At 41.6% G+C, this 53,395-nt stretch overlaps 1 protein-coding gene across 1 annotated transcript; it reads left to right on the forward strand.

The window, feature by feature from the left end:
* Window positions 1-4,424: 4,424 nt before the first annotated feature.
* LOC103773436 (transcription factor IIIB 90 kDa subunit-like) lies at window positions 4,425-45,095 on the forward strand. The gene is made up of 5 exons (XM_008940805.1): window positions 4,425-4,544; window positions 11,239-11,335; window positions 14,757-14,837; window positions 44,592-44,765; window positions 45,079-45,095. Exons 1-5 carry the CDS (start codon window positions 4,425-4,427, stop codon window positions 45,093-45,095), a joined length of 489 nt encoding a protein of 162 aa, XP_008939053.1.
* Window positions 45,096-53,395: the final 8,300 nt, after the last annotated feature.

Consider the following 53,395-nt stretch of genomic DNA (forward strand, 5'->3'; position numbering starts at 1 on the left):
GGGTGCTGTGTGAGGGTGCTGTGCCAGAGTGCGGGGTTATGGGGTTGATGTATGGGGTGGTGGGTGCTGGACGGTGAGGACAGTAGGGAGAAGTGTACAAAGGGGGTGCAGAGTCGGTGCGTAGGGGACGGGGTGTGTATAAAAGAGTGCTGTGTAAAGGAGGGACAGCGATGGTGCTTGTGGGAGGTTGTACTTAACAACGTGGAAGATGGGGTGAGGACAGCGTGCTGTGCAGAATGAGACAGAAATGGGGCGGGGGAGGCTGGGATGAATAGAGAAAAAGAGTGCTGCAAGGTGGGAGAGATGCTCTGGGATAGATGTAGGTGTACGAGGGGCTGGAGCTCTGCGTGGTGTGGGGTGGGTGCGTTAGGGAGGGTTTGGGGCTCAGTGTGAATGGACCAGGTGTATGGCAAAAGGGTGTGTGTGTGTTGTTAGTTGGGGTAGAGGGAGTACGTGTAGGCACAGGAGCAGTGTGGTGGAGGAGAAAGAGGCTAGAAATGAAGGGTCAAGAGTCTTCCTCTGTAAATAGAGGATTGGTGTGTTTGTGTGAATGCCCTGGAGGGTAAGGCCTGTGTGCTTGGGAGAAGGCCGTGTGGAGAGAACATAACGTGTGGAAGGGGAGAGAAGGATGTGATGGGTGTGGCGAATGTGTATGAGGAGAAAGAAACAAGCAAGAAGCATGGGAAGGAGCTTAGCAGTGAAACAAGGGGGACTGCTGGGTTCTGTGGCTGTGGAGAAGAAAGAGGAATTGTGGTGGAGACAGTAGCATTGCATATTGGAGTTTGGGAGTTTACTGTAGACTAGAATTTGTCTGATGCCGTTCCTGTCTTCCGACTCAGGGTGTAGGTGTTACTTTTTTTTATAGCTTATGAGCAGCTCTTGTATCCTTCACTTTTTCCTGTGGTGCTGTGGAGCTTACATTTTTAAGGGCTTCTACTGTTTTTTTTTTCCTCCCACTCAAAATGATGCAGGACAGATGGCATGCAAGCAAGAGCTCATTTTGGGATGCCTTTATCCTATGAAAAAAATATCACAAGATAAAAAGAGAAGTGCACCATACTGAGGCTTTTTCTTCTGAATGAATTAATTGCACAGTAGTTTCCTAAGTTCTTTTAAGGGACTTTTTCCCTTTTGTGCAATGCTGAGATGCTGTTGTAGGCTGATCTCTTTTGATGTATAGTGCATTAATTCCTTGATCTTGTATAGCTAGTTAGCTTTCATGTGTTAGTTGGAAAAATAATTCTAGCACCCATGAAGACAGATAAGCACTGTGAAGATAAGTGAGCCTGTAAAAGTGATAATGTAACTGGAGCACATTTTAGCGTGATTGTGGTGGACTTACCTGGCTGGACCAAGATGTGATTGCAGGGGCTTCACTCTGTGTTCATACTGTGATCTTCTGGCCAGTCCCCATACACATAGTCCCCAATACTTCATATAAGCATTTGATGAAGTGCTGTTTCTGGAAACATCAGAACAGGACTTTAAAAACAGTTCTGTTTGTAGATTTGCTAAGTTACTGCAAGGATGTATGTGGGCCCTGTGTCACACAGTAAATGTTTTAAGGAAATCTGGATGTGGGTGGTTTGTACTGGTATAATTCTATATATATTTTATATGTGTTCCAGATATGTTTGTTGTGAATGGCTTGGATGGGCATAGGTTTTGCTGGGTAAAAGACTGATAAGATGGCCAGGCCCAAAGTGTTGTGGGGAATGGATTTAAATCCAGTTGGTGGCCGGTCACAAGTGGTGCTCCCTGGGGCTCACTGTTGGGGCCTGTTCTTTTTAATACCTTTATCAATGGTCTGGATGAGGGGATTGAGGTCACCTGTTGCAGATGACACCAAGTTGGGCAGGTGTGTCAATCTGTTTGAAGGTTGGGAGGGTCTACAGAGGGACCTTGACAGGTTGGATCAATGGGCTGGGGCCAGTGGCATGAAGTTCAGTAACGCCAAGTGCTGGGTCCCACACTTGGGCCGCAGCAACCCCTGTAATGCTACAGGCCTGGAGAAGAGTGGCTGAAAGGCTGCCTGGTGGAAGGGGACTGGGGGGTGTTGGTCAACAGCCACCCGATTATGAGCCAGCAGTGTGCCCAGGTCACCAAGAATGACAACAGCGTCCTGCTTGTATCAGAAATAGTGTGGCCAGCAGGACTAGAAGAGTGATTGTCCCTCTGTACTTGGCTCTGGTGAGGCTGCACCTTGAATATTGGGTTCAGTTTTGGGGCCTTCACTCCAAGAAGGATGTTGAGGTGCTGGAGCATGTCCAGAGAAGGGCAATGAAGCTGTTGAAGGGTCTAGAGCATAAGTGTCATGAGGAGTGGCTGAGGCAACTGGGATTGTTTAGCCTGGGGAAAAAAAGGCGGCTCAGGGGAGACTACCTCACTCTCTACAACTACCTGAAAGGAGGTTGTAGGGAGATGGGTGTTGCTCTTTTCTCCCAAGAAACAATAATAGGACAAGAGGAAATGGCCTCACGTTGTGCCAGGGGAGGTTTATATTGGACATTTTGGAAAACTTCTTCACTGAAGGGGTTGTCAAGTCCTGGACCAGGCTGCTCAGGGCAGTGGTGGAGTCACCATCACTGGAGGGATTTAGAAGACTTCTATCTGTGGTGCTTAGAGACGTGGTTTAGTGGTGGACTTAACGTGCTGTGCTGGGGTAACGGACTCTATGATCCTGAAGGTCTTTACAATCTAAACAATTCTATGAATTTATTTTTTTTTGTTTGGCTTAAACTGAGTGGTGGCAGTGAATCTGAAAAGATGTATTTGTGCTGCAGTGACAGTGTCTTCATGATGTGTGCCTGTCTGTTATGCCTCTATGATACTGGTACAAGTCCTTGACGATGGGGAGAAGAGTCCTTCTTGTGTAAGCAAGACAGAATTTCTGTCTCTGAGTGTTGTGCTGGCTGGAGATTTTCCAACGGAACAGACGTTTCTTTTGAGTCACAAAACAGGTACTTGTTAAAAGCAACATTTTCTAATAAGCTATAGTTTTCACTGACTTCTGGTTACATAAGCAGGTCCCCATCAAAGTTGCTTGTTTTTAGCACTTTTTCTTGTTGTCTTTGTTGGCTTTTTAGGGGTGTGACTCTGAGGGATCCTCTGTGTATGAAATGCCTTGAGCTGAGGCTCCTCGGCCTGCAGTCTGGTGTTCATGGGCAGCCCTGATGTGTGGAATGTTTGCCATGTCAGAGGGGCCTGGGCTACTGTTTTTGAGGCCATGGCTCTTTTTCAGTAGGACTGGGTGACTTGGAGACTGTTGTCTAGGTTTTGCAGAGTGTGAAGGCTCTCAAGTTTGCTGTTGCAGAGCTGGAAGTTGAGTGGGGCTCTTTGTACTTCAGAGCTCCTGCGTGTGCAACAAGATTCCCCAAACCCTTCCAAGATCCACGAGGGCTTCTACTAAAGTATGCTGAATAGATACAGATGCCTTTATTCATAATGTATTTCCATCATAAAGAAGCCAAAGGGAATGGAAAGCACTAAGATACTATTACTGACTTCTCTTTGGTACCTTTAGCAGAAGCTTTTAGTTTGCCAAGTTGCACGTTAAGGATTCAGAATCTCGTGTTTGTTTGCTGAAGGAGGAAGATAATCCTGCACTCCCCTATATTAATACAAAGTGGCCTGTCTATATCATGTCAAGTCCTTGCTAGTAGGCCCAGCAACCTTACTATAAACACATAGGAAGTCCCTTCTCTTGTTCTCCCAGGTTTGGGAGACGGTGTGAGGTCACGGTGACGTTTTCCCAGGCAGTATTTATGTTCACCTATCAGTGTGCCTTGTGTAGGAAGCCAGAGCCTCAACACTGATGCCTTCCACAGGGATGTTTGGTGTAGCTGCTGTTTTCCAGTGTGGGTGTGTATTTCTTTCCATTGTTTTGACAGTTTGAACAACTGAGCATCAGTGTGCTGAGGAAGTCTGAGCCTGTGCTTGAATATGAGTGAAAGATCTCGCTTTGCTACTGTAGCCAGGTTTGGGGAAATGCAGACTAGAATACTATTTTTCCTTTTGGGCAAAAGAACAGAAGCAGCAGAGGACAAAACTGATGGATGTGGAGGTAAATATGGAGAAAGAATGTATTTTGGCCAAGTGAGGTCATGCCTTGTAGATCTTTTGGAAGTTCCTGGCGAAGTCAGTAAGTGACAAAGCAGATCATTTGATTTGCAAAAGCAGATTGGCAAGATCCTTTACCAGCCACTTTTAAAGAATCTGAGCTGTCCTAGATTAGGAAAAGTACTTGCAGAGCAGAGTAACAACTCAAATGTAAGTCACCGTGGAGGGTCAGGGCTGCACCCAGACCTGTAACAGATGCTCACTGTTAACCCCTCTACCCCTCAAAGGGCAACAGTAAGGGAATAAGGGGGAGAGACATGTAGATTAGTAAAACAGTTTTAATGAAAATAATAATAAAATGGGATATGTACAAATCCGTTATTGAACCCAGCCCCCCCGATGGCAATATGGCACCATCACCCCTGGCTGGGGAGCAGCCCCCAGGGAAAAGCCCCAGACTGGACTCTGTGGCAGACAGCAACTGGGTACAGGAGCTGGATTCTGGAACCTTGTTCAGGAACACACGGCTTGGGATCAAAGGCAGGATGGACAGAGGCCTCCATGGATGCTAGCCACTGCAGAAGCAGCAGAAGGGAGGAAGGGGCTTGTTCGTTGTGATTCTTCCACTTTATAGTGAATGAAGGATATAGGATGGAATGCCCCACTGGTGAATTTAGGGTCAGCTGTCCTCTCTGCTCTCCCTGCAGGTGTGGCCTTTACCTTCTGCCCCCCTCTATGTGGTACACAGGATTTAGCAGTGACTTTGGTCTGCACACCACTCCTTGGTGGTAGCTCTAAATGTGGGGTGTTATCCCTGCTAGAAGCAGACACTGTCTGTGAAAATGTGCCATTAAGTTCAGAAAGTGCAGTTAGTTAGAAGAGCTTTAGCTAAAAAGTAAAATCACTGGACAGAATTAGTTCTGTTCTACCCCAGACCAGGACAGAAATGTAGACTAGAAATAAATAGTAAGTCTTGTGAAAGAGGTGCTAGTGAAGTTATGTAAAATCTGGGCTGGTGGTCTGGTGAACGGTGAGTTAATGAAGTTTGCTGGCAACACTAAATTATTTGGGGTAGTGAAGCCTGTAGAAAGACCTGTTACTCTTAGAAGCTGGGTGGTGGGGTAGCAGGGGGGATTGGGAGTTAGGATTGATCTTCCACATGTGGGCTGCTGGCATCTGGACTGGCTAGTATAACTTGGGAGGGAGATCATAGAATGTCTGGGCTGGAAGGGACCTCTAAAGGTCATCTAGTCCAACCCCCCCAACCCCCCCTCCCAAGCAGGGACATCTCCAACTAGAGATATTAATGGATAGCTCTGTAAAAACATTTATCTCAATGTTCATTCACACTACAAATAAAAAACAGAATGGGAGGGGGAATGTTAGAAGGTATCAGGAATCACAGAATGTTATGGGTTGGAAGGGACCTGCAGAGATGATCGAGTCCAACCCTTCTGCCAGAGCAACAAAAAACATTTCTAGAAAACACAATGTACCCATAAAGGTATCCTTAAAAACCTGTCCCAATGCACAAGTTTCATTCTAGAACCCAGATGTAGAATGGGCTGATGTAATAAGGCATCAGTCTGAGGCCTTAACTTAAAAGGAAATACATGATATGGAGAGGAAAAGAATTTGCCAGCAGGTACACACACAGTTACATACCCACACCACTGTGTGTGGTTATGATGTGTTTCTCTTGTCTTCCTCCTCCTCAGAAAAACCTCTGATAGAACTAGAAAAGATACAGAAGAGAAGATACAGTGATCAAGAGGAGGGCCTCTTAAAGAACTTCTCCGTTAGAATGACTGAATAGACTCAGCCTCTTCAGACTGGAAAAGAGATGATTGAATGGGGATATAATAGAGGTCTGTAAATACAGTAGAATAACATGGCAAGGATGATAAATTTTCCAGTATTGCATAATGCAAAAACTTTGGATTGCAAGAAATCTAGCAGCTAGCTTATTTTAAAACTAGCATGTAGGAGATTCAGAAGCAAGAGAATCAGGAAGTTTTGTTTATTTATTTTCCCCCAGAAAAACAAAACAAAACAAAACAAAATTTAATTAAATTGTGAATCTTAGGTTGTGACTCTTAAGTTTATGTGAGTTAAAAAATGGGCAAACAGAATAAAAATGTATCACAGCCATTCAAAAAAGAGACTATTTCTGGCTCAGGAAACCATTGAGCCACAGATCGCTAGACTCTGCAGGACTGTATGAGACATGTCACAACAAGCTTTCTTCCTGTGTTTTATGATCACTTGTAGGCACCTATATTAATGGACTTTACTGTCCAGAGGTAGGACACTGGACTAGGTAGTCCTTCAGTCTGACATGGCACAGCTGTTCTTTTGAGTCTTTGAAGGAAGGTCATGTTCCTTGAGCTCTTTAGGGGTTTAGCCATTTGTGGTCCAAGAACTGGGGGGCTATGATCTTGCAGCATAAAGTGTAGGTGTGCCTAAATATTAATACTGTTGGTTTTTTTCCAGCTTGTGTTTTTGGGAATTGGTAAGCACAAAACTTCTCTGACTTTGACATAGATCTGATCTCTCTGGAAAATGCTTAGCTAATTCTTCTGTTCTCCTTTGGAGAAGTTGGTAGTAGAGATATTTGCAGTTGAGAGAGTCTGTGATAAGATGCCCAGAAATGCAGACTGCAAGGTGGAGATGGATTTAGAGTAAATTTTATGAAGTTGGGTATGAAGTAATTTGTAATAATAGGGGCCATGAAATCTTTCCTGATGGTAGTTGGGACATATAAAAGGAGGTAGTGTGCTTATGTAAAGATGCAAAGAGAGAGCTAGGTCATCCTCATCCTGATGAGATGCCCTTTGGTGATGGGCATGACCTGTCTGTCTCAGTATAATAACACCAATGCCCTTCATTGCTGCAGTCTTGAAGGAAATGGAATATATGACTGCAGGTTAGGCTGAGATCACAATTCTTGTTAATGCTGTTTGTCTTGGGGAGTGGGAAAGCTTCTTGTGTCATTGAGTATGAGTGACGCTTGTCATCTCGTACCTGTCACTTGCTGGGTCTGAGCGGGTCACCTCTTTCACTAGCAAGGGGATGCCCCCTTTGTGGAAGGGGGCTACTGTGTATCTTTCTAGTGATGTTCCCCTAGGAAAGTCCTCTAAAAGCACAAGCTAGTGAAAGCTTTGATAGACCCCACGCTTTTACATTTAATTTTAATTTCTGGTTCTGTTGCAAGTGGTCACAGCCAGGCAAGAGTCCAGCTTGAGGCTTAACCCTGGACACGTTACACTCCTGAAGCTTGTGAAGGCTGTATGTTGAAACTGAGTTTCTGAGCTTGACTGATTTGACCCTAGAAAAGTTTGCAGATACTAGTGGGAGAGGGTTATCGTGCACATTTGACATCTGAGTTCCAGGGAGCTCTGTTATTTGCACAGACAATGTTTGAGGCACATGCTTTTCCTGGCCGAGTCTAATTTTGAAGAGTAACTAGCCACATTATAATTGATAACCAGTCCAGACTGTCTCAAAGCCAGAAGAGGTTGCTATGTGGCTGCTTGCAAATTTGGGGAGCATTTGAATGAAAATTCCTCATTCTGCTAATTGGAATGAATTAATCTTGCTCTTTTCTTTTTTCTTCATACCTAAGTTCTTAGCAGACTCCTATGGATCATCACATGTGAATGCTCCACTGGGCCCTTCTCCAGTCTGTGTTTATGACAGCTGCTTTTGCAGAAAGGCAAATTGTGAGTTGTGTGCTGTGTTTGAAGGTGGCAGATTTTGTGATCACTCATACACTGTATCTGTGTGGGAGTCCCCTGCCTTGTGGGGTTCTTGGGAGAAAACTGTTTTCAAAAGTATTTTTCCTGAGGCTGACAGGAGAAAACCCAAGTATAAAGCTGAAGAGTATGGGGAGGAAAGCTCAACATGGATAGTGCAAAACTGATAATCCAGATCTCTCATCAAATTTTTCTTTAAAGAAAGCTGAGGAAGTGGAAGTCCAGGGCTTCAACCTGACACTAACCAAAGGAGAAGAAAACAGTCCTGCCTGAGAGAGCTGATGTGCTAGCAGTGCAGTGGCAGGCTGGAAGGTACAAATGAGAAAAGAATGCTGCAAGGTGTACTGAGCTTGTGATCCTGCAGCATGTTGTGTCTAGGGAAGCTCAGCTTCTTTTGTTCCAGAAATTGCCTGTAAATGGTTGGTAGTAAGCTGAGAAAAACAGCATCTTATGAGCTCCTTGGGTGTAAGTCATCAGGCAGTCTGGAAACCTGCCCTTTAGGAATGTTTGGGATCTGTATGTGTGTGTGGTTCAGTGGTGGGAGGGTTTCCTGCTTTGCCAGGCACTGTTGGGCCTTGCTGGCTCCAGCCAGCTTCTCCCTGGGGCTCCCCGAGCCCTGCCCATGGCTCTGGACCCTATGTCAGACCCTTGGGGATGTCAGCCCCTGCCCCAGTGACTCTGTAGCAGGGCCAGTCTCCAACTCCCCACAGCCCTGCCCTGCCCAGTTATGGGCTCCACCAACCCAGACCTGCATCCCACCTGTGCTCAGCCCATCCCTGGACCCACAGAGGTGCCCAGTGCCCTGGGCTATGGCTGCCCCTGTCCTGCTACAGAGTTTGGGGTCATGTCTCTAGTAAAAACTTCAATCAGAATTATTTTTCAGAAGCTTTTAGCTATCTCTTAATGTGTCTTCCTCAACCAGCTGCCTATTTTTACAAAACTGACAGAAATCTTGTGGTTTTGAGACCTCTGTCCCCCTCTCAGGCTTGTCTGAAGGTGGTCAGAGAGGAGGGGGCAGGCAGTGCTGCTGCAGGCACTGCGTTCCGTGGGGGAACGGGAAACAGAAGTGGAGGTGGCAGAACTGGGGGGTGGAGAAGACGAGCTGGTAGGGCTAGGGGTGTTTCTCCACTCTGGATAAGACCTACAGGGTGCTACTTCCCCCTGTAGGGTGTAGGGGGGTTATGGAGTGATTGTGGGCTGGCCAAAAAAGTGGGGTTCTGGCCCCGGGGACTTACCCTGAAGAATGTTACGTGCAGAAAGGTACCTGAGCTTTTGCTCATGGAGAGAAAGGAAAGGTGTGGTCTAGTAGCCCTTAACACACCAAGTGTTTGTTAAAACTTCTAGCGTAGGAGGTTTTTGTAACATTTGTAAGTAGTCTGTTTCAAATATAAGAATATTAAGGAAAGGTTTCTTCCAGCTAATACTTTTTTTTTTTTTTTCCTATTCCAAGTAAATTATAAGCAACTTACTACAGTGACCAAGTTGCAGTACCACAAGTGCTGAACATGGCCCCTTGCTCTGCGGTGTCCCTTGGCAAGTTTAATGTAGTTTACACTTCAGTAAAGCTGTGATAACCTCAATTTTTTCAGATGTGCCAGTGGAAGCTTACTGAGGGGTTTTGTATGTGCTATTTTATCCTTAAAATCTCCATGATAGTTTTCCATATACGAGTGTGAGCTACATTCACCTAAAGTGTAGAACTTGAACAGTGTTTGCATTTATCAAAGTATTTCATTTTTGGTGGGTTTGTGGGAATGGAAAGTTATGGTCAGCAAACTGGAAAGAAGAGAGGGACTAGATGTAGGGAGGAAAAGCTTTAATAAAATTTAGGCTGCGCTTGCTAGCTATTCCTCTTTATGCTTTTTTTTTTTTTTTTCCCCTTCTGGAACTTTGTAAGGCAGGCAGTTAACATCACAGTAAGTGCTAGCAAGGCAGCTAGTAAAGAGGATGGACTGTGTTTGTATCCAATTCTGTGATTTTTGTCTGGTCCTGGCCAGTTGTTACGTACAGTAAAGGATTCTTCTTCATTTTTCAATATTACACAAGTGGAAGGAGTAGAGGTTTTGGGTTTACTTGGTAGTTGTTAATTGTATTCCATGTAGGGATATATTGATAGACCAAATCCTGACAAAATATTTCTTGTAGTGCAGTCTTGAACTGCCCTGAAGTGCGTTCCACAAGTCATGCACACACTAAACTGGAAACGAAAACATTGGGTACTGAAGAGTGAAAATAATGTTAATATCAACAAAGTTCCTCATACTCATGGTCCAGATTTCTAGAGATGAGATTAATTCACAGCTAGTTTTAAATTATGTACAGTGGTCATGATGGAATCTGCAACACAGAAAAGAAAGTACGGCTATGCTGGATTTGCAGACCTTTTTGGGAAGTCCTGAAAAGTATTTTCCTGTTAAACTTTTTCTAGTTTTTCACATTACAAAACTAATTCATAATCATGTTATGCTGGGAAAGAAGAGGGGAAACTTGCATCTACTTAATGAAAAAAATAATGATCTGCTATACATTTGAAATGAACGGAATCATTTTTTGCTTCTCTTGTGAAGTCCTCCAGGTGGCAATCTTGCATCAGATTTAAGTGTATGTGTGTGGTGGTTTTTTTTTTTTTTTGTTTTGTTTTGTTTTTCTGGCATTGAGTCTTTTATGTGCTGTCCTTGTGATGGCAGCAAACGCTGCAGAGCATACTGCTGTCGGCTGTGAAAAGGCTGAGTCGTGCATCTCGCTTGGACTCAGGCTGGTTTCTTAGACTTAAACTCAGGTGTGGTGGGCACCACAATGCATTTGTCTCTGTTGGTTGGTAGTTATGAAAATAAAGCCCATAGATTATTACCTGCAATGGAGGAGATGAATAGCTGCTCTATGTAAGTTCATTCAGTAGTGCTATTTCAGCAGGCTGCTGTGTGTGCAGATCTGTTAACTTCCCTGTAAAAATGGCTCTGAGAAGATTTATTTCAGCTACAGACTTCAGTAGTTTTGTGAGTTCAGAAAACTTGCTTTTGTGCCGTTACAATTCAAGTCTATGTTTACTTACTCTTTTGACTTTTATGGTCTAACTTAAGTAGGAAGCTCATTAATTTTTTTTTATTAGATAATCTAGTCTACCCTGATTATGAAACCATTGGCGTGATACAGTCTGCTTTCTTTACCCAACCCAGATTTTATCCTGGGTCTGTAAATATGTGGGATTTAAATTGAAGGTTTTTCTCCTACCTTGTCCTGAAGAAAGGGCTAGTGTCTTTTGGTTTTAATTTCACAGGGAAGGGATTTGGTAGGACTGGTCGTATCAAGTAACAGATACACTTCAGTTCAAGTTGCAGGCAGCTTCATTCCCTGTCTTCACTTGCTCATTTATGTAGAGGAAACAAAATCCATAACACTGGAACTGAATTTGTTTCTTCTCCAGGTGCTGAAGCTGAAACTCAGTATGTCACTAGCTCTCAGAGAAGTGCCCTTTAAGCTACAGATGCCCGACTGGCTGCTCTTTGCCCTCTCTGTGTGGTGTGAGGTGGTAAATGTTGTTCCTGCTATCTGTCATCTTTTTGTTGCTGTTCAAGGGTACCACAGACTTCAAGCTTTGCTTGCTCCTTTTACTGCTTGAGGAATGTTTTTCTCCAGAAGCAGTGATGTCGGGGAGTTGGTAGAGCAAGACAGAGACAGCCAAGGTGCCAGGGTCTGACCCTGCACATGGCAGATGTGCTCCAGACTGTGCTGCAAGGAGCAGACCTGGGGATGGCTGCCCTTGGCTGCTTGAGGGACAGTCCCTGTAGTTCAGCACTTAAGTAACGTGGGGTTGTGGGCTGGGTCTGGACCTGCATAAGTTTTGATGGAGTATTATCAAGCTTCCAGATATATGACATCCTGCATGTTTGATACTCTTTGGTGTCTCAGACCTGTTGCTTATTGAGGACCACAGAAAAATTGAGCAGCTGTACATTTGAGCTGCCTAACACATCTCTCCACACCTTCTGTTGTCCAAAATGTCATGTAAATGTTCAAAGCTAACTTGAAGAGGAGAGAAGGCTTCAGTTATGCAAAGCTGAGAATCTGAGTGAGTTTCTAAAAATAATCAGTAGATGACGGTGTACCCTGGGAGGCACAACTTCAGGAAGGGGAAGGTATTTGAGTTTGCTGAGGGAAATGTTAGTGTTAATGTTGGTGATTTGGTAGGCAGTACTTGAAGACACCAAATGCTTTTTTGTGTATCTTGAAAGCTGAATGTGAAAAACCAAAAGCCTGTTTAATTCACTTTTGAAGCTGTAGAGGGAAAAATGGAAAAGGTCAAGAAATGTAAAAATTCCAGTTAAGCTGGGATGTTAATTTGGTTGTGCCTAGCGATTGCTGTTCCTTTCCTTTGTACTTTTTAAATGACTAGCTTTGTAGGGCTTTTTGTCTTTAAATGGTTTTGATGATGTTACAGTTTTCTTTTTTTAAGAGATTATCTTTTTGTTACGCAGCTGAACAGTTACGTTAATGAGTTTGGTTTGCATTCTGCTTGTAAAGATTAAAGCTGGTGTTGAGACTTCATAGTCAATGGCAACATTAGTTTGCAGTTCTGAGCGTTAAGTGCTCACCAGACTACTTTTCTGTCAGTTTTCAAAGCCAAGTGCTAATTAGAGATGTACAGTCTCTCCAGTTAACTGGCTGAGAAATGGGCAAATAAATTCTGATAGCAGAATTTTTCTTTCAGACAGTTCTGCTAGTATCTGCTGCAGACTCTATAGCCTGGCAAGAAATTACTTTTATGTACAAAGTTATGTCTTGATGTCTAATGAAAAAGAATCTTAAAGAGCGAAAGCACTGAAATCTCAGCTTAATTTTATTTTGTTTGTAGTCTTTCTGGTTTTTAGCTTCTGAGTAAGTTAAATTATTTTGTTAATAGTATTGTTTATCACTGCTGTAAAAACAGTTTTTGCACAAGTTTTTTAGTAGTAACAGGGAAACCTGTAAAAGAGTAATGTAGCTGTTTTGATAATGATAGTCCAATCAAGTTCAGTATTTTGGTGTGCTCAAAGATAGAGAGGACTGAAAAGTGGAGCCTTTGTTCGTGGGAGAGGGCAATGGTGCCTTTGATGCAAGTGCTGGACGAGCCTGCTAGCTCCAGCCTGCCCTGCTGTTTGCTCCCGCTCTTCAGCTGCAGTTTAGGGCCTCCTCTGCTCTCCTGGTGCTTGAGTGTGTACAAGTAGGCAAAATTTCTGAAGTTAGGTTTGTTACTGAAGTAAAAGGAACATAAAGCTACTCCCACTGTTGGTACTTTTTTGTCAGGTAAACTGTTCTTATTAAATATACACCAAAACTGTTATGTGTGCTCGGGTAGTTTAGTAATCTCTCTGTTTTGCCTCATTGGTTTGTTTTGGATCATTTGTGGAAACAGGAGACTGTACCTATAAGAATGGCAAAGAGACATCACCTTATGTAACAGTCTGCAGTAAAATACAGAGTTGGGAGGGTTACCTCACTGTATGCAGTGAGGAGGAGGTCACTACTGAATATTTTTCATTTCTAATTAGGATGATGAACTGAAGTACTTGAGCCTTGAGGCATTTATGTGAGAGCTTCTGATTATTGTTTGTTGAAAGGATCTGTTAATGAAGTGAAGATGAAGTCAGTTTCTGTTGTGGATAGCACTGGAAACCTAATTTAAAGGTTGTATGGAAAATTAAGTTTTGAAGCTTTATAGACAATAATTCTGCAGGAATACTACCTTTTCTGTTTTGTGGTGGTTTTGGTTTTCTTTTCCCCCCCAAACATAAATATACATTAAATGCAGCTGAGAGGAGACTACCTAGGAAGGTTTAGTAAGTGAACAGTTCAGGTCCCAGTTTCTCATCACTTTTACCTGCCATGGTAGTATCTTATTCAATTGTGTAGGAGAAATGTCCTGAACTGCTTTCAAGTGACACCTCACTTAGTATATTTCTATGCCAAAGCTACTCTAGTTTATTCTGGAGTACTGCTGTAAGATGTGGAAACATAGCAGCAAGAACTTAAGGAAAAACTCTAGGCATCATAGGCAACAAGATGACTTTTTTCCCCTCTTCTGAAAGGCAGGCTACTTGAATTAAGTACAAGTCCAATTACTAACAAATTACTTGTTTTCATTCCTGTGCAATTTAGCTTTTTGGTCTCACTTGCTGTTAAACTGATAGATTAGAATATCCTGCTTGAAGTAGCCTGATTGTTTTTTAAAAAACTTCCTGCTTTAGTGGGAGGCTATTTCTGTCCTTGGTAGTTTTAATTCCCTGTTCTGTAAGACTGGCTTGCATGAGTAGTTCCATTGACTCCCAGCGGACTCTGCGTTCAGGCTTCTCAGCATTGGCACAAACGCATGAACCAGCCTCTAGTTTATGCTGATTTATAACCAGGCTTATTTTAGTCTCCAGCCTTTTGGGGTGTAAAAGCAGCAGTTCCAGACTTGCAGTTTTTGTAGCCTGTGTCACTGTAATGTTAAACTGAAGTTATTGTAAATTAAGTGTTAAGTTTGTAGTAGCCAACAGTCATTATTGAATGTAAACATGCTTTATATTCTATAATGCCAGTAATTTGCTATCAAAATTCTGTATTTAGGCAAAAAATTAAGAGATTGTTTCATCATTTACTTTGAGAAATATTTTACAATATTGGTTTTCATATTATGCCTAAAATCAGGGTTTTGACATTTTTGTACTTTGGAGGTCAGATTAGGAGGTTTTATGGAGCTGTGTAATTCCTATACTATCCCAAGGAAGAAATAAATTGCATAGAATTTGTACTTGATATCTGAAGCCCTTCAAGCACCTCTGTTGCTTTTCTTAATGCAGTTTGGCATGTTGTAAATTATACAGATAATGAATGTTGTGACACGATAAGTTTTCTTTTAATAGAGTTACTGTATTTGACATATCTGTTTTTTTTGGTTTTTTTTTTTTTTTTTTCCCCTAATAGGTGCAGGCAAAACACCAACTTTAGGAGGAGGATTCCATGCCAATCTGGGAAAGGAGTCACGAGCACAAACTCTACAGAATGGTATCTGCCAGCTTTAGTCTTGTTGATATGACTCTTTTAAAACTTATTAATATAGTTGATTACAATTAATTTTTAGTTTTGAATGTGACCTCAAAACCTTGACAGGCCACTTGTTATTCAGCAGACAAGTCTGCCTAGTGCTGATTTTACATTGTGCTCTCATTTGCTCGTAATGCTTGATTTATGAAGTCAGGTAGCTGGCTAACAAAAGGGTAATGGCACCTGACAACACTACTGTAGTTTAAAAGGGCCTTTTCAAGGTTGACATGCCCATTGCACCTTTTTATTATCTGTTAACCTATTGTGCCTTTTTATTTTACATTTTCAGTGTTATTTAAATGTTTTATGAATATGTATTTTTAAGTATAATTGTTCAAATGCTTTTGTTTTAATGCTGTGTATATGTGAGATAGTGCATATTTTTAGTCACACTTCACAGTAGCCATGTGTTTAATTGTGACTGTTGAATAGAGGGAGGAAAAATGGGAAAAAAGATTTTAGAGTCCAGAGGATATTTAAATATTACATGGTATGCATTTTAATTGAAATCTACATAGTCTATGCTCTTTAAAGAGAGTGAATACAACCAGCTTTTATTCCAGAAACAGAATGGTCTTCCAGTTTCAGTTGCTGTTACTCATATCAATGGACAGGAGTTGTCATTTTTTGGCTAATTAATATTCTTTTCTCACAACTCTTGGAGCTGACAGCTGATGGGTTGTCATATCAAAGAGTCAGGAGCTGACATGTAATTAATCAAGGGACAGAGATGGGTTTTACTGATATGGTGCTCATGGGGAGGTGGGGGGAATATTTTAAATAAAGGTATTTTCCTAAATTAAAATCTTATACTTGCAACTCAAACACAGAAAATCTTGTGTGATATTATGCCTGTGTAGGTATACAAAGGTTAAATTGATCTGATACTATATCTCCATAGGTATAGAAAGGTTAAGATTGATCTGTGTTATTGAAATACAGCCAGATTGCCTTGTGCAGCATTGTTCAGCGGATGTATGTACAGATTGGTTTATATACAGAATGTTTTATTCAGCTGATTTTAGTGAACAGTATTGAGCCCTGCTTGTTTGGCAGAGTAGAGCTCTCACGTTAGGTATTAAGTCCAACACTACTATCTTAAAGTTTTAAAAATGCCTCTATGAAGTGTAACCTGTACAAGCAGTGGATAAACCCACTAGAATACCTTTTACAGTCAGTGAAGTTTGTCTTTGGATGAAGGCACTTAAATCAAAATTGTAATTTTGCCCAGGCATTTTAAAGATAAAATATCTTGTTGTGCATAAGGATTGCCCAGTTCCTTGTCTTCAATTGTAGAAAAGTAAAATGCTGAGGGAAGAATACCCTGTTCTTTTGCATCTTGGAGTGTCTGGATCATTCAAAAGCCTTTTGGTTACACTGAAAGATAATCACAATTAAGGACAGTGTAGGCGTTTTTCTGGCATCGAAACGTGACTTCTTTCTTGCATGAGTGTTTGCTGGGAAATATGTCTGAGCATCTTCCTTCCCCACAGCTTTTGTGGTGGGGCCTCCCTAATCACACCCGATGATTCCGGCTTGGCTGAAGTCTGTCAACATCATGCATAAGAAGTCATAGTTGTTTAAAATGAAATTAACTCCAAAACAGTTTTGAAATAGGAGAATAATTTCTCTTATACCTGTGTGAAGGTCTTTGTTTTTGTTTTGTTGTTGTTTTTTATTTTTTATTTTTTTAATATATTTTTTCCCTGTTTTTTTTGTGGCTATCCTTTATATAAGAAAAAAAGTATTTGCTCTTTGGTTTCCGTAGCCAACCTGCATTTGTCATGCTGCCAATCTGTCTCTGGGAAAGTTCTTTTCAATGAGCTAAGTGATGTTCTTACTCAGTCCCAGGCATGACAACAGTAGCTGATATTTCAGGTAGAGCAATTGGTATTTGAAAGGCTTTTCTTTCTGCTGCTGTATAATGAGCTAGTTGTCTGCTGCATTTAATCACACTTTTAGCTTTACATAATTTTTAATTGCAAATTGAGCTATGGCAGTGGACTTAACAAAATCTCACCCTGTCACTGTGTACCCATGATCATGTTTTTTATGAAATTACGTTCATATCCATTGTGTTCAGACTTGACAGTGTAGCAAGGTGAATGAATTTACTGTGTATATTGTAACGTATGGGGTTGTTCATCGGGTGAGACTGAAGGGCACTGGTAGTTATTGAAAATGAACAGTTATCCTTGGAGTGCTACGCTGTCTGATCAGAAAAACCGCAGAGCTACTTATTTATTTGCTGGTACTACTACATTTGCATTTCCAAAGTTAACTGAGTTGCAAATGAACTGCTGAAATTAGCTCTGTCGGATGCTGGTGCTGCACAGCTTGTGAGCAGCTCAGGAGGCCTGTTCCTGCAACTCACTGATGGCTCTGACGTCAGGGCTCTGTGCTACCTACCTCCAGCAGTGTAAACACACAATTTCCTCCTGTGTGGTGCTCTGTACAGGCTGCTTTCGAAGGGAGGACCCACCTCTGGGAAGCAGGGATGGGCGTTGGAGCCCACGTTGCTCTGGAAGTTGTCCCTGGTGTGTGTGAGTGCAGCTGAGAGCCTGTGTGTGTGTGTGGTCTGAGAGCCCTGCCAGGTCTCCTGGTCTGCTTGCCAGAAACCTGCAGGCTTGACATGATGCGGGGAAACGTCCAGCAACAGAGGAGGGACTTGCTGTGTTTTAAAGAACAACCACCTCCCCCTGCTCTCCTTTGCATTCCCCATCTACTTTGGGCCAATTTCTTTCTTGCTGTAACATCTGCCTTTTCAGGAGAGGTGGAAGGGAGGTGGTCTGGGCTCACTGTCTCTGATTTAATCACTAGCAAAGCAGCTGGGGTTGGCTGAATGTATGATGCAGTTATTTTCTGAAGGTTTTAATGAAATGATGTTTAGAAATAGATGTCAGTTTTGCATTAGAATACCTAAGGTAATTAACTTTTTTTCCCCCTCCATTCTAAAGTGAAGAAATGCAGAAGTAAAATCTCCTAACAACTGCTCAACAGTTCTGGGCTTTTCTTCCAGTGATGCCCAGTGACAGGACAAAGGGCAGCAGGCACAAACTGTAACATAAGGAGTTCTGTCTAAAAATAAGGAGAAACATATTTATGTGAGGGTGAGGGAGCCCTGGAAGAGGCCTCCCAGAGAAGTTGTGGAGTTTCCTTCTCTGGAGACTTTCAAAACCCTCCTGGATACAAGCCTGTGGAACCTGCTCTAAGTGACCCTGCTTTAGCGGGGAAGTTGGACTAAATGATCTCCAGAAGTCCCTGCCATGCTGTGATTCTACAAAATTATTTTGTGCATTGGTATTTCTGTGTGTATGTGTGTGCTCTAAAAAAAGCTATGGACAAGCCTGAAGGTGTTATATTTTACAGGTTTGTTTGATTGTCTGATAAAGACTAGTTCTGTGGACAACCATTAACCCAACACTACCATGACATGTAAACCATGTCCTGAAGTGCCACATACACATGTTTTTTGGACACCTCCAGGAATGGTGACTCCACCACCTCCCTAGGCAGCCTGCTCCAATGCCACATCACTCTTTCAGGAACGAAATTCTGCCAAGTGTGCAATCTAGTTCTTCCTAATATGTAATGTAAAATAATGTGGTGCTTGCGTGGCAGTTCATAGTCCCTGCCTTTCTTTGTGGAACCAGCTGATGTTTGTGGGTGTTTGTTTGGGAATTGGCTGCTCATAATAACTGGAGTCTTGTTTACACTTGCTAAAATATTTACTCAGGAGAGACCTAATACTGTTGTTTTTGTTCATAATCAGTTTGATTTTCAGTGTGTGGTACTGTGCTAACCAAGCATGCTAAGCTCCTTGAGTTCAACAAGCTTAGGTCCACAAAATGCTTCATTTCTGTTCTTATAGAGCTCATTTTTGTAGTAAAAATTGCATTTCCATGAGATAAGGTGAAAAGGTGTTTGAACTTTGTTCTAAAGGTTTTAAGAAAATAGCTAAACAGTACTGGTTTTGTGAGAATGAAGAATTATGAATGAAATACTAGCTTAGAGGACCCTTTGACAAGACTTCTTCCTCTGTTATCTGAGCCTCTTCAAGTTGCTATGGTATTGCCCAGTTGGGATGGTTACTCAAAAGGCTGAAGTGCAGAGCTGTGTCTCTTTAAATCTCACTTTACAGCTCTGTGCTGCCTTACATAATCTCTCTAAATAGCTGGTTTATTCTTGTTTCCTTGCAGGCAATCTGCTCTCACTTTATCCGTGTCAGTTGTAGTTACAAGGGAGTTGTTCTTGACTTGGAGCTCAGATACTTTCAATAGTCTTCAGTGGCCAAAAAGAAAAGGGAGAGGAGAAGGAAGGTCAATGGGATGATTATAACTTGAAAGCTTCAGTTGCAGATATTCAAATTTGGTTTTAAGCTAAGTTTGAAGATTGCAGCTGCATCTAGCCTAATTCAATATCTGTGCTGTTTTTAATCGTTTCTGTAAATGAAAGTTTGTTTTCTCTCAGTCCTCTTAAATACCAAAATATAGCTAACAGTGTTTTAGTGCTAAATGGGACGCCATTTCTGAAGATGTTCTGTAATGCGTTTCTGACTGTTTAAATGTAAACTTTTCATTTAGTTCCTTAACCTTTGTTGTCATCACTAGTTTTATAGGTGGCTTGTTACAAGCGATTACAGAGGGTTTTACTTCCTGCCAGAACTGTACAGTGTTGAATTAGACCAGGACAATATATTACGTGTGGGAAGAACAGGGGATTCCAAAGAAGAGGAGCACTGTTTAACAAAACTAAAGTGAAAAGGGAGGAGATAATAGTACAATCCTAGAATAATTTACATTGGAAGGGACCTCTGGAGGTCCACAAAGTGGTTGCTTTGAAGTTGTATTAAGCTGCTCATGGCCTGGTGCAGCTGAGCTTTGGGTGTCCCCAAGGAAGGTTATGATACAATCGCTGTGGACAATGTTTCTAATGCTTGAATGCCCTCACCATTAATATTTTTTTCCTTGTATCTAACCTAGGAAATTTGACTCTTGCCTCTTGTCCTTCTGCTATGCATCTCTGACAATTCTTGCTCCGTCTTCTTTATAACCTCCCACTGAGAAGCTGAAGACACCAAATAAATCTCCTTCTTACCGTTCTCATCTTAAGGCTAAGCAAACTCAGCTCTCAGCCTCGGGCTGTGTGCGTCAGTCTCCTAATCATCTTGGTGGCTCTCTGCTGGACTTGCTCCAGTATATCAATGTCTTGTCTTGTGCAGAGGAGTCCTGAACTGGACAAAAGACTAAATATGGTCTCATAAGTGCTGAACATGGGATACTAATTGCTTTTCTTGATCTGCTGGCTACAGGCTTAATAATGCAGCTCTAGGATGCAGTAAGTCTTCATGAGTGCAATTTGGTACTGCTAAGTCATGTTCCTCTTTTTGTCCATGAGGATTCTAGATCCTCTTCTGCAAAGCTACTCCCTAGGCACACAGTCCCAGCCTGTGTTGTCACCCTGCAGTTTTTCTTTTTGGAAAAAAAAAAAAATGCTTTTGCCTGGTTGGACTTCACGAGGTTTCTGTCAGCTCATTTCCGCAGCATTTTGCGATTCGTCTGAGTAGGGGCGCTGCCTATCAATGTGTAGACCGTTGTCCCAGTGTGGTGATGTCTGCAGGCTGGCAAAGGGAACCTCCTGTCCCATTGTTTTTGTCATTACTGGAGGCGTTCAATGCTCTTGACCTCAGTATCGATCCCACTTGCAAGTTTGATGGGTAAAGTGGTGACCACTACTCTTTGAACCTGACCATTTTTTCACCCAGCTTGTGGTTCATCTGTCCTGTATCTCTTCAATTTGGCTGCCAGGGTACCAAGGGATACTGATGACATGGGGTAAGAGAAGAGCAGTGGTTACTGTGTACCTTTACTGCAGTGTGACTTTTGTTGCAGTCAGGCATGGTCTGAAGCCTACCCTCTGAAATCTGGGGTTGTAGTTATGCTACCCATCTACTTCACACCCCTCAAGATCTTAAAGTTTATCTCCAGGTTGCTGTGACCAAACCTGCCATCAAACTTTACATTATTTCCTTCTGGAGAGTGTTAGATGTATCACAGTGCTTCTCCCGCTGGACCCATTCCTGACATGCTCTAAAAGATCACTGTACTGCTTGTGCCTCACTGTGATTCCCTTCCAGCAGATGCTGAAGTTGTTACCGTTCACCATGACAAGTAGGACATCTTCCTGCTCTCTAAGAAAGGCTTCATTTTAGCACCCCATTGGGTTTTCTCTTGTCTTTTAAACTAATGAGTGTTTGAAGTTCTCCTTTTCTGGTTTTGTCTTGTATCCTCCTAAATTTTTTCACTCACTAAGGCTTTGAAAGACTTCCTCTTCTAGCCAGACTGATGCTTTGGTTTTACCCTCTTTGATCTGTCTACTGTCTTGTCCCTTATGAGTCCTTTGTTATCATTCACAACTTCTGTCTCATTCATTTCCTTCAGCTCTCCGTTTGATGTGTAACTTTCTCCATCCCTCCTTGAAGGAGGACAAGGAGCATCTTCTCCTTTTCATTTGGGATGACCTTACATGTTTTGTGGATGTGTTTTGGGGTTTGTTGTCATTTCAAGTGCAACCTTTTCCTTTGTAAACTTCTTCATTCTCAACATACCTCTTCCAGCTAGTGCCATGACTTGAAATAAGGTAGCAAAGATTAGATGTCTGTGTGAACTCATCATTCTGAACTCCTTTCAGGGTCTGCATAGAGACAGACAGATGTAGGGTGTGATTAATTTAATCCCAAGGGAAATCAAATGACTCATTCTCTTGTCTGTTTCTCTTCACCCACTGAAAGGAAGTCTAGATTGACTAAGTTCAGATGCTCTTCTCTGAAGATAAGGGTGATGAATCACAGGATTTTGTCTTCCTTTGTGTATCTCCTTGTTGACACAGAGTTAACATGGCCAGAACTGAACTGCTGAATTGCATCCTACTGTTCTGCCTTTTGCGTGTTAGCAAGTTCAAGCTTCCTCCCTTTGAGGCCACTCACAGCTTTTCTTCCTCCTGTCTTGTAGATCCATCCTCTCCAGCGTCTTCTAAAGATGCTAAAACCTATACTAGCTGTAACATGCACTTATTTATTTCTTGCACAAGTATCTCTCAACTTTCATTGCTCTTTGTCTCTGATCAGAACGTGTTTTAGACCCAGGAAAGCAGAGAAGTTGTGACCTTGGATGTTAAATCTTTGCTATCTTAACAGCTTCATCAAAGAATTTTAAAAGGAATGTTATTGTCTCAACCCCTTCACATTTGTGATCACTGCTACTTACCACATAACAGCTCAGCAGGGAACTTCTGGTGTTACTAGGCTGTTGTGTTTGCGTTCCAGCTCGCTGGACCTCTGTGCTCCTGGAGCTTGCTTGAGTGTTAGTAGGTATGGGCTTTCCTGGTCCTCTGCTTTGATACAGGCTCTGGTCAGTCACAGAGAGTGCCCAGCTCAGATGCTGGATTCCCTTGTGGCTTACACACCTTTCTCAGAACTTCAGCTTTCAGGGTTTGTAGGCAAGTTTAGCAATCAGCAAAGACTTGAAGAGACGGACAAAGGACTTATTTAAGAAAAACAAACGAAAAATCCTCAAAGGCAGAAAACTCTCTCTTTAGCTAGCGTAAGTTATTCCAAGAACTTGGATTAAAGTAGCAGAAGATGCTATTTCCAGGCCTGTTTCCCCTGTTACTCTTTGGGGACCCATGGATTTAGATTCAGAGGCATCTGAGGAAGACAAGCTTTCTGGTACTGCAGCTTCTCCTTCAGCACCTGGAGAATCTCTTCTTTCTCAGCTGGCTAATGTACTCCTTGATCTCCACTTACCTTTGCTGAAAGACCAGTAAAGTTCATCACCTGATTTAGGACAACCTTTTGGTTATGCATTGATTAATTAGTTCATATTTGAAAATTTTTATTATCTTGAGCCTTGGACATCTTCATCCAAAGGAACAAAGTACTTGTCTCAAATACTTTTGATGGACTGCTTGTCCTTACACGGACAGCATCAGGGAAAAAAATCCATGCCTCCTTTAATGAGATCTGTTATATTTCTAATTAAGAGTGTCTGAGATCCTTTAAGAAAAGAGTAGAGGATCTGCTGGAGTTAAAGTTATGATTTTGCCAAGAGGCTGATGGACAACTTAAAACTTGGAGCATGGCATCTCACACAGTTGAAATACCTGAGTCAAGCTTTGCTGGTCTTCCTTTGCTCTGTTCCTGTGTGTGCTTAGCCAGAAAAGGGAAAAACTTAGAAAAGACATTTGTAAAATTCCTCGGAGGTGTCTGTTCAGTCTGTGTGTGGAGTCAGGATGATCTTTGTTGTTACTCTTCCTTTTAATTTTGAAGATTGTCTTTGAAGTTGAAAAAAATAAAGAAAAAAAAATTGAAGTCCTAATCAAATGTTAACAGATGACTTCTTGTCTTAACTAGTAACAAAAAATATTTGCGTGTTCAGCTGCTTTGAATTGGCCTGTTTGTGACTCTGGAGTTAAAGGCTTCTTTCATGATTCCTTTTCTCTGTCTCCTCTCTTGCCTCTGCTCTGTCTCTTAGTTTATTGGTTGGCTGTGGGCAAGAAAACTGTTGTGCCAGGGAAGCACAAATCTCTGCTTCATTTTGCTAAACAAAAGAGGAAATGGCTTCTAAAATTCAGCACGCTTGTAAAATTTCTTTCTTGGATATTAAAGTTTTGGCCTTTCATATCTTAAAATTTCTCCCTGTTAACTTTGATGGTTTCTGTGTGACAGAGTAGGACAATATATTCTAACGTTTGTGGGATTCACTGATGGAGAATTATTTCCCTACATGGAACCTGTAATTTCTCTTGAGAGCAATCGTTTACTCAAAGATAGTTTACCTAGTGGGGTCGTGTTTTTTCAGACATTCACTTCTGGTAGTACTATTCACAAGGAGAAGAACTTGGATATTAATAGGTCTGTCTTCTTTCTTGTACAGTGTGGCAAAAAATAGACAAGTGCCTCTCTCATCCTTCTTCCCCCTGTAATAATGTCTGTATAATTCAGTGCTAGTAATCTGCCTTTTCTAACAGGCTTCTTAATTAAACAATTTTAGTTATGGAATGCTGTTAGACAAGCTTAAAATAAACCAAAGCTTTGTTACCTGAAGTATAAGTTCCATGTACATGATGCTCTCTTTTTTGATGATGGAAAATACGTATGCCACTTACATGGCATAGGACTGTCTTTTAAACACTGAAACCATGAGTTTTGAAGTGTTTGTATCATTTTACAGGCACTAAAGTTCAAAACCTGAGAAGGGAGAATGTTATTGTTTCTTTTTAATGCTGTGTTCTCTGATAGCGCCTTATTCCTTTTTCATGTGTTGAAAGTGCCTCCTTGTTTTGCTCTGTGAAATAAATGGGAGAGCTGGTGATGTGACAGTGCAGGGAAGCATTCCCTGAGCCTGAGGGTCTGTGAGCATGAGTTGTTGGTGGAGCTATTGCAGTTTTCTTGGTAGATGATTTTTCTTAATGACCACAGCATTAAACTTCTGAACCCTTTATAGGATTAACCAATAAGAAAAAAATCAGTGCCTGTAGATACTGTTTTTATAAGAAAGGCTAGGGTTTATTTACTTGCATTTTTGCAGACACACTTGTAGTTGTTGTACTTGCTCTTTGCTGCTGGGCACAAGCAAGCTGGGATCCCAAACTGCTTTCATCTTGTTGTGGCTGATGGCCTTGGAGAAACCAAGAGCATGCATCTGAAGTAGGATACAGGTGACATCACCTCAAACATGTCTGCAAAAGGTTGTGCAGGCATGTTGTGTTCCTGTTGTATGGCTGTAACAACACCTGCCCAGGCACATCTGGCACAGTATCTGTCATAGGCATCCAGTGGTGATGCTTCTCCACAGCATTATCACCTCATTCCTTCTGCAGAACCACATGTAGCTTTGATTGGTCTCATTGCCTTCCAGCTGTGGGATGTGTCCCCCCAGATGGATGAGCACTGCTGTTGCATATACTATCCAAAAGTCACTCAGGCAAAGACTTTGGCTTGTGCTCAATGCCATTGCTCCATCAGCTTTTCTCAAGCAAATACGGTGCACTGATGGAGGACACAATTGGAGAGGTATTAGATACAATGAGTGGAAACTACAGGGCTCTGTACTAGGTATGAAATGTGTGTTCAGTAGAGGATGGTCCTGTGTCCAGTACAGCCACACCAGCAAATTTATCAGCAGACTGACCTATGTCAACCGCCTGCTTAAAAAAAATAAACCAACAAAAAACTCAAAACCAAACCTTGGTTCCAGTCTGAACCAGAACAGCTTTGTGCACACATGCAAGTTATTTTTAACCTGGATGATTGCTGTGCTGGGATTTGCTGTGCTCCCAGTAGGTGCTTGTGTCAGCCCAGAGAGCTGACGTGCTGTAGTGTGCAGATGGGAACGAGATAATGTGCAAAGGGTTGGGAACTCCTTCCAGTGGTGTTGCCATCAGAGACCTTTGTCTGGTAGAGCTACAGCTCTGGAGTCCTGTTCCGCAATAAGCATCACTAACAGCAAAGCCAGTTTGATCCTAGCCTCTCCCATCCCTCAGCTGCCTTTTCCCATTTCCCTCATCCAAATATCTTGGGTCTTAGCTTGGGCCGTGCAGCTTTTTATCAGGACAGTGAAAAGATCTGGGGTTTACAAAATAAATAAAAAACCCCACCTTTTTTTTCCCTTCTTCTATTTCTGTTTCCCTTTGATCATTTCACTCCTCCACATGGCACCACAGAGTGGAGGAGGGAATGGATGACGTAGGGATGTGCAGGAGCCTCTCAACCAGCGCTGCAGCAGGAGAGGCTGAGCGCAGGGCTGCGTTGGGAGTGTCTTTTTTTTTTTTAAATTTTTTTCAAACATATATTTATAACCCACCGTCCTGTTACGTTCAGTCCTGCACAGTCAGAGCGAAGGGAGGTGTTTTCTGTTCCTTTGGCTTGGCTTAATATGAGTGGGAAGCTTTTTAGAAATGTTCTGTTCATCGACTGCTGCTAGCAGATGGATGCTCTCTGCTTGAAGTGCCTCAGGCCGTTATATCTTCCGTTTTCTCCCTCTCCCTCCTCCCAGCACACACCCTGGAGTGTGCAGGCTGTGCTAATTTAGTCACAAGTTAAAAAGGAGTGATGAAGAAGAAATGCTCTGCTCTAATAGAATTCTTGTCGCTGGCGATGTCTTTAGGAAGTGCTTTTTCATTTCAGGATCCGTGAGGGTTTTTCCAGCACTGTGTATTAGATGTTCTGCGATGCTTCGCAGGAACAGCAGTAAAATTCTTAATGCATTAGGACCAAAATGCTAATTCAGTTTATATATTAATCAAGTCAGAATATAGACCATATGTCACATTCAGTTTGATTTTTCAAGTGATTTCAATAATCTAGGCTTGACTGTTTCTAATCCTGCGGTGGCCTTTCCATCTATACAAACTATAAACCAAACCTTTAAACCTAGTATGTTAAAACATTTGAACCAGTCACTGAATTTTTATTCTACTGGCTGTTGTTGTGTCAAGAGCTTTTGCCATTTCCCAGCAGAAGTTGGCTGATGCTAGCTCTGACAAGTATGATTTGTTTTTTAACAGTCACAAAATGTTACTCTTTACTGGTATGAATTGTATGTCTTTCTAATGGGGGGAAAAAAGCTAAATGATACACAACCAGAATTAAAATCTGCTCTTATATGCTGATTCCTATGCCTTAACTTAGTGGGTATCTTAAAAATACCATACAGCTGTGATCACCAGGTGGTGCTGTTAGACATGGCTTAAAACACTTCTGGAAAATAAGTTCAAATTCTGCCATTGTCAGTTACTCAACTGTAATTTCATGGGAGGGTTCATGAGAGAGAGGATTTCTTTCTTTAATCATATATTCAAAGTAGAGCTTTTCGTGAAAATTGTTTGCTCTCCTGCTAGCTACTCAGAGTGGAACTTCCCTCACAGCTTAAGACTATCTCTGATGTAAAAATTATATATGGGGTAATTTAGGAAGTTGGATGCTGGGTGTGTGAGACCATATCTGTGCTGTAGTCTACGTGATTCCTTCTTGGGTGATGAGTTTATAAAGGCTTGCATTAAGTAATAAAGGAGGATAACATGCAGGTACCGTGTGTTTTATCAGTGGTAGGAGGTTGAAGAGTGGTATCTCCTCATAAGCTGCGTGTAACCTGTTTCACAAACAACATTTAATTTAACCTTGCAAGTTTTGAAGGGCAAGAACTCCAGCATACAAAAAAAAAAAAAATCCAGGCACATCCTACATAGCTTCTTTTTAATATCTTAAATAAATTTCATGATGGTCTTCTTATTCAGAAAAAACAAACTTACATACAATCAAGTATTTTTTTTCCTCCTTGACAGTTGTACAGTAATTAGAGTTGTAAAGAAAGCTGCTTTTTTCCTAAGGCTTTGCAGAACTGCCTATTTATGGATAAACCGTAGCATGTTGTAAAGTTGTAAGTTTAAAGCTGTAAACTAGTTGTCTAGATGTAGGTTTTTTTTTTCCTTGCTCCTTGTCTTCAAATAATTGGATCATTTTGGACAATAAAGACAACTGAGTACTAGTCTGCTTAGACTAAACCTAAGTACCGTTGGCCATGTAGGTGGAAATGAAGGAAATTTAAGTATTTGAGGGAGGGTGGGAAGAGACACCAAATGTATACCTCTCCTGAGGGCTCTATTATTGCTGTCACTTTAGGCGTAACTTCCTATGCTGAGAATGTAACACTTGAAAAATGAATTGAAAGTTTCCTATGTAGTGATTTTTTTTTTTTAAAACTTTTTCTAATAGAAATTATAGGCACATGGCACTTACAGAGGCAGAAGTACAGCATGGTCTCCTCAAAGCCAGGCTCCAGTGTGGATAAGGACTGCCAGCAGTGTGACAAGGAGTTGGGTTCAGCATGCTTAAGCCTGGGTTTGAGCTGTTTAGAGCTGTGTTTGCTTGGCTTTGCTTTTTAGGATCCCAAATATGCATCTAGATGTCTGGCTTTAATCACCTAGGTTTAAAGCCTTCATGTTGTTATAACAAAGCTGCCCCAAACAAACACAGCATAAATGAAGTGAAAAGGTAATTGGTTACTTAGCTGTTTAAAGTTTAGAGGATTCTGCCTTTTCAACCCAAAGAAGCTTCTCTTAAGTTTGAACAATAGAAAAATCAAGCATGGATCCTTCTTCAAAGGAAGGTCATTAGCACTGGATGCAACAAAACAAGTGGCTAATTATATTCAAATGTGTGACTCCCTACGAAATTTTGTTATGCTAATGAGCATATAAATGATTTTGTAATCAAATCAATTAGGAATAGGACTTTTAGAAGAAAGCTGTGTATTCTTTATGTGCTCTAAACCCACACAGTTGATTAGTGGTACTTTTGGGTAGTGTATTATGAAATGCATATTAAGAAAGCAGTTCAGGATCACAGCTCATTTCTGGGGTATACACAGAGCTGGGTCATGTACAGGATTTAGACACATACGTTGTCTTGTGTGATCATTCATTAGAATGCATATGAGAATCATTTACATTGTACTTCAGGTATGCTATTTGATTGCTTTTGTAAATCAATAATGCAGGGAAAGCATTCCATGCATTTTTATGGTAGAAATTGTGAACTTAGTATTGCTTCAAAGGGAGCTGTATAAGGTTCAGTAGTTTGCACTGCGTTTTGGAGTCTATTTAGGATGAATTTCTGAGAATGAGTTGCTCTCCAGACACTGGTCGTTAGGTCTGATCTGAGGGGTTTTTTTGGTAGCAGTACAGAACACAGGGAACCTGAAGGTTGCCTGTTTCCTGCCCTTGCAAAATTGATGTATAAGACACAGGCATCTTGAGCATTCTTCCTTTTTAGAAGGCAGCATATTATCTTGTCTAAAAGGGAGATACAAACACTGCAGAGTCTCCAGCCACACTTCGATGTGGTAGCATGGATGCTAAAGCATAGGTGATCATCTTCATTAGTCATCCTAGAACTTATTTTCAGGGTTTTGCAGAGCCTTGCTGCAGAAAGGAATTTCTGGTTCCTTTGGGCACGTGTGCAAGCTTAGACAGATGCATAGAAATCTTTACGTGGGAAAAGACACTTTGTAAATCAGTTTAGGAGATATTGTGAGGGTGGTGAGGCACTAAAACACCTTGCCCTGAGAAGCTGCAGATGTCCCCTCCCTAGAAGTGATCAAGGCCAGGCTGAGTGAGTCTTTGAGCGACCTGATCTAGTGGGAGGTGTCCCTGTCCATGGCAGAGGAGGTTGGAACTAAATGATCTTTAGGGTGCTTTTCAACCCAAACTATGTTATGATTCTATAATGTCTTTGCTTGTGGAATATGTATGTGTACTGTTTGTTTTGAGAGCATACACAGGCAGCTGTAAACTTCTGCTTAGAAACTTTTCGTAGCATCTTAAACAAAACAGGAGTTGCATGTTATTGTTGAACTACTTTCAAGCTTGCTGCTGCTTGTCAGTGCTTGCCTTGCTTCTATTCTTTGCTCTGGCCGGTACCTGTAGAAAAAATTGACTCTTTTTTTTTTTTTTTTTTTTTTTTTTTCCCCCTTCTCCTTGGTTTGTGACTTGGCCCAACATTTTAAAAGCCCTGGGAGCTGATGCAAAGAGTGATTGGTGGTAGGATAGATGGGGGATGTCAGATTTCCCCTTTCAGCTGTCTCTCATAACTTCATCCTCTGATATTTTAACTAATTTGTTATAAAAGCAGAAAGTAGATGACTTCTAATCACTGAAAGATTAGGAAAGTGCTCTTAGAAAATGAAAAATGATGGAAAAATACAGCCCCCACTTCTGCAGTTGTTCCTAGTCTTCAGTCTGAGGTTTCTGTGTTCTTTCCTGCTTCTTACCCTAGGTTTGCTGGGGAGCAAAGAGAGGCGAAGCAGACTTTATATGGAAAAAGTAGTAAATTAGTAATAACTTAGTTTATAATTCACTTCTCTCTATCAGCTTCCATTTTAAATGTGAGAAGAATTGTGAGTATTTGCTAATCCAGATCTGTTGTTTCCGAAGGCTAGCAGCGCTGTCTTCCCAGCATCAGCAAGGCAGCATCTGTACGGGAGGGGGGGTTTCAGAGGGGTGGCCTTGTTATCCTGAGCCCCATGCAGCTTGCCAAATCCAAGCAGGCGTTATGGTTGCTTACTATCCTGCCCATGAAAGCCCTGTGAGCTCAGGGAAATAGCTAGAAATAAAATTATTGAATGTCAGCTGAAATTTTGTAAGTGGTTTCATTGTATTAATGTGGGTGAAAAGCTTTGCAAATACCGTCCCTTTCCAACTTGAAAAAATCTATTTCTATACCTAGAGGCGTCTTTCTTTTGGGAGGTGGGGAAACAATCTAACATTTTTAGCTGCATGAAGTCTTTAGTTTTAAGCTTAAATACAAAGAAAATATTTTACATGCTTGCTTAGTGATACTGTGGGAAAATGTGCATCTTGAGACTATTCAAAATCATCTCAAAGTAGATTTAGACACTATGGTTCCTAACACACACTTAGGAGAAAACCAAAAGTACTGCTTGTGGTGCAAGCTGAATCAGTCCTTTAGCGTGTCAAGAAAGAATACCACTTTTCAAGTGATTTTTGGAACAAATCCAGGGTGCTTGTGAGGTGACGTTTGTTGTCTGAGTGGTCTGTGTTATTCCAGCTGGCCCTATACTAAAAGTTAACTCTTGCTTGCTGCCAGCTTCTTTCTTGAGAGCAAATGGGTATCTGTAGCTGTGGTCAAAATAAAGTTGTTGGACATCCTGTGGATCATAAACATGCCTCGGTCTCTTTCCACTCTGTCCATGGTGACTCTACTGTGCATTGATGGCAAATAGGCTTCTTGAGGGTAGTTTGCACCCTATTTCAGTTCCTGGAGGACTGAGAATAGACATGATGTTCTTTGTGAAGGCTCCCATTGGTGCTTACGTGTTCTTTTTGCCATCAATTACACAGTTTTCCTACTGTATGTGTGGGTAGTTTTGTTCCCCCCAACTCTGCTTTTTACTTTTTGATTTGACATACAACAAATTTCATTCTGACATCATTGCCATGTTTGATACCAGCTTTAAGAAGAAAAGGAAACTTGATGTTGATCAAGGTCTTTGACACAGGAGGAAAAAAAGCTTTGAGCTGACTTTGGATTTCTGAGAAACATTGCTTTGTTGTGCCAGGAAAGTAAAGTTGTGAGATAACAGTGACACTGAATATTAAATACCAGATATAATCCTAAGAAAGCTTCGGCAGAAGATAAAGATGAGCATAAGGGAGTGTAAGTGGTGGCATGGAAACAAAAATCAAATTCTTCAGAGTATATTTGGAGTGGTTTGTCTCCTCTGCATCATGCAGCAGAGGTGAAGAACTGGTACCTGCCTCTGTGGTTCCACACAGAGAGTCGTGTTTGGTTTTCAGTCTCCTCCAGACACACTTCCTCACTATTAAGCTGAGAAGAGAAAGGATCCTTATGTCAGATATCCATTCCTGATTTAGTCTGCAGAGAGCATAAAAGGGAGACAACATAACAACAGCCACTTGGAACAGAATGTTGAAGTTGAGTGCTGTGATTCAAAATGATAAGAGGCACAGTTACCAGAAGCTAAAATCACAATTGATTTGGGGCAGAAACATTTCATTGTGCCAATTTCAGCTTCCTATCTATAGAAGCATGGCTTTAAATACTTATGATTAAAGCTGGATTAAACAAAGCAGCACCTATACTTGTGCTATAATGTAGTGGGATGGCATTTGACCATACTCAGATGTTAACTTGTGTGTCCTGTTGCTATTGTAGCTGCTGGGGCCATGGATATGTGGATGTAAGGTCATTTTGCACAAAGCTAGGCAGAATTTCATCTGCCTATCTGCTTTTCATAATGCTCTAGAATAAAATACAAAAGCTAGGAAGGAGGAAGGGACAGATTATAATTGTTTTGTGGGGGAAAAGTGTGGTCCTTGAGGTTGATTAATGTAGCAGTAGAACTCCCAAGGCCTTCAGTGAGGAGCTGCTTGTAGTATAAACAGGTCTGAGGCAGGCTGTTGATTGAAGTGTTTGTTTATTCTTCTGGATCTTAAAAGAGGTCAGTAAATAGCATTTACTCTGTGGACTCCACTGAAGCTATGTGTTAGTTAGGTTTGAGATGAGGCTGATGTTAAGCGATTCCTTAGGGCAGCTTCCTTGATTGCAGCTCCACAAAGTCAAAGAGGACAATGCTAAAATCTCATTTTGGTGTTTACAGCACCTGTCTAATTGAAACTGAGGCAGGCCAGTGTTTTATAGCTAACTTATTTAAAGAAAGATTTTACCAAACACTGTCACTAATCAGAAAAATGCTGTAAAGATGAGACAGTAGTCACTCAGGCAATATTAAATTCAGATAGATCATTCTCACAACTGGTGTAAGAACTGTTTCTGGTGTATGTTGCAATCAGTATTCTCCTTGTGTTGAACATCAACATCTACACTATAGGAGCAGTGAGAGTATCAGGGGAGAAGAATCCATGTCTCCTTTAACGAGATCTGTTAGGCTGCTGCATAGCAATCATCACATAAATCCACTGATTTCTGTTTAAGTCTTTAGTCAGTATGTTCTCTGGTAGCTATTTTTCACCATGCCGTATTACCTAGGGGAAAATGAATTAATAATGCATCTAGTCTTGGATATGTATGTTTAATGGATGATCTCACATCCTATCTTGGAGTCATACTGCACAGAAGAAACCCTGTTGCAATTGATCTTTGAGGCTTAGCACATAAAGAACAGAAAAATGTGATTGTGCTTACCCAAAATTTTCTTTAACTCCTAAGGACAGGCTCAGTAGAGGCAAGGAAATCATGTAGAAGAGTAAAGGAAGTTGGTACCTAAAGAATCAGTTATGGATAGAATTTCTCAGACCTTGTCACCTGAACAAGTGTTGAGTTTTTTTTTTTGTGGGTTGTGTTGGTAATACAATATTTAGTTTAGGAAAACTAGAATGGAGTGATGACTGTGGAAAAAAATAGAAGAGTTGGGACCCTGAGTATAGGTGGGTCTTTGCTGTACAGGTCAGGTTGTCTGTCTGATTGGCATTAGGTCCATATTGCTCTCCTGGCAAACTGAGCAGGCTGGAAGGCTGTTGTAGGAGTCAGCAGAGATGGCTGTTTGGGGAGGAAGGGGTGGTTTCGTTCCCCTCCTGCCCACTCTGTACCCTGAGGATACAGAATGATTCTGTCACACAGAGCAGCCTCTCAAGCTTATAGTTTTCCAAAAGCTCAAGTAGTTACTTTAACCTAGTAAATCATCTTAGCCCATTTTTCTTATATGGGATCAATCCATATCATGCATTTTTTCTTGTATTTTCCTCTTCCTGGATTCATATGTTCCAAGCCATGGGAGTTTCCAGCAGTTCCCTTGGGAAACTATTACAAAGTCCCATGAGTTTTGTTGTAAGTTCCCATCAACATGGTGCTTACATTTTCCTTTCATTTTGTGTTGCTATTCCTTAGGCTCGAACGCATGCTTATGTCTATTTATGGCTTAAACTTACATTGTCTTCCAGAAGTTTAGTACTCTTCTGTTCTTCTAACAAACCACATTTGGGAATTTGGTGAAGGCTATAAGTCCAGTCCCTGGGTCTTTAAATATCCATCCCCACCCCCCATGTTCTCCATCTTTAATTTTAGGATGATAGGGCTCCTGAGGAAAACAAAATCTAGTGAGAATTCCCTCCTTGCAGATGACATCCTGTATGTAGAGTGCAGTGTCAAATAAATGGAAGTGATCACAAACATAGATAGATGTCATTCAAATATGCCAAGTATTTTCCGAGAGGGCCTCGTTGGCTCTGTAGGAGTGCAGAGGTGGCATTGTAATGTTAAGCCTTTGCTGGAACAGTCTGTACATCTGACTTATAAGAATGTTATTGTTTCAAGAAATATACAGCTGTTCCTGAAATCTGTGCATTCTCTCCTTAAACCTAAACCTCTTTTCAACTTGAAGCTGAGGCAGATAGCAGGAGAGACTGGCTTGATATATAGCTTCAGTGATTCACTGCATGGTTTAGCTGACATTTGTGGCAACTGTCACTTATTTTTGGTTTAAAAAGGAAAGAAACTCAAAAGTTGAGTCTGAAACTCTGTCCGTTACTTCTTTCATCGTCTATGGACAGTGTACAGATAAAATAATCAGGGGCAGTTGTAGCTGTGGTCCAAGTAGGCCATTTGTAGGAGTAAAGGAGAGCAGCCCCCTTAGATTCATACTCCTTGTTATCTGTGGCGGACGGGCTTGGCTACCAGGGACAAACTAAGGACAGAATTTTGTTCTTTAACTGCAGCCTGGATAAAGATTGATGCTCTCTTACCTAACTGCCAGATTTCTTATCCCTTCCATAAAGGAAGAAGTATTTGAGCACTCTTGTCAGCTTCTTATAAAAGTGACTTAAATAAGTATTAACCTAATACAATCTTTCTTGCTTTTGTAACGTCTCTGGGCCTTTCCCAGCTTGATTTCACTTCCCTCCTGCTTCCATTTTTAGATCATGTTTTATCTCTTATGCCTTTGATATCTTTAATAACTGACTCTTTTTCATCACACCCCCCAGCTGCTTCTCTATACAGTCTTTTTCTCACACTATATTTTTGTTTTTTGAGATGATTTTAGAGATTTGCCGATTAGTTGACATTTATGGAAAGTTTTACGTTTTGGAATTGCAATGTCATACACCTTTGACTGTCAGTTGGGTAAGGTCTGGATCGGGGACAGAATGTCCTTTTGTTATATCTGCATGTAGAATTAGGGGGAAAAGGAAAAAAAGAAAATAAAAAAACTCAACCAAACAAGAACCAACCAGAACCCAATATGAGTTTTGAGCTCATGGGTTTTTTTCAGTCCTGAAGAAGCAGCAGCAACCTTAAGCCAAGGACAGGCTGGGAGCAGAGTGTGTGTTAGTCTCTATCAGTAAGGTCTTTCCTGCCTACATAGCTGGGTGATGGACGGTGGAAAAAAACTTGCCGCTGAGAGTTGTATTTTGACAGAACAAGTGGCGTGCAGAGGAGCAGGGCTGAACTCTAGGGGAGGAAAATTGTTCTGCATGTGTCTGAGGAGAAGTCAGTTCTCAGGCGTGTTAAAAGGTAAGTGTTAAAGGTGTACAAGGGAATTGGGAAAGGTTCACAGAGATAAGCAGGAGCCTCTTGTCAGGAAAAAAGGCTGGATTGGCTTTTATAGCAGGTAAGATGGATTTAACAGGAAGATTTTTATTTTTTAAACAATCTTAGTATGCAGGGCCTTGACTAATAGTTGCTGCAGTGTAGCCGAGAAGTGGTAGTTGTTGAGCTGCAGTAACTCAGTTACTTCTACTCTTGTCTCTGTCTCCTTGGCCTCAGCAGCAGTTCTGACCAGGGGATGCCTTCAGCTCCTGCGTCCTCCTCATCCATGCAAAGCACCTCTGCTCCCAAGGCTTCTGTCTGCTTCCGTGGTGTTTGCAAGGCTCTGAAAAATGGCTCCTGTCAGCTTTCAGTCTTCTTTGCCTTGCAAAAGCCCTGATCTGCAGGGAAGGCCCTAGAACTTGCTGTCAGCGAGCAGATAACACTGCACTGATTTATATGCTGTTCGCATCTGTAGTTTTCCATTACAGCAGTAGATCCCTTTGTGTTTAGTCTTCATTTTGGTTTTGTTTTAAAGATTTTGATAGCTTTTACCAATAGGAAACAGATTTATTTTTTTTTTACTATATTCTGGTGTGTTCTTGATTTTTTTTTTTTTTTTTTTTTCTCTCTGTGTGGATTGATGGCAGTTGCTTGTTATTTAAATGCTTTTTGCTTTGTAGGTATGAAACAAGTTCTGATCTATTTCATAATGCTACTATTACAGGTTTTTGAAACTTTTAAAATGTGATCTTTTAAAAACAACCAGATTATGCCATGAACAATTTTATTTCCATTGCAGTGATGTAGAAATGATTTTGGGTGGTTGAAGGTAGTGCTTCAACAGTGGATCAGCAGTAATGCTGTGTGACAGCAGAAACGTTTCATTCCTTGTTGTGACAAGAGTAACAATTGGTAATTGATAAGAGTGGGGAAAAAGCTTTACGTGTATATAGATATAGGAAAATCTCTAAGAATAACTGTCATTTAAAATGTAATGTAAAAAAAAAAGGAAAAAAGTCACTGTCCATAGGAAACAGACAGATTAAAGCAAAGTGTAACTGATGGTGCTTTCAGAGGGAAATCTTGCCTGCTGAAAAGCTACCACTGCCTAAAAGTTCTTGCTATCTTCAATTTTTCTTTCTAATTCCCTTAATGTCAGATAGGTAAGGGTTATGCTACATTAATCATGCCTGTGCTCACAGTTCTTGCCAGCAGTGCAGCCTTCCAGCTGTTTCAACTTTGAAACAGCTGCAAATCTTGTATGAGTAAAAAATTCAGTTGACAAAACTTTGGGATATAAGAGAAACCATATTTGCTTGCTTCCAAAAATGATTAAATGACCTCAAGCATTCTAATATACGAAGAACTAATGAGCATGTTAGCATTTGTTTAAGCTGTGATAAGTCAGACTTCTGTGTGAGCTCACTTGCCTGGTGGGAGTGGCAGTAGCAGGGGAGCAGGAGGAAGCGTAGGAATAGTGTGTACTTTTCTCTTTGACCCATTTAGGCTACAGTCTCACATTTGCCTTAAGTTGATCCACGTGTATGCTGCTGCTGACAGCATTTTTCCTCACCCCAGACACGTTCTGCTGCTGTCAGGGTTTGGGAGGCTGCTTGTTGAGTTATATGGGGGGAACTCATCCAAATGAAAATGTAAGTTTTTGTTGTTTGAGCTGATTTTCTGCAGAGCAAGGTCCCCCACCTGTATCAGCATGTGGCCACGTAAATGTTGTGCTGGAGGTGGGAATCCTGTCTGCAGTGACAGCTTGGGCTTTAGCTTGACTTAAGCCAGTTGTGTTCCAATACCTTCAGATGCTAATGAATCAACAGAATGGGATTTTTTGTTATGTTTTTAACGTCAGCATTGGTTGTGGTTTTTGAGCTCTTGACACCACAAGTGAAGTTCAGTAAGGACTTCACTTACTGGAGTGACAAGATCACTTGATCAAGTGACAAGATCAGCAGTAGTTGAGGTGCATGGCTTCTAATGTGGTATTGTTGAAGCAGGGGTAGCAGTTAGGTGAATAATGGGAGTGAAGTGGCAGCAGTGGAAGTGCCACCTGTGAGGGAAGCAGAGTTCCAGGAACTGAATGCAAAAAAGGTCAGAAGAACCACTTACAACGCCAGATTTTTCAGAGTGGATAAAGCAAATTCATTCAAATGCCCAGTTGCTGTACATGCAAAAAGGCTGCCCGTGGGGGAGTGGTAGGTATCATATAATTGGGGGATGGAAAAAGTGCTTGAGGAGGGGGGTGGGGGAAGTTACAGGGTGCTTTGCAGGCCTGCTTTGGCATTAATGGCATACAAGGGCCAATTTTGAGGGAAAGAATACTTAAAGAAGTACAGATAACTGCTGGGAAGAGATGTTAACAGCAGATTTTTCTAGGTGAAAGAAAAGTAGCTTAGTATTAAATATTTAGGAAGGGACCGCTATATTTAAGTTGGAGCAGCGACCGCTATATGGACTTTTAAGCCATTAATCTTAAAGATGCATGCTAGTTCTCTTGAGCTGAAAGTATAAATGAATGAATGTTTGACATGCAAAAGAGGAAGGGCTTTACCGGGGGGGCAGCGAGTTGCACCTGGTAGTTGGGGTGCTCTCATGGGACGCAAAATGGATGGGCTGGATTGTTGTCAGCAGGCAGAGAATTGAATACAGGTCTCTGTGCTGGCGTAGTCTGGGTCTGGCCCTCAAAAGATAAAGTGGAGGCATCAATCCTTCAGTAAACAGGTCTGGATTAAGTCTTTTTTTTTTTTTTTTTAAATTTCACAAGGTTATTTTTAACAACGATCAGTTGACTTTTTTGGTTTTCTGTGCATCCCCACAAACAGTTATGCTGGCACAGTTGGTGGAATATCATAGGGAAAGCGCCAGGAACTGTTTTACTCTGCTGAGATGAGAGGAGTGAGCTTATCTTTGGGCAGTCCCAAGGTCTGCTAGGTGATACAGGCACCAGGATGCATCAGTTGGAGGGGGCTGAGCATGCACGGACTCCAGGTTACTCAGCCCTGAGACTGACCCATCCCATGGAGGAACTGGGGAGTTCTCATGGAAGGACACGAGCCCGGGAACGTGGAGTGCACCCACAATTAGACAGTGGCCAAGTCGGGGTTTGAGGCTTGGCAGAAGTTGAGCAGAGTGAGGAGATGAGGCCAGCATGTTCGTCGCTTTCCTCGGAAGCCGCTGGGTGTTGCTGGCAGTAGCAGTTAGCTGGCCTTCATAAAGTCACCGCTGCTGTTGTGCGGGGTCAGCGCTGCTGTAATGTCCTGCTGTGCTGCTACTTCTGCTGCTCGCTGGCCGTTTTTATCACAGGCTGGTGGAGATAAAGCTGCTTCTCACTCCCAGTATTGAGCGTGTTGCTGGAAATCCTCCATGGGATTGCTGCAGCCATCGCCTCTGTTTCCTCCCGGCCTCCCCACCCATTGTTTGGGCTTTAAATGTTTTCTTGTCTTTGATCATGGGACTCTACCCTTGATTAGGCTTTTGGGACCAGTCTGCATAAGAGCAGCCCTACTGCTATTCCTGGGCTTTCCCTGTTGTGGTTTGTTTCTTTTACTTATTTGTAGTACAAATAACATAGAAGCCTGGCATGGAGCAAAGAGCAGGAAATTCATTCAGGCTTTGAGCGGGGACGTGCTGAAATTGAAAGATATGACAAAGCACGAAGGGATGCCTATGCATAAAACCTGCTCTTTTTCCCTTTTTCAGGAGTTCTTTTGGGAAGCCTTTTCAAAGAAAGAAAAGGAGTGAAAACTCAAATGCAGAATAAAATCTGCACATATAAAATTCAGTCATTAAAGTAATTCAGATTCTGTAAGTGAATACCCAAGCAAAAATCATCCAAAACATTTCCTTTAATAGAATCTAGTGTTTGTTACCATAACAATCCTCTTTGCAAAAAAAGGATTAGTGCTGTTAACATGACTCTATTGCCCAATTCAGGTAGCGCTGGTTTCTAGGGCCCCTTGAGGAAATTGGAAAAAGGGAGGAAAATCTTTATGCCTGGATTTTGATGATGCAGTTTAGTATCGTAATAACAATTCATTTAAGCTCTGGCTGTGTACTGCCTGTTATTTCCCTGGAAACTTGCGCTTAGTACTGAAAAGTACTACGTTTAGAAATAGCAGTGCTAAAATCTCTGTCAGTCTGAGAGGGGAGGGCTGCAGATGAGCAGGCAGAAGCCAGATGAGGGTACTGCATAGCAGTAGCTGCTTGACATGACTGACTTTTAAGGGATCCAAAAAAAGGTGCGATTCTTCTTGAATAGTGAAAGAGAACAAGATGTTTCTGTAGTAACGAGATCATAAAAGAAAGAAAATTGCTTGTAAAGAATGAGTCTGATTTCCTCCCTTTTTCTATTTGCCTTCTATTATAACTTAAGCTGCAGTTTTGCTATCAACTGCCTCTTGTGTAAGCATTTAATATTAGCAATATTTTCTGAAAGTCTTTTTTTGTGACAGTGATTTCATGCCTACACATCTTGTTTTGTAATAACCACTGTTTCCTCCATCAAAAGAATAGAAATTTTCTGAAATCAAAGGACAGTAGCATTCAGTCAGTCGTATCTGAACCTGTCAGTTCAGGTCTTACGTGCCAGTTCAAAGACTGAGGTTGGCATTGGTTGAGAGGATGATGTTGTTTCTTTCAGCATGCTGGGAGTAGATGGGTAGAAACACTTTTTTTTTTTTTAGTGGACTTGGAACTAAAAACTGAAAAGAGCCTTTTGTTTTTCAGTGTAGATTGAGGAGCGTGATAAACTTTACTGCTTGGTAGCCTGGGAACTTGATTTTATGTGTTGCTTACAGAAGTCCAAGCTGCCTTTTTTTTTTTTTTTCCTCTCTTGTCCCCCTGCTTCCCCCTCTGTGCTGGTGGTGTTGATGAGTCTTTGAGGAAGAAATGAGAACTGCCTGGTATATATCCTATACATTGCAAAATATCTGTAGTTTCTAGAATTTTGTTCTTTAGCTCTTTGAAGGAGAAGAATTTTACTGTTTTACTGGTGAGGGAAGGAGGAGGATTTTTGTAATCTTACTGATGAGCTGGCTCTGCCTTTTTAGAAAGATGCCGTTCCTTGTCCTTTTCCCAGAGTTACTTAGACACCACTTTAATGCCATCACTAAATTGCAAGGGCAGCATGAAGTGTAAGCTTTGACCTTAAAGGCTCTATTTCTTTTGCTTTAGAAAGAGTCAAACTGTAAGGCCCCAAAGAGGCAACTCTTACTGCAAGCACTAATAAAAGATGCACCTACTAAGAGACTTGGGTTACCCCTGTATATTTTGTCTTATATGTTGTACTCTCACCTAGCAATTTAGAAAAAAAAAAAAAAATCACTAGCTATTTCTGACTGTTCCACATGCTTATATTCCTTTATAGTGCTGGGAGAGAAGTTACAAGTTTTTAGAGTAGTGTTCCCACTCAAGGTTTTTAAAAACCTGTTCTACTGGATAAAATGGATAAGAAAGTGAGAAAGCTGTTGTCTTGAGTTTTGTTTTGTAATCCAGAGCATGGCAGGGTTTAAAAGGTGTGGCAGTTCTGTTCTTTTCCATCCAGTAGAGCAGTTCAATTCATTTGAGTTCATAACTCTGCAATGTAATCTGGTGAATACGGAGTTGAGCAGATTGCTAATAAATTGCCTGGTAATGTTGGATATTCCCACTGGTTTGGCTGAGATCATAAGGCTTGTTGCATGCTTGCAGAGAGCTGGAACCATATGGTCAAACTGGCAGAAAGGGCATTAGCCAACCTCAGGGCTGATTGAAGCCATGCTGGCAGTCTAGAGCAAATGACAGAGACAGTCAGGAGGTAAACAGCAAATGGAAGGCTATAAAATGCCACCCAGCTAGTGAGGAGCAGTGGGAGTGGGAGTACATTCAAGGGCCAATAGATGTAGTGTAGTAGGTTCGCTGGAGGGAATTGCCCATCTTGGAATGAGCCTGGAGCTTGTAGCTGCTTTGCAGCTTCCCCCTGCACTGCCTGTATTGCTGGGGGAGCAGTCACTTGTGTAGGAAGCTCTCTGTGTGCTCAGCAAGGTTTGACAAGGAGGAATTTTCACATTGAGGACTGGCAGTATCAGTGGGCACTTGGTCTCTGTTCATGTTTCTTTGTCAGCAGTAACTGGAGTATTGGACAGAGAATTTATTTTGATCGGTTATATTCTTAGGATCCATTTCTCTAAGTATGAACATTAACTTTTCAGATACCAACAGATCAAATTGCTATGTTTATACTTAAACTATTACAGAGACATTTTTCAGCTCTGGAAACATCAGATCGATGAGATTGTCAGAAAAGGTTGGAAATCACAAAATTACAGGCTTCTGGTTGTCATCTGACCAGGGTGGGGGCACTGCACAGCGGTTTGGTCCTGTACTGCAGTGCTGGCACAACAGCCCTTTAGCTGATTCCTGCCTTTCTGGGGGCTTCCTTGGGAATGGAGGTGCTTCTTGAGGCTCTGAAGGATCCAGAAAGGGTGCAAGGTATCTTGTTCCCTGTGGAGAAATCTAGAAGCACAAGTGCTAATGCTAACTGTTCCAACTTTTTGTTGTTGGTGGTGTTACATAAGATATTAGAAAAATATAATTTTATTATCATGTTAAATTCAAGGGGTGGGAGGATGGGGGTGGTGAGGCAGCAACAAAGCTTTTGATCTTTCTTTACTAAAATAAGGAACTGGTTACAGAATGTAAATATTTATCTTAGATGATGCTATAAGCAGCACATTGCTTTTTCTCTTGTAGCAGATAAGGACAAAACAAGTTAGTCATAATTTCTGAGGTGCTTCTTGTTCTTGTAACAAGGTGCTTGTAAGTTGTTCATTGTGGGGATTGACATCAGTGTAACAGTTATTTTCCACAAACTATATGACTGACATAATACTGCAAAGCAGCTTGAGGGAGTGCTAGCACAGAGAATTAAAGCCTTTACTGGTCTGCTGAAGACCAAAACATTCAAAGAAATAGCACTTCCTAAGTGGACAAGTACCTTTCTGTGCTCTTAGATCTCTTTGGTGTTTGTCAGTAATGACAATGACTGGTCACCCCTAAAGTAATTGCATTTAAAAATATTGATACTGTATGAAGAGCTCAGCTAAAAAAGCTTATATTGCTCATACAATTGTACTGTTTGTCTAGGATGGATTAAGATGAATTATATTTCAACATTTGAAATTAAGAAAATGTTAAATAATACTCGGAATTTTCATGGTAGCTTGGGGATGTGGCCAGATCAGTGGGAAAAATAGCTTATGAAAGAAATTAATTTCAAATTGCTTCCTCATTGTTACTTTTTTCCTATTCTGGTGTATCTTTTGTTTCTGAAGTGTCCTTGGAGGTGTGGAGCCCTGAATGAGGGTTCCATTCTTGGGAGGAGGATAACCTCATAATGCAGATGGGCATGGGGAGTCCTGATGGAGAAGTCTCATGGGTGCTTGTCTTGCTCTTACTCTGCATCTCCAGCTCATTTGGGCTGTTCTATGGTGTGTGCTCAGGACCACATCAGCTGCTGGCATGCTGGTAGCATGGGAAGCTTCCACATCACCTCCTCTTGCCTGGTGGCCTACACCAGCCTGGTCCTGCATACTGGTTCCACCAGTAGCCCACAAAGTGTCCAGGAGTGCATACGGCTGTTCTATGGCATAGGAGCCACTGTTCTCTTTGGTTTTACAAAAGCTTTACTTGAAAGCAAAATTCTGACAGCACTTAAAACTGCTGAAATTGTTTCTTGTTACCAGCTGCCTTTGTGACTTCGAGGACATTGAACTGCACCATCTTATTTAAAGGGATTGTTACTCATTTGCTGCTTTGTCTTCATCTCAGCAGCCCTATGTGGCAAAATATAACCAGATAAAATAGGAGGCTTACGTGATAGGAAGAGGTGGCTTTCCAAAGCCTCACTGGTCCATGCTGGCCCTTGGGGTGGACTTGCTTGGGTAGGGGAGCAATCGGGGATGCCGCTGTGCTGCCACTGCAAACACGAGTTTTAGCCCGCAGGGGTAGGAAATTCCCCCCGCCCCCAGTGAGAACAAACCGACTTGTTCTTAGGGACAGGGAAATCCCTGTGCCCAGGTCAGCATTCAGATTGTGGAGTTGGAAATAAAGTTCAAGGGAGGAGGAGCACTGGTTACTATCCTAATTTTGGGACTATGCAGTATTTGTATTTGGGAGCCTGAGGCTGATGAGCACCAGTCCAGGGCATGCTGGTGGCCATGGAAAAACTATTCACTTAATGGGCTTTGGATTACTCAAGTGGCTTATTGTACCCACACCTCCTGCAGAACGTAAGGTGTCCTTCCTCTGTCATTATTGTGTTACACCTGGTTGACCGAGGTGCCTTAAAGGAGATCTCGTTGGTGAGTGCCCTAATTGCCACTTGTGCAGGAAGGAGAAGCTGTTGTTTTGTGGCAGCCCCTGTTTGGCTGGAGTCTTGCTGACCCTGGCTGCGTGTCTGGAGTCGGTTTTTATGAAAGCCAAATTGCAGTAATGTTTTTGGCAGAAGGTTGTTTGGAGGTTATGCAGATTTACTGTGTTATTAGTGATGATGTTGTAGGGATGTGTGTAAAATCAGTATGTGTGGTCTGTACAGGTGCTGGTGGTGTTCTGGAAGCACTGCTTGGTCAAAATAATTTTCTGTAAGCAATAGTGGTGGTGGCACATGGCACAGGAGCTGTGTCCTTTTCAGCAAAGCTGCTCATGTCATCTCTGAGGGGAACAGACCAAGTGTTTCCTGTAAATGCACATACTGGAAACATCTGCCCGGCACATTGAATTAAAGGATTTTTCTTGATGTGCTGTCTGACCTCGTATGCTGAGGAACTTCAGTGCTCTGTTTTCCTCAGGACTTCCCCCATCTTTTTCTTGTCTTTTCGACATGCTCTTCCGAAAAAAAACCGAAGCTGAAGCGGTGAGGATGGACCAGACCTTGCTTCCTGCATCTGTCCCAGCAGCTGTACCACTTCCTGCCGTGAATCGTCCAGAACCTTTATTTAAGGGTGAAGGCACATTTGCCTTCCTGAGGCCACAAACTGATGTCGGCAGTCTGGCAGCCAAGCCTTAACAGGAGGCGCGGGCGCGAAAGCGTTCTGGGGAAGGAAGTGGCTCCCGTCGGTGGTGGTCACGGGCAAGCCCCGCAGGGCTCCTCTTGTGGGCTGTTGCTGTGCTCAGAGGAACTGCAAGCTTCATCTTGGGGAGCTGCAGCAAAACGTCTTCTCTGCTTGCACATCGGTGTGGAACACGCCATGACCTCCGCTTTTCAGAAGTTCATCACTACAGTTAACCAAGTGCTAATTGTCCAGCTATCGTAAAGGAGGGGGGCATAATCTTTTGGTGGAGAAGGCTTGGCAGTGTTTTGGAGGCTCTCTGGGGCTGGTGTTTGTGGCTTTGTTTTCCAGGGCTCATTGATTGTGTGAATTTCGGTCCCAAAGGAGGCATTTTTTTGTTCTGAGGAGCTGAGCATATGTAGTTCCTGAAACTTGAGAGGCTGTTGTTTCACACAGAGATGAAATCCAAAGTCTGCCCCTCATGTTTTGTCTTAAAAAATAAATAAAACCAAATAAACCACAAAAAAACCACCCCAAAAGCACTTTAAGTACAAAGTTATTAAGCTTTTTTTTTCTTCTTCTTGTTAATGTTTCTAGGGAAACGCCAGATTCACCACTTGGGAAACCAGCTCCAACTCAATCAACATTGTCTGGATACTGCCTTTAATTTTTTCAAGATGGCTGTGAGCAAACACCTAACTCGGGGGAGAAAGATGACTCACGTGATTGCTGCATGTCTCTACCTGGTGTGTAGGACAGAAGGGACTCCTCGTATCCTTTCATATTTAAAAAATAAAAATAAATAAAATACATACTTTTAGCAAGTCAACTATTCCAGTTAGACCTTGTTTCCAAATTTGAAAAGGTAAGTGTTTGGGGGCTACCTTTGTCACTGTTGGTTTTATATAAAGAAGTGAATGGGAGTTCTTCCTGTGGTTTAAGTCAAATTTTTCTAAATGTTCAATACTTAATATTTGAGGAGCTATGTCACTCTGCCTCCCATCAAGAACTCTAAATTTCTTCTTTCTCAGTCTTTTCATCTAGTATAAAATTGCACTTGTCTTTTTCTTTTTTGCTTTGCTAGGTATTACCTGTTTCTAGTGTGTGGTTTTGTGTGTGTTTTGTTTTTTTTAAACAACAAATAAATTAACTTCAAGTGTCCTGCAGTGTCAGCATTAAAGAGCAGATTAGAGTTCCAGTGGGTTTTCCCTCAAGATGCTTGGATTTCCTTCTTTTAATGTTTGCAGGAAGGACAGTATCACTCAAGTTTTAGTTTTGGGGAAAAAGGCATTTGATAAATTCAGAAATTTGCTCAAAGATCATACAGGAAGTCAGTGGCTGGAGGTGGGATTGCACACAGGCCAGATTTGCAAGTGAGTACTCTTGCTCTACACCATCCCTATTTTTGTCTTGTAGAACCTCCTTAAAATCTGTGTAAGCTTTAAATACTGATGAACATCCACATTTATTTGATTCATATTTTATTTCTTTTATGTTGTGTTTCATTTGCTGGAATTTGGAGTTTAGTATCAAACTATTACTTCTGTGTTATCTTAGTTCTTCTCTGCTTTAAAGCTGTGTGCATATCATCAGTATTCTGCTTAATGCTTTTTCTAGATTGATGCTCTCATTCTATATTTTAGCAGTTGAGTGGCTTAGTTTTCTTTTTAAAATTGAGATTTTTTTTTTTTTTTTAGTTTGAGAAACTACATTCAGTTTTATAAAAGTGCTTTTTGATAATGTTGTGGTTATTGCATTTGTATGTTTTTTTAAAAAAAGTGGTTTTGCAGGAATAATGGATTTAAAAGGAAGGCTTACCCATTACACTGGTCTTCTCTAATGTACAGTCTGTATGAACTTGGAATAATATAACTCTGTCATAAAGATATTACCATAAAGACAGTGTTGATTTAAAAGCATTGCCAGTATTTTTTTTATGTCTGTGTCACATTTTGAAAGTAATTTATTTACTCAGAGTAATTTACTTGATACTACTGAATGATAGCCTAGCCATAACATGCAAGTCCCTTTTTCCCCCCCGATGGCACTGATAAAAAAGACATTTGAAGCAGCGTCAGCTGTAAGAGGGAAACAGATACGTTGCAGTGTAGCAGCCATCTGCACAGCAAGTGTGGCTAACTTTCCTAGCAAGCAAATCCTCTGCTTGTATTATATCCTTTTTTAAGAGTATTTCAGCATGTATCTCAGTTATGTGCAACATATGACTGCTCTGGTTGACACCTCATAAATATCTAAATTCATTTTTTCATTATGTGGAGGTAATACCCTGTGTGATACTTCACACAGAATACTAGAAGAAAAGTATGAATAAGACTGCAGAGGTAGACTCTGCCTTTCTGTAAGGATATCACAGAGTACTCCATCTTCAGTTGCACGGTGACCGTGCCACCGGGGAACCAAGAGGTGACAGTGCAGGACTGCATGGCTCAGTTTTGTCAGTGCTGATTTTCTTAACAATCCCCTTAACTAAACTTGGTTTTGTAATTGGTATTAAGAATGTAACTGTGTTACTTCAGGAGAGCAAGTTCAGCTTCCACCTGTGTTCTGCTGTTTGGGTTTTTGTTTTGGGGTTGGTTTTTTTTAGTTTGAATAAATAAATTATAGATTCTGAACGCTGAAATAGAAGTTCCTTTTCTGGATCTTATCTTTCCATTAGAAACTTGAAAACCTGAAAGTCACAGGTGAATGTTGCTGACCTTTGAAATTAAAGTATGTTCAAGCCTCCACAGATACATGGTATGATGATCATTACCAATGTATTATATTTGTTTCCAGCCTAGATCTGTCAATGCAGGAATACGCTGCTGGAGGCAGATGTGTTCCCATGGCCGTTGGTCCAGAGGGACCGAAAGCAAGTGTAGAGGATGGGTGTGTGACAGGATGCTTTAGCAAGGATGAAGATGGGGAAGCCTATCAGGGTGATAAGCTTGCAGTTGATTTTGGTCTTCTGGAGAAGCCAGGAGAGGTTGGCATGCAAAGATGAGAAACAGGCTGTACAATGTACAAGACATGCAGTATTTGTTACACTTCAAGATTTATATACACTGCTAAGTAGATTTACTGAGTTCAAAGCATTTATTGGCATTGTGTTGGTTATACAAGTCTTATGAAGAAATTTGGGAGAAATTTAGAAAATAAAGCTAAAACCTGAAAATTGGTCAATGTATTTTAGAGGAAAAGAGGTAACTTGAAAGAAGTATTTATGGGCAGCAGCAATCTCAGACAGCACCTTGGTTTTGGGTGGCCCAAATGAATTAGTGGAGTGACTTGGGAGTCACGGGGGCAGGAGACGATTATCTGGGAACAGATGAGTCTCTGAAGTAGAAGACAATATGTTTCCTAGAAAAGATTATGGTAGAAGAAGCAAAGTATGTGTGTGGCCTGGGAAGGTACAGTGGGATGTAGTCAGGGGCTGACGTGGCAAGAAATGTTGTGTTCACTCCAATGGCAGAACCAAAGGAGTGGGAAGCATTTGGAAAGGGGAAAAACGGATTTGTGTCTGCTTTGAGTTCAGTTTGAGGGAGTGGAATGTATTTATCTGACATGGGTATCTGCTTATTCTTCTGTTTTCATAATGTACATGTTGCCAGCCAGCCTCTGTGAAAATGTGAGGAAAATTGTAGCCAAATCTACTGGTGCAGTCTGAATTAAGCCTGAATAAACCTCAGCCTGAGGTAGGAAAATGCTAAGTTCTCCTTGGTCCTTATGTGTTAATTAATGCAGAAATTCAAAATATTCCAGTAACGCAAAGTTTTTTAATCTGAAAAAACAGTTCTAGAACTTAAAGAGAGCATAAAAGTTTATTTATCTGAAGTGCAGCTTTTATTTTTTTTTTTTTTAGAAAGTTTTAATGTATTATTTGAGATCTGAATTGATTTTCCATCAGTTTATGGGTTTTACCAGCTTATTTGACACAAAACCCTACAATGCAGGAACTCTGAGATAGCTTGTCATTTGCCTTGCTTTACTTGCCAGCATTAATGTTTTAAAGGGGAAATGGCTTGCTAGCTATTAGCTGAATTTGGGAGGTGTTTCATCCTTTTGATGAGCTGCCTATAAAACAAATTAATTATTCTCTTTGTAAAATGTATGTTATTGTATTATCAGTATGTTATCAATGTCAGAAGTAAAGGTATAACATAAAAAATACATCTGAGGGAGACTGATTTTTAAATCCTCAGGCTTGGTGGGACTGGTTGCCCCCTTCCCAGGGTCTGAGCGATGCTGAGCATTTCCAGTGACATCTGACTTCAGCTGGCACTGCCAGCGCTCCAGGCATTTCAGACTCTGGCTCTTAATTTGTTTCTTGGAATAGTAACAGTCCTCAGTTGTTTCTCTTTAATGTTTTGAACAGCTTTTCCACCCCTGCATATGTTTGAATGGAAACAAAGGGCTCTTTAGCTGGTCCTGCTGTTCCTGAGAGAGAGAACTTGGGAAGAGCCAGGCAGGGTGTCTGAGTGACTTATGGGCTCTGCTGTAACCTGTGGCTGCCCTCGGGTCACTCGGGAACAATGAGAGCCTGGCCAGGATTTTCCAGGTGGGATATCAGTTTGTTTTAATCAAGGAACATTTCATTCTGTTTGTAATCCTTTTCACTGTACACAACTGTTAGAAAAACTGTACAACTGTCCACTATTTTGTTTGTAATGTTTTCCAGCGCTTGTTTTGTTTTGGATTTTTTACAGCAGCATTTTACATGGTAAGTGTCTTTTATCCCACATACAGGCACCTTTTAAAAATTTATTCTTTTCCTTTGAAGCTCTCTGGAAAACACATCCTTATCATAAACCAAATCCTGTCTTGTTAGAGCATAGTAAATAAAACCTTTTCCCCATGAGAAGAGTCCTCACGAAGTTCTCTCACCAGCTATCTTGTGTAAATATCCCCCAGTTTGGGGATAAATTTTCTGGAGGTAAATTTGGGGCAGGTTTTCCCCCTCCAGTAAAGGTGATCAACCTTGATGCTGGCAGGCTTGCCAAGCCTTTCCCAGCATCCCGAGCTGGGGCAGCCCCTTGAGATTGAGGTTGCCCAAGTTATTATTAAGGTGGTCTTCAGTGGCTTTGTGTGTAGTCAGAGGAAAGAGGTGTGGTCCTCCTGGGGACAGTCCAAGGCAGCCAAGTGAGGCCTCTCCTCTCTGAGTTCTTTTCGGAATAACCTTTCTGCTAAATGTCTAAGAAAAATAACCTCTTAAATTTGATTGTTTGGAGCAGAAGGCTGACAGGAGAAAGTTTGGTGCCTTGGTGTCTTTTACGTGTAAACTTGCACTGGGTGGGAAAGCGTAAGGCACTTTTCCTCCCCTGCTTCCTCTGCCCTATGAACCTCCCTTTTGTTTGAGGGAGGATCACGAAAGCGTTGCAGGATCCCAGCAGGCAAGAAGGATTTGGAAAAAGAATGGGCATCTCCTTGCTGAATGGGGCAGCACTTTGTTATTTCCTATTTGTCTGCAGTACTTGTACTTCATTGCCAAGCTATTTGAATGCCTTCTGGTTTAATGTGTTTATTTTCATGTCACAGTAAGGGAAGTTGAGAGAATTTATCTTCGTTTCCAGGTGCAGAACTAAGGCTAAGTGACACATTCAGAGTTACCCAGAAAATCTGTGATGGATTAAGGAGCTGGTCTCTCTAATGCTAGGTCAGGCAGCAGCTACTGAGTCTTTCTGCCTTGCTGGACTTTGCAAGAGAAGTCCAGCTCATTTCATCCCAAGCATCAGCAGGTTCTGCAGGCTCCCATACTGTATAACTTTGTATACTAGCCTTGTATAACCTCACCAGGAGAGCCTTTGATGGATACATTCTTTTTTTCCCTACTAATACTTCAAGGTCTGTCTTTGCAAGAAAAAGGGCAAGACTTCCTTTATTAGAAATGAAAAATCAGTTCTCCAGCAATCTTTTGACCTCTACTATAACTTCCTGGAACCAGTAGGTCCTAGTGTTCCAAATTAAAAAGTTAACTTTTGAAATCAGGCTCCAATCAACAAAACTTTAGAGCTTTAGTTAGGGAAGTTAATAAAACCAGTTACTATTTCTCTTTGGTTCAGTACTTTCTGTGTAACAACTGACCTTTTTTTTTTTTTTTTTAATTTTGGATTAAATACAGTTGCATTTGAAGTGTGTTGTTCAAGTGGTGAGTGCAACAAGGATGTAAAATGGATTTTAACTTTTGCAGTTAAAAATACATATACTATTTACAAAAGCAAAGTACTCAATTTCAGTAGGGTTTTGTGGGTGCCTAGTGCAGAACACCAAGATCTCACGTGCTAGAAAGTTGAATAGAATATAGTATTTTCAGTTGGAAGGGACTTATAGCAATCATCCACTCCAACTGTTTGACCACTTCAGGGCTGACCAAAAGTTAGAGCATGTTATTAAAGACATTATCCAAATGCTTCTTAAACATATAACAGGCTTGGGGCATTGGCCCACCTCTCTAGGAAGCCTGTTCCAGTGTTTGACCACCCTCTCTCTAAAGAAATGCTTGCAAGTAAAGCATTTGCTTGGATTTGAAGTCTTGGAAGAGCCTTGTCCACTTCATTTCCAAATGAAGTTTTAAAATCGGTCTGCTTTTGAGTGGGTGGATTTTAGCTGGGAGTGTTTCATTCTATTAATGAAAAATTGCAGCCGATGTTGCCCCATGTTATTTGCATCTATTTCCAAATAATTAATGTGTTTGGTAATTCTTGGCTTGTGTGATCATTGTTATTTGGTACCACAGGAGAAAATGCTGGAGATGTAGGGCAGCCTGGGATAGCAATAGAAATTTAATTTCTACACCTTAATTTCTTCCCATGACCCTCTCCTCCAGCTAGGGTTGGGACTGATGAATTTCAACAGCAGGGCTCGTGACCTGAAACCAGCATATCCAGTCTTCTTTTCCATAGAGTGAAGGAGAATCAGATGATTTTTCATTTGCAGTACTGCCTCTCGCTTTTTTTGCTGTATAAAGACATAGGTATAAAGCATGTTGCTGAATGAGGTGTTTCATGTTTCCTGTTGGTGGGGAAGTAAATTTTCCTTAGCCTAAGCTTGCTGATGTGTGGCTACATTCTCATGGCTGCTGCATCCCCTCCCTGCAAGGGCTGCTCCTGGCTGCTGCCCCATGGATGGATGGCAGTGGGGCAGGAGGAGTCGGGGCTATGTCACTCTCAGATTTCCCTCAGCTATCTCCAGCTGTATTGCAGAAGAGCCTGTGTTTCCTTAGGTTCTGTGTCATATCTGTCAGCCCCCTATGGATGCTTCTCTAGCGTCTGAAGCGATGCTGGGCACTTGAATTGTTAATTTGCATCTGCTGATTTTCAGTGTCTTTTAAAGAGAATTCTCTCTGGAGAGGATAATAACCTGAAGCCTTTCAAACTGCTTGTATGGCCGTGCACCTGGGGAACAGGGCTGGCTGGGGAGGTGGTTAGTGGCCTTCAGGTTCTCCTCTTGCCCCTTGGAGGGGAAAGCCATAAACCTTACTTGTGCATGACTCGGATGTGGCAGGAAAATAGTGTGATTGCTGACTGGCCTTATCCCACAGAGCATCCTGTAGCTGAAAGTCATCAAAGCTTTCCACGGGGAGATTGTGATTTGAATGTGGACTTTCTGTTCTTGGTCGATTTTCGTTGTTCCTTTAAGATTCTGAAAATATAAAAGGGGAAGGGAATTTCACATTGTGGTGCGTGTCAACTCAGCATCTTACTGTTTAAATCCTTGTGCTAAATAGCCATTATGGATGCTGCAGGGAGGGAGGAGAAAAGCTGCTGTAAGTGCAGTAGTGATAATTGACCCACTTAAAAGAGCTGCTCTAATTTTGCATGTTACAGCATCCTGGAAATTCAGATAAGAATGTTGATCTCTCCAGCTAATAGGATTTCTAAATATATCAACCAAAAGAAGCAGGAGGACTGTAATTTTGTGTGTGTGTGTGTTCAGGCTAATGTTTTGTTTAAGAATTGCACACTTTGAAAATCTGCTTTTCTCTGAACTTGTTACTAAGTCAGAACAAAATAGTATTTGACCTCTGGTGCTGGCAAGGGGAGGCCTGATCCTGCCACATGGAATTTACTGACAAAAGTCTCACCACTTTTCATGTAGAGGAGTGACCAACTTTTTTCCCCTCAGGACATTGATACCCAGCAGGTGGCTCAAATTGTCAACTTTTCCATAATGCAGCATTAAATAAAGTATCTGCAGAGATAGGGAGGGGGACAGGGTCACAAGATGGCCTATCAAGATTACAGGTTTTGGCTGGTTTTGATAGCTTTGTTGTTTTTTTTCCTCATTTAAGGAAAATTTTGAACAATAAAGGTCAAAATAATCCTCTTCTGAAATCTGACTGCAGAAATACTTTATTGCTTTACAGAGCAGGGTGTTTCAAGTCTCTCTATAGGCAGTTCTTTCTCAAAGTGCCTCGGTGGGTATGACTGCTCTAAGTTGTGGGGTTTGTACTCAGTTTGTACTCTGGCACTTAGATTGTTTTAATTTTGGAGATCCATTGCCCATCATACCTTTTTGTGCAGGGACAGAACCAGGCATCATGGTCCCCCTTTGAAAGGAAGGGACAGGCTTTACTCTGTAAGCTTCTGGACGAGGTCCACTGAAATGTTTGTCACTGTGAGCTTGAATTGAATTCCTGGCAGGTAGAAGTGTGTGCTTGGCAGTCCTGTGCTCTGTCCCTGTGTTGGGCCTTCTGTAATGCAGAAATAGAGCAGAAGCATCTGAGCCAGGTTTTTAATGCATGTGATAGTGATCTGTTATTGCATGCACAAAAATAATTAATACAATTCATTGCATGGCCCATCCTCTTAGTAATTAGGTTCCAGTTTGGGGTTTCTAGACTGGTGAGACATTCTCATGGTGAAGGCAAAACAAGGAAATGAAGAGAAGCAAGGAACAGGAAAGCTATGAAAGCTTTAGCAGGATGAAAATAGGAGGGGCAGCCCTCACTTTGCAGCAGCACTGAGAGGAGGTGATGCTTTGAAACATGGTGGCAGAGACATGGGAACTAATGAGGGGAACGAAAGCAGGATGAGTTCTGGGTGATGGATGAGGGGAGGGAAATGTGCTGGCAGAGAGTCTCCTTCCAGTGAAATAAATACAAAGGGAGGGATGATAAGGAAGAGGATCACACCTCTGATGTCTTTGACCCTCAGTGATCCTTGCATGCTTGTGAAAATAAATATTTAACAAACTTCTTAAAGCTTGTTTAAAAGAGGAAATTATTAGGTTTGCTCTCTGCTTGATTCAGAAGTTTATCTCTGCCATCTGAATTTTGGTGCTTATGTCAGCAAAACCAGCATTATAACCGGGTGGTGTTTTGACCCTATGGGAGCTAATATGTTTCAAACACCAGCTAAATAAAAATCAGTGTGGTGCAGCCGGTCATTGTGCATCACATTCCT

This window comes from Merops nubicus, unplaced genomic scaffold, assembly GCF_000691845.1.
Source record: "Merops nubicus isolate BGI_N331 unplaced genomic scaffold, ASM69184v1 scaffold6495, whole genome shotgun sequence".
Lineage (NCBI taxonomy): Eukaryota > Metazoa > Chordata > Aves > Coraciiformes > Meropidae > Merops > Merops nubicus.

What these genes read in the sequence shown, in the direction of transcription:
- LOC103773436 (XM_008940805.1), top strand. Translation starts at nt 4,425, where the DNA reads ATGTACAAATCCGTTATTGAACCCAGCCCCCCCGATGGCAATATGGCA. An exon ending in CTGTGGCAGACAGCAACTGG is followed by an intron (nt 4,545 to 11,238) that starts GTACAGGAGCTG and finishes TTTCTTCTCCAG; the next exon opens with GTGCTGAAGCTGAAACTCAG. An exon ending in CTTTGCCCTCTCTGTGTGGT is followed by an intron (nt 11,336 to 14,756) that starts GTGAGGTGGTAA and finishes TTCCCCTAATAG; the next exon opens with GTGCAGGCAAAACACCAACT.